General features: G+C 39.3%; 1 protein-coding gene across 1 annotated transcript; it reads left to right on the top strand.

Moving 5' to 3' along the window:
* The first annotated feature begins 22,494 nt into the window (after window positions 1-22,494).
* On the top strand, window positions 22,495-70,262 carry LOC142053104 (cadherin-6). Its single transcript, XM_075084224.1, has 11 exons — window positions 22,495-22,815; window positions 44,826-45,120; window positions 46,619-46,738; window positions 48,781-48,948; window positions 50,508-50,695; window positions 52,189-52,442; window positions 58,095-58,231; window positions 62,786-62,907; window positions 63,716-63,833; window positions 63,921-64,172; window positions 67,853-70,262. Exons 1-11 carry the CDS (start codon window positions 22,585-22,587, stop codon window positions 68,341-68,343), a joined length of 2,376 nt encoding a protein of 791 aa, XP_074940325.1. The 5' UTR covers window positions 22,495-22,584; the 3' UTR covers window positions 68,344-70,262.
* The last annotated feature ends 1,827 nt before the right edge of the window (window positions 70,263-72,089 follow it).

Raw genomic sequence — 72,089 nt, 5'->3', positions numbered from 1 at the left:
TCCAGAGACCATCTTGTCCAACCCCCCTACAATGAGCAGGGACATCAACTAGAACAGGTTGCTCAGAGCCCCATTCAACATGACCTTGAATGTTACCAGGTAAATACTGATCCTGGATGCACAGCTACAGCATGCAGAGCCTCTCATCTCTGGACACATTTACCCAGCTAGCGCACTAGTTTGGTGGGCCCCTGCGTTATTCAGGCTTGCTGTCATACCCTCAGAGTTGTATAGGCTGACCATTTGTATAGCCCCAAATCCTATTTACTTCAATGAGAGGTAGAAACATTCAGTCCTAATCACATTCAAGCCTAATCAGGCTTGCCACACTCTTTGGTATGAGTTTTACAAACATTTAATGTTACTTCAAGAGACTTGCAAAATTCCCTGAGGGATTTCATCCATGGGAGTTAGATACCTTCATGGGATGCATAGAAGTCAGCCAGGTGCCTAATTCCCATTAAGTTAACTTGCACAAGTGTTTTTGTAAGTTCCTCTTGGCATTAATCCCTCTTGGCTTCCCTTTCCTCTTCTCCTTCCTTCAATCTTTTAAATAAAGATAGCACTTAGCATAAAGATGTGTTGCAAGGCTCCACTCAATACCTATAAAGTGCTTTTCAACTCTGGCAGAAGTGCCTAAGTGTACAGTATTCAGTGAAACTGGAAACAGTGGGGACTTTTATGGAGATGATGTGCAAGCTCTGTTCTGTCATATAGTCATAGAATGGTTTGGTTTGGAAGAGACATTAAAGATAATCTAGTTCCAATCCCCCTGCCATGGGCAGGGATACCTTCCACTAGACCAGGTTGCTCAAAGCTCCGTCCAACCAGGTCTTGAACACTTCCAGGGATGGGGCACCCACAACTTCTCTCAGCAACCTGTTCCAGTGTCTCACCACCCTCACAGTAAAGAATTTCTTCTGAACACCTAATCTAAATGTACCCTCTTTCAGTTTAAAGCCATTGCCCCTTGTCCTATCACTACATGCCCTTGTAAATATTCCCTCTCCAGCTTTCTTGTAGGCCCCCTTCAGGTACTGAAAGGATGCTACAAGGTCTCCTTGCAGCCTTCTCTTATCCAGGTTGAACAACCCCACCTCAGCCTGTCTTCACAGGAGAGGTACTCCAGCCCTCTGATCATCTTCATAGCCCTCCTCTGGACTCACTTCAATAGGTCCAAGTATTTCTTACATTGGGAATCCCAGAGCTGAACACAGCACTCCAGTGGGCTATCACGAGAGCAGAGTAGAGAGCCAGAATCACGCCCCTCAATGTGCTGGCCACGCTGCTTTTGATGCAGCCCAGGATACAGTTGGCCTTCTGGGCTACAAGCACGTTGCCGGGTCATGTTGAGCTTCTCATCAACCAACACCCCCAACTCCCTGTCCTCAGGGCTGCTCTCAGTCTGTTCTCTGCCCAGCCTGTGTTTGTGCTTGGGATTGCCCGACCCATCTGCAGGACCTCACATTTGGCCTTGCTGAACTTCATCAGATACATTAATCTCAAATTTTCCTGGTGTCAACATCATACGGCTAGAAAAGGGTGCTGTACCCCAAGGGCTCTCAGTGCCCCTTGGCACTGCAATTAAATCCTCCAACTCTGTTTCCCATTTCATCCATTTTTGCATGATTGAAATGAGAGATGTGGTTTGAGGGATAAAAGAACAGGAAATACTTTAGCAAAGCAACATAGCTAAATCTTAGTTATACATTGTTATCTTCAAAGAGAAGACAGGTAATATATAAATTAACTGCATTACAAACAACATGTGGAAAGAGAGTAGGGAGGAGTGGAAGCATGCAACTGAAAAACCAGTAATTTGGTAACAGGGAGATGAAATGCAACTGATTTGTTTATCAGACCATTCTATTAACCTCTAATGCAACATTTCATCTTTTATAATTGACCTTTCCATTTTGTTATTAGACCTTAATAGTTAATTTGGCATCTTGCAGACCAGGCCAGGAAATACAAGCAAGCACAGGGGTTCAGGCACAATTCAGTTCCTTCATCCATTCTGCACAGAATCTGCATCAGCCCCTGTTTTACGATAGTGATGAGGTCTTTTTCCTACATCCTCTTCTGGCTGTACTGTACTGGTGAAGGAGACACCACTTCTTCACCTGCAGGCCACCTTCCCAGAGCTGTTCACATAGACCCACTCCTGGGAAGACCTCCCCACCTCCTTTGTGTCAAGGTAGTATAGGTTTAGTAGAGCTCTGCACGCTACAATGAGCTTGTTTCAACTGAAATGGGTTAAGGTGTAGTACAGCTAACAACCTCCTCTCCTGGCAACGTGTACAGATGAGTCCCTGGTGACAAAAAGGCTCTTAAGCCAACACAGCTGCATCTGAGAGAGAACATGTGGACAAGACCTTGATGCCACATCTGAGCCCATTTGGTTGTGTAAGGTGGAGCTGCAGTTTATTTGCTATCCATTTAGGCAGGAGTAGGGAAAAGGAAAACAATCAGACAGGAGAAAGAACTTAAGCCAAAACTTTCCCTATGCTACTGGACCAAAGAAGGGCTGGAGAAGAGGCTTAGATGTGGTGGTTAGGGCAGTCAGATAGAGGCCCTGGGTTCTATGAATACTAGAGTATGTTACACAGCCTTAGCATAACAGTTTGAAAAGGATCCAGCTCAGAGAGCCTGACTGGAGCACAGTGGCTGGAGGCGGGAAAAGGGCTTGAATGCTGTTCCAATTTGGTGGACACATTTTGATGTCCCAGCTGAGGCTCCTGAGGGGAAATAGAAAAGGAGGGTCTAGCTTGTGATTCATGCCAAGCATTAGCTGCCACATTGCCTGCCTGCATCAGATTTGCATAATTTTGCCCTTTCTCAGTAGCAGAAGTGCACACACCTGGAGGGCTTTGATGGCAGAAGCATGAGTGCCAGGGGAATTCTGGCACCACCAGGGTCAGCTGGCAGCTGAGAAAAGGTTCAAAGGCTCTAAATACTGAGCTTCAGGGCCCAAATTCTCTGTCCAGGAGAACTGATCCTATTGACCATTTTATTTCGATGGTTGGACAAATATCACTTCCATAGTCTGAAGGTTGCTTTTGCAGTTCTCAACCCACTTTGTCCCTCAAATGTCACTAATCCATTAAAAATCGCACATAATAACCACTCTTACTCCACTTCTTTCTCCTTTCTTGATGTACTCATCCTTTTAAAGGAGTACAAATTAATAAAACTTGTTCCCAAAACTCTGCCAATTATGTAAGTGGAGACTGTTGTCAGCCACGTTTGGGAGAAAAAAGGCATCAAATTACCTATGCTCTCAGCTAGCTAATGCCACAGCAGATAATATGTAAAACTGGTTATACTCACACCAATGTCGTGGGCAACAAACTAGGTCACTCCATGGCCATCCTTGTACGTGTAACGTGACATGTTTCATGAGGTGGGGAAGGAAGAAGAAAGCACCATTTGCTAATTGGAAATGGATTCCACCCACCTTTTCTCTAAGTCCATGCAAGAAATCCTCTGAATTTAAGTAGATACAAGAGAAAGGCAAAAATAGTAAAGAATAAAGTATTATCTTCTGGCCAGTAAGAGGCTTTCACTAAAATACTATTGAGTGATAACAAACAAACATGAAAGCTACAGAACTGCACTTGACATGAATGTATTTTTTAAAATAAACAGACATGTTTGATTTTTTTAATCCAGTATAATCTACTGTGTAATGTTAAATACTTTAAGAGAATTTTTCTTCCATTTGTTCTCAGCATGGTTGGCCTGAAGCCAAAATGTTTTTATTTTTAAAGGGAACACTCCACTAAAGATTTTTAATTTCTTTCATGTTGGCTCTTTTTATAGTATTTTGAAATTGATTGTGCATAGCAAATTCACAAATGGCGAAAAAACTATGGCAGCATATATCTCTTGTGTAGGTAAACTCCTGGTCTAATTTCCCAGGGTTCTGCAGCAGGAAGAACTCTACAAAGTAGTTGCTAGGAGAAATAAAGCGTACCTGTAAGTATGGAAGAAAAGTTAAAATACCGCCTTTACACCTACAAAACCAAAATACAATGAGTTCCTCTGTGCCTCTGCCAGAGGAGGAGAAGCAGGAAGATTTCTTAAGACACTGCAGAACTGAGGATGTCACTGGTGAAAGAACTGGGCTGAGCCTCAGCCATGTATAGAGGTCTGGAGAGAATCTGGATTGTCTATGGACTAAAACCAGGGCCCAGGTTTTATCATACAATTTTGAATACACTCTTAAATGGTATTTGGGGGGCAAAAGGTGACGTAAATCTATCTCTGAAAGAAACCGTTTTCCTCAGTAGAAGGTAACACAGCATTTTTTCTCTGTTAGCTTTTCATTCCCTGGCAAAGAGCATGCTTTTGCTCCTCCTGGGGACACAGCTAGCAGATAGAGTTTGTTATGACTATTCTGTTCCTCCTGGTCCCAACAGGTATTTCCCAACCCCCCAACTCTGCTCCCCATGACAGGCTGCCACAGCCCCTTCCATCTGCTGTTCTCAGTCTCCGCACATTTCAGATCTTGATTTTAAATGTCCAGAATTAACCATGACACATTCGAAAGTCTGGTGCCCAGCCTCAACATGTATTAGTTTGGCTTTCCACTCAGGAGGTATTTTGTCTCAAACAATGAAAACACAGTAAGTACAGATTGGCTTTTATTACATTCCACCTCTGGGGTGGCTAGGACACAGGTTATATTTCCAAATATTATTTGGCAAACATCAGACTAGAAACATGCTTTCCTAAATGAAAATGGAGATTCTCCGACAATCACCCATCTCCAGGAGCTGGGGCTTTAATTAAAATATCAATTATTGCAAGACTTGTAACGAAATTGCCAGTTGGCTGTGCTGAACGTCTCACATTCCTGCCCTACTCGTGCAGGCTTCTAAAAAAGTAGCATCTCTTTCTTCCTAAAACTTTCTGCAGTGTAAAAAATAAGCTGGATGAGCAACCCAATTCTCTTGTAAGATATTTGTATAGGCCTATAACCTCTTTCAGGGATTTCTTCTTAATTTGTATTCATTCACAACCAGCAGAGAATGAAAAGTGTGGCAGGGAGAAACTCATTCCAGGAGTTCTACAGCACCCTGCAGCTTAGCAAAGGTAATTTGTGTAGTTACAGTTCTTCTTTTATTGAACACATCTGCAGCAGTCATTGGATTGGGATGTTTCCTTTATGCCTCCTTGAGAGCCAGTACATGTCCTGGGTGGAAGGTTGAATTTGAAAAATGTTCATATAGCCTGTGACTGGCTATGGGAATACAAAAGCCAGACTACTTCAATCCTATCAAAGCACAGAAATACTACAATACACACACAAAAAGAGAAACAATGGAAAGGACTCATGGGTAAACAGCTATTTATTTGTTATGATCTCACCCTAAAGATTTTCTCGTTAAGACTTAATGTGGTTTGGTACAGAGGTGAGCTGGGGCATGGGGTTGGAGATCAAGCCTATAAATAACAGCAAGTAAGAAAATCAGTTTAAATATTGTTCAGAGCTTTTTTCCTTGTCTAAAATAAAATTTATAGGTTTTGCCCTTCTACTATGAGGATGAAAATAAAGTAGGATACAACAGCCTTAAAGTTCAATTAGAAGCAATTCAGGGGGAAAAAAAACAACGAAACAAACAGCAAAACCCTAATCATGACTAGACCAAGCACAGCTGCAGGCAAAAGGCAGAAGACAACCCACAGCTCCAAGGCTGATGCTACCCAACCAAAAGTACAAGGAATAGGGTTAGATATTCAGAGTGCTCATGGGACACTATGCCCTCACAGTGGCTGAAAGAGGTGTGATGGCAGCACACACTCCCTTTTAAAGCCAAGGGGAAATTCTGTTTGACCAAGCCAAAGTTGTCCTCTGCTCCTTTCCCATCCCTCCCAGGCCCTGAAATGTTCTGAAGTAAAATGGTGACCCATTCTACTTCTGATTCTCTTCCTGCAGTTTTGCATTTTAACAACCTTCATGCCATGCCTAGAACAAGTATTACTTTCACATATATCCAGGAAAAGAAGACAACAGATATTTAAAAAGCATAGATTCCACACTGCAGAAGTTTGTCAAAGTTTTGCACAGTCGACCAACCAATAATTAATCTTCCTTTCTCCCCCAGCCACAAGCTGTGCTTACATCTCCCCACATCAGAAAAAACACATTCAGTTATCTGTGTCTTTCCCATCCCACTCAAACAGCTGTAACAAAAAACAAAAAACCCACCGTTATAAATTACTTCGGAACACAGAGGGAGATCTCTCCCTTTTGTAACATTGCTAATTTTAAATGGAATGGGGATTCTTTTTCCCCTCGTGTTTCAAGCTAGCAAATACTTTCTAAAGACATCATATTTTGTTATCAATTTACAGCAAGTATTCATCCAGATTACTACAGGGTCCTTCAGCAAATGCAGAAAAAAATTGACATTAAGAAGCCACGTATTTTCTGTAGGGAGTCACCTTCTGCAAACCTTGCCTGCCCATAAGTATGCACAAAAATGCAGCTCCTGGGAAAAACATTGAATTCTTATCCTGGGGGAATGGAGGAGGGAAGTTGTACTGTTAATAAATCCAAAAGTTAGGCTTAACTCAATATGCAGATTTTTGGCAGGGATGAAATATTGTACTCCCCCATTTGAGAAGGGATGGCAAGGCAGGCCAAACATTGCCATTTTTCCTTGAAGACAACTAATTTTCCTTCATACGCTTATTGAGGATGTATGGCTCTGGTGCCTTTTAACTTGGGAGCCCCTGCAGGAACTGCATCCCAGCCCTTTCCCCACCATGTCAGTTCAATGGGCATGCAACTCCACTGAAGTGAAATGCTCTCTTTCCCTTTCAAGACCAGTGAGGCATGGGTTTTTTTTCTTTTTTTATGACTGAGAAAACCAACTCATGTGTCACTCTGTACGTTGCAATTGGATACGAATAGGGAGCCATCCGTCACTCTCCTAGATTGCCAGTGTTTAGTAAAGCGTCTGTTTAAGGAGCTGTAAAGGAACCTTAAAAGGCCCAGACACCACCAGGAAGGACACATTCCCTCAGACTTCATAATTTACACAGGAACTGAACTCCAGCAACTCTGCTCACGTATATTATCAGCACAGGGAACATGTCCAGGTTGGTTTGGACCGCAGCTTCCAGATGCAGAGATTTGGGGAGACAGAGACTAAGCAGCAAAGTACAGGCTGCTGTAGTGACTGCAGAGGTCCCCAGTACTGCCTAGGCTTTTTCAGGGGCCACTTCAGGCCCCAAAGCATGCCAGAAAGCAATGCTGCTTAAAGTCACTCTCATCCACGTTTCCCTCAGGCCTTGAAATTACAGGCTGCACCTCTGAGATGTGGCTCCAAATTTCAGTCAGCCTTGACTAATGAATTAGTGCTGTCTGTTTTGGCATGGGACTTGTCCCTGCAGTGCAAAACTGCTGAGAATTGAGGGCTGCTTCAAGAGCAAAATTGATGCTGTGACCAAGATGGCAATCAGCCCTCACAACTGCACACAGTCCCCTGCCTTCGATGCCACTCAAAGCGGACAGCACGGGGAAGAGACACCCACTCAAATTCCTTGGCAGGCTGGAACCTAAGAAAATACCTGACCCCGGCAACGCCGGTTGATATGTCAGAGTGCCACCAGCATGAGCTTAATGTAAGTGCAGTGAAAATGTACATCTGGGGGTGTGCCCTGAGTCTTCCTCCTCTGGCTGTGTCCCAGGCTCACAGCTGGATAACCAGCTGTGTCCCAGCTCTGAAGTGCTGCCAAGCTAGGAGCCTCTCTGCTGCCACTCCTTCTCTTTCTCCTTGCTGCTGCTTCTCATTATTTTCCCTTTTTCCACACTTCTGCTGCATAAAAATTGCCCATCTGACAACGAGTGTTACAGCAAAAAATCTTACTATGGGCACAGGGGAACACACCTTATAGGCAGAGCCAAGAATTAGAGTTTATTGTTAGTCTAATTAATGTTTCAACAGTAAAATCAAAATGAAGCAAACAGTTCTTCTAGGTCTAGTTACGATGATGGTAACTAACTAACCAGTACAAAGATGGCATTTATAGCCCATATTATCTCATTATTGTTAATTCCCATTAATAGTACAATCCACTTTGTCAGTTTTCAACTTCCTGGTATCTACCTCTTTTTGTCATGTCACGCTCACTCTTCTTATGAGTAGCAACAGCAAATAAGCAGCACCCTAAGTTCCTCACTAGGAGGAGTATGCTGTAGATGGTCAGAGTTTCTTCCTTGTCAGTCCTGGGTCTGCTCAGGGTTTTCACACTGTGTACGGCTATCGGTTTTTTAATTGGTGCCAAACTTTAGTTACAGAGTTTGCACTTAGGAGTTGTTGGAACAACATAAATTGTATAATTCCTTTAGAGTAAAACCGTGCAATTTCACAGACGTAAGCTAACACAAAAAATAAGTTGACCATTAGTCACCTGTTGGGCAATTGCTGGTTCAGCTAAAACAGGCTAACATAAGCTCAGGACCAGACAAGGCCTGAAATGGCATATGTTAAAGTAAAACAAAATCTGCAATTTTCGGTATCAATGGCAACATCTTATTTCCTAAGGTGCAGGGCTGCAAAAACAATGTTCCCGCTGGTACTGCTGATGCATACGCACTCTTGTACATACCAATTACGTCAATGCTTTTGTCAGTAAAACTCTGCTTACCTGATCTTTTTCCAGTTACAATCAAATGAATTGCAGTTGAAATGTTAGATATTATTCCCCCAAACACCTGAGGTTTTCTTTCAAGCTGAAGTTGCTCAGCTCTATTCATATCTGATAGAGCCACACTTTCATTCCAAGGAACAGCGGCTTGTGGTTTTAAGCCTCCATCCTATTCTGGATACTAACGTCAAGGAAACACTTTAGCCATTCAGCGCTGAAATCAAAGCTGAATTCCCACCAGCAATAATAGCATTAATTTAGGCATTACTAGTATAGGTAGCGGTGTACAGCACACAGGTGCAGGCATAAATAAATATCTTTTTATATAAGTATATTTCTATATACACATGTAAGTTCAACACCTGGAATATGGTACTGACAATATATCACACTTCCAACAAACTTCATGCATTTATAAACAGAAAGGAATGAAAATCTAAAATCATAAATCTTAGATTGCCCATTTAATGAAATACCATATTTTTTCATAGACAGCCTGAATCTTGGATAATCCCTACTGCTTTATAAGTGCCCATACTTGAAAATAAATCCTCTTGCAACCTACAGCATAAAACAACCTGCAGTAAATCGGAAGAAAAGGGTGTTGGTTAGAGATTGGGGGGGGGAGCAGAGGCAGATAACTCCAGGGTATTACCTGCATGTACCTAACACCTGCATTGTTGCTAAGTTGCAAGGGCTTTAAATAGGAGAGATAATCTAATTTCTTGTTTAAAACAGATAAATTATGGATTGGTTATGTAACTGAAGAAACAACATTTCATTACAAGACAATCAATTCAACAGATAATGTGTAGATGAAGCTAATAAACTGCTGATGTAATTTTGATTGTTTTGAAACTTGTCTTCATCCAGCAGGTGAAAAATATCAAAACTGTAAGTGTCTTACAGCTTATTTAAGAAAAGACCATTAAAAACAAAGTTGTCAAGACTGGAGCGGAAATATGTGAAATCTTAGAGAGTAATGAGAAGAATAGTCGTGTGTGTATTTATGAGTTTATCCATGTTCAGTTTACAATTATTCCTCAGATTTTTCGGTCTCTGTATAGTCTTCTGTTTTTGAATTAGTACTGAAACATCATGGGATTAGAGGCTTAAATGCCATTGACCTGATTGCAGTAAGAGTTAGGTTTCTAAATGCCTTTGAAAGTCTGGTCTTTACATTCCATTTTCAGGAATGGTAGCTTTGCAATTCTCACAAAATTACTCTGAGGATAAATACAATAAAGATTATTAAGTGATCGAACTCCTTGGTAATTGAGACTATGTGGGTACCTTTGACAGGTGGATAAACACTCATGTTTGCCTTCAGGGCAATTTGACAATTTTCAGCTTACATCAGTTTGCCCATAATTAGAGGTGAGAAGGAAACAGGAAAGCAGAAAGTGGGAGGACTTTAGGATCAAAGCTAAGTGACCTTGACAGGAATGAGGCTTTTATCTCTCCAGAAGGAAGCCGCCGAAGCTGACAACAGTCACAATGCACTAGAAGTGCATGTAATATTTAAGAAACTGGAGGGGGGGGGGAACATATTATGAGTACAAATAAGTGCAATTTTTAGGAATGTTTGAGAGCTAATTAAATTCACCCTTTGTTGCAAAAGCATGGATTTCCCTAGATACAGTCAGTAAACATTTGGTCACTTAATGTGGTACTTAAGCTCCAGTGTCTTCAGCTGTAGTCATTAAAATCAGGCTAGCAGAAGTTTTGCCAATAAAAAGAATAGCAACAACTGAAAGAATCAATAGTAGAACTACGAAATACTAAAAAAAGAAAAGTTAGGACTGACATGCTGGCTCTAATGGCACAAAATTCTCACCAGTCTCAACAAGACTGGGGCTGGTTGTTTCTGTTCACTGCTTTCTGTACGAGCATCAGGGAATGCATTTTTGGCTCAAGAAAATACTTAAGACATATGGAGTAGTCTTTCCACTAATAGTAGAATAGCAGGTTTACCCCTCTGTGATGTAAAGAGTAGTGTCAGAGATTGTACTGACACCTTAGTTGGTCAAGTTTCATTTCTTATTGGAAGTACTTTTCTTGAGCATTAGCTGCTCAGAGGAATACCTTTTAAATTACAGGATTTTCAGAAATAAGAAGGAAGTCCCCCTCCTGTCCAGGTTAGTATCTCCTTGGTTTTTTAAACAGAGACATCTGTTTACAGGCATGAAAGCACAAATTATACAGAAATAGTTCCTTTTAATTCTGCTCCTCCCAAACCACTTATCTAGTGATTTTGATCTTGGTTATCAATCCTGGCAACTCCATGGAATGAATTCAGAATCAAAACCAAAACTCCACTGAACAAAGAAGGCCAATTTTGCTGTCTTCAGTGGCTTGCACAGAGCAATGTTCCACTCTGGAACTGAGTGGATCAAAAACAACCACTTGCATCACACATTTTGCATTTTTAGGATTAGCTCCTTCAGTTTTCTAAAACATAAGAGCAGAGCTGTCCTAGAAGCTTCTGATCCCCAATTTGCTGCATATGATGATTACATAGTTATTTAGCATTAACAATATAGTTAAGCGTTGCAGCATGACTCCTGCTCCCTTCCATGGAAAACAATAGCAGAGAGTCCGTCTGGAACAGATTTTACAAATAAAGCACCATATTCAAGTCCCATTACACAGGGGGAAGATTTCAGTAATTCCATTAGAGATCCCACTTCCAAAAAATACAAAATCTGTTTATATCCCAAAGAGATTCCACATATAATTGCAAAGAATTTAACAATACTATGAACACCAATCGTTTTAAGTCAGATTGGAATCTTTCTTTTTTCACTCCTAAGAAGCCACAAGTTTATGGGGATCTGATCACATACCACTGAAGGGAACTTTCTTACTAGTTTCAATGCGCACAGGAGTATGCTTTAATAATACAAGTAAAGGGGTTAGTCACCTGTAGAGTATTTGATGTTCACAGTGTATATATGCAGAACTGTGTGAACGAAGAGAGGAAAAAAATAGTGTGGTTCAAATTTCCTCAATATTCCTAATTAAACAACTCATTAATGTTTTTCAAAGAACTGGTGACATAAGTGGCATTATGAAATACTTCAGAAGCTATTCAGTCACAAGAAACATTATTCTTTTATACATTTTCATATCCTGAGAAACATAAAATTACTAGCAAAAACATATTAAAAGGCCTTTTTCAAAGAAGAAAGCCACCTCTCAGATTAGTGATTTGAAAAGCATGTATGCATGTTTCCTATTCAAGAAACTTCAAGAGTTTCAGAAACATCACTCACTGTTCACAAAACCTCAGTTAAGTAATGAGTCATTGTAGCTGGAAATACACTCTGAAGTGGTAAAGTTTATTGCCTCACCTGAAGTCACAGGCAGAGCGTAGAGGCTTCTGGTGTACAGTTGTACAATGGATAAATATCCTGCCTGGACAAGAACATCCTACTAGTCAGACTGCTAGACCATTGCTGCCATCATGACATAGTATTTATTCACCCCAGATGAACAGCAGGCACGCCTTATTCCCACTTTAGTAGTCCTTATCCAGTCCTGGTAACAACGTCACTCAGAAATGGTCACTCCCTCTCCCTACTGCAGTTTTTTTAATGCTACCCATGAGGATAGCCCAGGAGGACTTGCCACGGGCATTTCCACCCTCTGCCATCCAGTCTAGCCCTGCTGGAGAAGACCTCCTAGGTCCTTAATAGGATCCCAAGTAGGATCAAGAGAATCTGAGAAGGGAGGCCAGCAGATCTGCGTTAGCTCTCCTGCCTTTTGCTACAGCTTAAGATGTGCAGTTAATAGGGTAACATTAAGAGGCTTTTAAAGAAGCTATAACGTTGTTTTAGTATAGCCTGTTACTATCACGATCAAAGAAATAATGGACTCTTTTGTCAAAAAAATAGACATGACCTACTAATCTACGGTTCTTTTAATAGCACGTTCGTAATGAAATGAGTCTTAATGGCCATCCCTCTATTTTCCAGTTGATTGCTCCTGTTGGAGCGTATTTGCACAAATGGAGTTCACTTGCCCACAATAAGCCGAGCATTGCAGGCATTTCTGATTTGGTAGCACTCTGCATCTATTTAAGTGGTAAACGACCATGAAAGCATGAGAAATAAGACAGCCCTTGACAATCAAGTACAAAACCAAAGTTTAGCTGTTTCTATCCTCCCCAGGTCCAGTACCTTATGTCCCACCTAGCGATTGTTTTCAACTAGCTTCAGAGTAGGAAATTAGCATATGTTTCTGTCAAGAAGTAAAGAAAAATATAGTGAGCACTGAGCCTCTAGCAGGGAGAAAGTAGCGAACAGCAGCTGGTGAATGCAAAACTGCTTAAGATAGAAAACTGCTTTGCTCTACCACAGATGAAATGGGGCACACTGGGAATGGGGTAGCAAGGACAGTAAGGAGAATTCCTGTAAAGGGAACTGCAAGAGGCAGGCAGAAGAGATTAGAGCTAAAAAACCTAAAAAATCTTTAAAAAAAAAAACAAAACAAAAAAAAACCCAACAAACCCAACCTAAAAAAAACCCAAAACACCAAAACCCCAAACAAAAAGCCCTAAAAATAAAAAAAAAGGCAGTAGCAATCACCTGTAGGCTTGCGGCTATCCTAGAAATGTGAAGTTACAGACAGTTATTAATAAAAAAAAAAGAAAAAGAACAATCTCTTTTGTACATATGAAAAGTGCATAAGCTCTAATATGAACTCTGCTTACCTGTTTGCCCTCAGTTGTACAACTTGCTATAACAATCCTGTTATGTCAGTCTGTGAGTTTCTTCTGTAGGAAATAAATCAGGGTTTTAGCAGTTAATGTCATGTTCGACAACAATATACACTGCCCAAAGCACAACCAAAACATTATTGTCAAAGAATTTTCTTTTACTGGTATCTGTTATTGAACTGCCTAATTACTACTGTCAAAAATAGTCAGTCTTTGATAGGAAGATATGCTGGTGCCCATTGAAAGAGAAACCTTACCTCCTCCTTTCTTTTATTTCTGGCTATGCGTGAGGCAGTATAGCCTCTGTCTTCATTGTCACACTGCAATACTTGAGGGAAAACTGCAGTGACACTAAAACAGCTGCAAGCCCAGATTTTTCTTTTGTGTTTGGAGAGTATTGCTGACACCTTGGTTTTGAGTAACTGCTGATCAGCACAGAAAGGATCTGTTGTCTGTGGTTCTGTCTCATTTATGGGAGCTTGTGGATAACTGCTCCAATGGCATGTAGGTAGGGACCTAATAAATGGTAGGCTGAGTGTGCATGGAAAAAAAACGGACCAGGATATCTCACCTACATTAAGAAAAACAATTTTCAGGGAGAAGCTGGCCTTTTTTTTTTTTTTTTCAAGTATCTAAAGATTTGGAATAGTTCCCTTACTAGAGATTTTTGGGTGGTGGCAACTCACACCTTTCTCAGAATGGAGTATTTTTTAAAATAGCTCTATTTTTGCTTCACAATGAAAAGCTTAAAAAGTCACTGATCAATTCTAAAAACCTGTCTAGGAGACTTTCAAGTACCAGACACCAAAAAAAAAACCAACCCAGAATAAGAGGTATTCAAACCAAGTACTTTGTGGAGAGACAAAATGCTTTAATTTAGGCACTTCAAGTCATCCAAGAGCCTTTTACTTTCTGTTATCTGGGTACGGAGGCTAGACTCCTTTTCAGACATCAGATTTCAATGCATAAGGTAGACTGAATTTCTTTTTGATGATACTCATGCTTCGAAGAACTTGCTAGTTCCCGATCCTAAAATAAACAAACAAATAAATAAATAGGGTTAGGGAAAACCCCAACTTTATAAAAGCAATTGCAGGTTTCATAGTAGCTTATTGCAAGTCTGAAAACAACAGTAACTTTCACAACAGTATGACAACACTGCAGACTTCCATCAAGTACTGCAACAAGGAATAAAGTTTTCCTACAGTGTTTTTGTGGCTTCAAGAATGCTTTCAGTACTGCTGAAAACCCTTTGGCTATGATTCCATTCACATCTGCTACTCTCTGCCATTAAGGTATTGATCAGGAATAAAAGACCCATGTACCGGATATGCACAGTGGTAGGAGTGCTACCAATTTGTTCTCCTACTAAATGTAGTTGATGGCTTAACTGTTTTAGTCTTCTCCTCATCAGTGATCAACTTAATGTAATTTACAGTATTTTTCTGTATTACCTGCGAGTCACATAACTGTTCCCTGTTTTAGATTATAATGCAGCATTAGCAGAATACTTTGCTCTGCAGGGGGACAATGAAATACTGTGGAGGCCTGTCCACATGTCACTTGCAAAAGGCAGAAGAAGCTAGAAACCTTTCACAAGCCCAGCTCCTGCTTCCTGTGTACTGCCACGCAGAGGCAGCTCACAAAGAGGACAGGGTCAGCTAGAATAGGATCTGTCCTTCCTCCCCTATATATCTGCTTGCAGAGTTGACTAGCAGAGGTTGCTGCTCTTACAGTTGTTACTGCTCTTGCCTGCATGCCCACAGAATGCCAGATCCTTTTCCAGGTGCTCCAGCTATAGCATCCACACCCCCTCCATCTCACCCCAGTGTCCATCTGGTACATGCAGCAAAGGTGCACATGGTGGTTAAAGCACAGATACTAAGTCTTGGACTGACACACCATCAGAAAGGAAGAAAAATAACCTTGTGTTTAAAATGCTGCTGTACGACTCAGGAAATCTAAGTTCAGGTTCCAGCTCCACCACAGATATTCTTGAATAACCACGGAGGAGTCATTGAGTGCAACCATACAATGGAAACATCATTTTCTTTTCTCTGCCATTCCTCTACCTTGTGTGTTAAGACTGGGTATGCACAGTGGATAAAAGACGCTATCCCAGCATGGCTAAATACAGAGACTTAGAGTGGGCATCTCTGAAACAAGATGACACTAAGGCTCTTTTCAAATGCCAGGTGAAAAAAAAATTCAAAATATCTGAGAGCAGACAAACATCATCAGTTCACCCACCAGCTACTGAATAAAGTCATACAGTCATCTTTTGCCACTGCTATTCATGAATTAAAGAAGGCGATATACTTCTCACTTTGCTTCTTTTGTCAGTTTGTGCTTTTGTGAAGGCTGGTGTTCGTGTGCATTCAGGTCCACTAGGGTTAAAGCAGTTGCATTGTTCAAAAGGGCCATGTTAATAGATCCCAATGCAGGATGGAGGTAGTAGTTATCTTAACGTTTCTGCTGCATTTAGTTATTTTTATAGTTCTGGGCCTTTTTTTCCTGCTGAGAGAACTGAATTAAAAAATGACTTTGAAAGACACTATAATCAACCACTGCTGGCTGCAATTACATTGTGTACTTGATGTCTACAGAAAGTACCTCTAGTTTAAAACTACAAATCTTTCAGTTTGATTTCTCTCTTGGCTCTGTTCTGTTTTCTTTGTTTCAGAGGTGTTTTCACAGGAATGATCGCTAGAGTATATGGGTTTATGTAACAAAGAAATCAGAGAAAGTGAACATCAGAAGTTTAAAATTTCATCAGCTATCTTTACACTGAAAAACTGACTTTTTTTTTCTGTTTATGGCTAATATTTACAAAGGAGTGCCTCATGGACAATGACGGAAAAAGGGCATTTGGATTTCAGAGCTGTAAAAGCTAATTCAGACTTGAGAAAATTATTAGATGGCGACTTTCAGATCTGACTGGTCATAAGAGAGACATAATTGTAAAGGAAGCTCAAACTCAGCAACTGCTTTTTAAGTCTAAGTCAATTATGGACAAGTCTGCAGTGTTACAGCTTCTGAGCACATGAAACTTAGCTATTAGTGAAAATATCTAACAAGGAATTCTTTGCTATATATGAAAATGTATCAATATGATATATTAGAATATATGACTCTGACACTGAAAATAAGTGAATATGATAAATTTGGATGCCTCTGTTCTTTAAGTTAGCTGGAATACTTTCTTTCCTTTGTGCAGCTATTGCTACTTTAACCTTTCTCCCCTGCCCCCATGGTGAGAAAGTAATCTTTGTGCAGGTTTTCCTTACAGCCTTAATCCTTTCCTTGCAGTCTTGCCTGCAGGGTAGCAGAACCACATACTTCACATTTGTGAAGACAGCCTCAAGGACAGCCTTGGGTCCTGGCTCCTCGGGGTCATTTAAGTTCTCTTAGGGACTTGGGCATTGCTTCTCTAGCATGGCTTTGCAACAAGGTAAAATCCAAGCAGATAGTCACCAAATCCTTACCTAGCATGCCTCATTCCGTGCCACAGACTGTCACAGCAAACACAGGGCTCACTATTTGGCCATTATCCTCCTCCCCCATTAATACTTTTCCCACCTTCCATTCCTCAGGCTTTGACAATGACGCAATGATGTCTTCCTCTCTGTGAGGCTTGATGGGTTGAGTACTTGCACATGATGTCTGAGCCAGGGGAAGGTCCTTCCAGCAGGACCATGTGAGTATGGAGAGTATCTCTCACTGCATGGTCTCACCAGGGGACTAGCAACTGACTCTCCTGCACAGGGAAACCGTGAGGCTGAAGTCTGTAACTGCCAGTTACTGTGGCTGGCAGTGTGCTCTGTAGAATTGTTTGGGATTTAAGCAGGGTCAGTTTACCTGGCAAACTCAGTTGGTGCTGGCTGAGTAAGAATCTAGAAGATATGATATCAGAATATTTTTAGGGCATCCCTGAATCTTCTACAAAATTAAATATAAATTAAAGCTTCCAGGGAAAAACCCTTCTTTTCTTCCAAAGGCGGTGGTAGTTACTTCTTATAACATGGCTGTTGATGGAGCCAGGGACTAGTCTCCATCTTTCCACCACCAGCCATAAATCAGACCTGATTTGGGGCAGTAAAGGCACATACACTGGTGCATTCATAGTGTAATCTGCTAGAATGAAAGAACAGGGTGTTTCCTCTGCCTTTGTGCATTTCTCCCCAAGAACCTAAGCAATCTCCATGAGGATGGATGCAGTTTATTGTGTCACATAAATGAAAAAAAAAACCAAACCCCAAGCCAAGAAAAAAACCCCAACCTATAACTATTCCTGTTTGTTGAATTTTCAGATCCATATTAACCTCACCCAAGGTATATCAGAATCATTTCCCATGCTCAGTTTCCTAAAGTACTATGCCATATCATCTGTTAACTTTCACCTCCTCATTCAGTCTCAGTGTGAGAATAACAGTACATTATCAATGCTTGAAAATACAATGAATGTTCATTCCAGTGTACAATGGACGTTAATCCTAATGTATGAAGCTTTGTACCCAACCCTCAAACAATGATTCTGTACCTAGATGACTAGGGAATAAAAGATCTATTATACCGGCACTTCTGTTTGAATAAAGGTTATGTCAGAAACTTAGAGACACTGGTGGTTGTTGGCGTATTTAGAGGCTATTTAAAATCTAACAATCAGCAGCCCATAACATCTAAGGTGTATATATACATACAAAAATGTAATTGAATGCATGGGATCTGAAAAGAAATTTTGCTCAAGTCCAGAGTCTAGGATACTTTATAAAGCATATTCCTTTGAGACTCTGTTGAGGGGGGAGTACTATGGCGCTGAATAGAAAGGAATAAAGAAAATTGTTTCCCCTCTCCTTGCTGTTGCCTCTCATGGGAAGGCTCTTTGCTAGTCTGGTTTATTTAACCACTAACTGGGAAGAGCAGCACAACCCACGGTGCTGAGTGGGAGCAGAGATGGAACCTCTTCGGGGTCCCTCACGTCAAGAACTTGCACCTGATGCCTGTCACTGCACCAGAAAGGCATCTCCAGGGCAGAGGTCCCTGATTCATAGGAGAGACTCTAATGGATGCGTTTCCTCTTTGATTTATAGTTGAAATAATTAATTATTTCTCTGGAAGGGTGTAAATTTGCACTGAATTCTCACATTGGTGGCATTAAGACATTACCAACATTAACCAGATACTGGAGGAGAGGGTGAATAGAAAGGTTGACTATGAATATCATCACCATGGGGAAATAATTTTGAAGTTGATATTTATAGTGATTAAGCAATTGTCTGAGGTTTTAATCCTTCAAAGAAGCATGAACGTAAACTTTAAATCTGTGACTTGTCACATCGAAGACAGTTCTGTGACTGCAAGTGACATTGCTTTTATGTTAACAATCATCATACCTAAAGTTAGACTGGGATTTTTTTTTAAGCTTGTGTACACAGATTCCTTCTTCTCCCATAAAAAGCCCAGATTTGCTATATATTTGAGCTGACAGAGCTAAGCCAGTTGTCGGAGGCTGTTGTACAGTAAAATCGCTTTTCACTCTTGACAGTTGATTAACATAGCAAGTTCCCCAACCAGCTGACCAGATGATGGTTGAGAGAAATGCCATATTTAAAGCACCCCTTTTGTCTTATTGCCCGACTTTGCATGATGTGAAGAAAACAAAGACATTTTAGTCCCCATCCCAAGGTCCCATAAGTTATATTTGCACATCTCCATTTAAAGAAAATATAATGTCCCTGGTGAATGGCTTGTTTCCAAACTAAAGAAAGGAGATCACACGAAAAATCTATAACATTGCAGAGACCCCCTCTGGAGCATGAGACATGGGACTGGAGCACAAAATGGCATTTAAAAGCCACAGGAGCTCACTCGTTACTAGAGGCTGAGCTCGGAGTATAGTGCTCCCGTCCTCTTTATTCACTCAACTGAATTTATCATTATGACCTGTAAAACAGTTATCAGCACCTATAGGGCAAAGGCGTGCTTGACCTCTGTTGGTACTTACCCCAGTTGTAGGCTTAAGGCGGGAGTCTGTAAAGGTATGTCTCCTCTCCTGCCACTCACAGTGAAGCTGCTGGAGCTTAGCTGCTCTGCTGCTTCATGAAGACTACCCAGTCAAGACAGACATTACGGAACCATGCCCTTGTTTCAACATTTTGGACGCATCTCTGCAGAAAAGAAAAAAAAGGCTGTATTTCACAGCTATGATATCATTCTTGTGAGCTATATTTCAGCATGAGCCGCTACAAAACCTCTCCCATGACATCAGAGCTGTGAAATATAGCTGACTTCAAGTGCAGAAAATTCCCCCGCAGGAATAATTGTTTCCTGGCAATTGGCATTTGAAGGACTGATCCTTTAAAAGGCTGGCACAAATCCTGTCCAGATAATGGTGCTCCAGGCAACACGACTCAGGAAATGTTACATGCAGGAGCAGACGTATGGAGCCCTGCTGTGGGATTTGGCTGTAGGGGTAATGAGACGAGCACTGGGGGAGCCTGTCAAGTGATGATTTTCACTTCCTCACACCTCAGCAATCCATGCAGACTTCACTAATAGCAAACCAATAGGTTTTCTCATGTGCTGTGATCCCTACCTCACACCCTGCCTCTCTGGTAAGGCGAGCCATGTGCGCATAGCCAGAACTACCGTCTCATCCAACTTTTCACATCTTTTCACAGATCATGACGGGCATGATGTTACAGGGCGGCTCACCAGGGCTGCCACTGCCCAGGGCAATAATTAACTCACCTGGGTAGGTCCCAACCTCCCCGCAAAGCAATCTGGCAAGAAAATGGAAGTAAAAAATATTGTGTGAGACATAATCTCCTCTTTCATATCATGTCAGGGAAGGCGCCTGCCAGAACAGACTCCACTCAGAGCTGGGGGTTAGAGGAGTGGATGTTGGCAGCACCATAAAGGACAAGACCCTATGCAGGCTGGAAGGGTACAGGAGGAGGATAAGGGAGACTATAAAATCTGGGAGACAGTTAAAGTCACGTCAGCTCTCCCTAGTCCAGTGCCCGAATCTGCCAATGTCCCCCTGTAGTGACCTGCACATTTATTTGCCAGTGCTCCATCAACTGCGCTGAAGGCAATTGCTGAACACATTGTAGAGCTTAGTCACACCGACTTTTTCTGTTCCTTCTCTGTGGTGGGCAGCGGGTCTGTTCTTGCTGTTACATCTCTGTGTGTGGGTGTGTGCGTATTTACTTGTATGTGTGTATACACCTATGTGTCCGCGTCTATCTCACAACACTCAAAGCCTTACGTGGACACAGCTCCCATGACCTGCACTACAGAGTTGTTTTTACTTACAGAAAGTTCACTGACATTAGTGAGAGCTAACTAGAATCCTTCCCTCGTCTCTGGGGGAAAACTACACTGCTTCAGAATTAATTGTAGCTTTTCCACTCTTCCTCTTAATGCTAAAAAACTGACTCCTTCTCACCCAGAAGTTACCTTTTTACAGTATTTTACCTTGTGAAGCAGTAAAACAATATTGTTTGAACAGCCCTGTTCCATTACCTACTATCCATCTAAAAGCTAAGTGGTATTTCTTTATAGAAAATGATTTACTAAGAGGAACTGTAAGAGACTTGAGGTTATTTTATAAAATTTATTACTAAGAACAATGACAACCAGAAGACTGGCTAACCTGAGGCATTGTAAATGCTATAACTCCATCAGTGTAGCTCAAAGGCTCAATTCTGCCTGATTTACAACTTCAAAAAAAACCCAAACACATAATATAGGGAAAAAATTGGCCTTTTGTATAGAGTATAAACCAAGTAGTGTTGTGTGAAATACTTACAAAATGAAACAAAAAAATTTTCTCTTTTCAATTTGGTATAGTCACACTGTCATTTCACAATCTTTATTTACAAATCTTGGGGGCTGCTGTGTTGAATTTTGAGCTGGTTCAGAATGATTTATTGTTTTTTGATCAGAATATTGAAATATTACTTTTCCAAAGAGCGTCTGTGTGAAACCAAATGAAAATTAATCAAATGATCCTTTTCTAAGAGTATGGATCTTTTTGGAGAGAAAAAATAACAAAGTGTTTATAGAAGACATATGTTGTGGAATGTTTCTGTCAACTAATTCTGATTTCCTGAGATTATAAAATGTTCCAAAGCTGTTCCTTAGGCATTTTGCATGACTGGTTACCTGAGACACATGCTGTCATTTCTTCTTGCTGAATAGAGGCTTTCAAACTTTTTTAAAAACAGAATAACTGTCTGCACTACACTGATACTGTTTGCATAGCTTTTTTTCATGATTAAAATCACACAGTCTTCAGAGATAGGGATCATTTTCATAATTATTTTGTAGGTGCACAGATATTTAGTGTTAATAATAGTAGGAAGGAGAAGCTAGCAAGAACCCACAGGTAGAGATGAACTTGCTGATTTTTTCATTTATTTTAGAAGTTATTAGTGAAAGCATTTACATATACAAAACTGTGGCAGTAGGTAACTGAGAGAACCAAAATGTCCACTTAACTTCCTATGCAGTATCAAACAGGTCTAATATGTGGGAGATATTGACAAATATGTACATTTTGTTTCTCAACTTGTTTACCTGGTCCTTCCTAAATGAAGTCAAAGGTAAAACTCATTAATGTAGGGGAACCATCCTGGAGTTATCTAAGTCCAGACTCTTCAGCCCATATCTATAGCAACAGAATGCCTCCTGGGAAGACAGTGAGCACTCTTGCTAGCCCTTCTTCAGTGTAATAAGGTAACCTCATCAGGATCCCCAGTCAGAAACTAATCAGTTACATCCCAAAGACAAGGCAGTAAAAAGAAAAATGCCTGGTTTGCCTTAGTTGATGAATGGAAGTAAATGGAGTTAAAAGGGAAAAAAAAGCCCCACAGACTCAAACATCAGGACTCCTTCCTCCTACTCAGTAGATTCATTCAGAGTTTTTGAAGGACCACTTGCAATGTTTTGAACCAGAAACAGCCCATCTTTTCAGCAACCACTGTTACTCTTCTACTTTTGGACTTATTTGCTGTAGCGACGACTGTTAAGTACCTTTGAAAATGCTCAAAAGTTGTTATTTTTCTTTTCAGAGATCCTTTGAGACTGCAAAGACTATTTAAAGACACAAGACGGCATGAGACTGGAATCAGTGCAGTGAAGTAGGTTAGTTTAAGGACAACAAAAAAAAGTCATTATTTAGACCTTCTTGTGTTGCCATGATGAGAACTTACCATTGCTTCTGGCTGCTGTTTTGGGCTGGTCAGCCCCACCAAAGTTTCTTAACTCCATTATCCAGAAGGACTAGTGGCTTTCCAGAAAAGGAAAAGGTTTTGGTATTGTCTGGAAACAGCAGGAGAGACCTCCATCGTTCCAAAAGGAGCTGGATGTGGAATCAGTTCTTTTTATTGGAGGAATACACAGGGACTGACTACCAATATGTTGGCAAGGTAAGATTCTTCCGTACATACGCATGTATGTTTTGATTTTAGAAGCATTGGAAAGAAGTAGATAAGAACAATGACTGCTACAACTTCTATTTCACTTTCCTGTCTGCCCAGCTTCTGCTGAGGAGCCAGCAGAAAGGCTAGTACATTTCAGCTTCAAATTGTAACCACCAACATGATGTTCCTCATTTAATTAGCAAGTCCCATGGCCAATCGTGCACAGTTATGTCAAAGATTTTCCTTCTTATTTTTGTTTGGAAATAATGCAACTTAATTATAGGGTTGTCTAGGTCAGATTTTTATCTTTAAAATGTAATATGCGTTTTCCCCTCATGGTCATTAATTTTGCTAGGGTCAAACTATATAAACAAGAAGAGGTTTTGGTCCAAGATATTTAAGATTCACAGTACTCATATTTTGGTGAGGATGCTCTCTACCCAGCAAAAGGCAACTATTTCCCTTTTTATTCCCCACTGCACACAACAATGCTTCAGCCATGAGATTTTGTGGTGCCACTGAAGACCCTGTGACATGACCATAATACCACAAGCCATGCTATCACAAAGGGCTGAAGTACACTGTGTTTATACACTAAGAAGCAGCAGGCAGCTGAAAATTTCTAAGCTCAAAACATGCTGACAGTTAGAAAAGGGTCTGTAAAAATAACAATAATTAAAAAAAAAATCACAACTCTGAGAATATCCACCTCCCTAAGCAGCAGACCCCCATGTAGGTAGCAACCTTTATGTGAATTATAGAGCTAATGCACCTGTGTTAAGTCTAGAGAGAGTCTACACTGCCCAAAGTGCCATAGTCTATAGGAGTCTCTCTTGCAGAATGCAGAAATTATGCTATTGATGATGACATTCAAAGCAGAAACAATACAGCTTAGTTTTCAAAACTAAAATGGGATTGTATCTGATCGAGTTTGATCTCTCAAGCCTCTTAGCAAAGGCTGCATATCACAGTGGTTCGACATTTTATCTCCCTCTGCAAGATTCTGAGTATTCGCATGAGAGGTGGTGGCTGCTTTTCTTGCCTGCCAATCAGCTGTCAGTCAAAGTTGGATGTGACACTCCTTTCCTGCTAAATGGCTGCAAGGCATGATTCAAATGAAGAGCTACTCAGCTGGTAATACTCATAGAGGTCTGACCAGGATAATCAGCATTCATGAAGGGTACCATTGAGCCAAATCTACAGGAAAAAGCCAAAGGCAGAGAGTCCTCAGAGGGAAGAAATAGAGAAGGAAGATAAGAGGGTAAGAAAAAAAGCCAGAAGAGAGTAAGAGGGAAGAACTTGAAAGACAGACGTGGAAGAAGAGGAAACTTTACAAAGAATCAAGATGGAGGAGGAGAAAGGGACATCAAATGGGGGTATTGGGAGAAAACCCCAATGGGGGTATTGGGAAAAAGTTGGGAGAAAAAGGTTACATAAAGAGAGCACAAATAAAAACAGAAGATGAGACAGTGAAGGAAAGTATAAAACAACAAGTAAGAAATATGGAGTCAAGGAAAAGAAAAGGACAAATTGCAAGATAGGAGTCCTCCACATACTCTCTGTTTCAGTCTACTGGGCGGGAGTCAGGGTAATGGGGATCTCTTTCTCCAAAGATAAAGCATGTGGTGCTGAGGTGAGTCCTACAGCCTGTCTTTTTCACTGTGATTTTTGACATTAAACATCAACAGCCCAAAGTCCCCCATTCTCTCCACAGCAGAATTAAAGTAGAAGCTATTGGCTTCAGAGGGACTTGATAGGGGAGTGAATACTCCTGCAGGATGAGTTTGCTGAGAGACAGTTAAAAAGTGGTCTAGTTGGACCAGAAAACCAAGAAGGTTTGAACTAGGGTCATTGAGAGAAAAAAAAAATGTGGAAGGTATTTTTAAAAGTTGTTCTCTGGCCGATTGGTACTTTAATACACTTACTATTACAAAGCATAGAAATGACACATAATGTATAAATGTCATTGATTCTGTGTCCCTGGGCTGTTCACAAGTGGCCTTTCACACGTCTTTCAAATGCCAGAACGGCTCACACCCTTGTAATTGAACAATTAGCCATGAGGCATGGGAGAGCAGCCATTTATTATTAAAGAAAGTTGAGTATTGGTGTGAGGATGATAGAAACAGCTGAATGTCTCCAAATTGAGGTAACCAGGCAGTTTAACTGAGCAATTAAACTTGATTGGTGTGGGCAAATGAGGATAGTGAACATGTTTATGAAGCATGTTTTTTCTCAGAGGACTAAATGTTAACCTTAAGTATGAACCAAAAATGGTAAGAGTATTTGGTTATAGTATTTTTATTCTCTTATATCATAAAGAAATGTGAACAGGAAAGTGTTTTCAAACAATAGCAGTATACGGATGTAAAGGGGAATTGTACTTTCATCTTACTATATAAGCAGTCAGACCTGGATCTTCAGGGTTTTTGCATTTGGTGGTTAAAGCTGGTGGGGATTAACATCATAATTATTAAAAAAATATTCCATATAAGCTACAAGAAAAAAAATCTGTTTAATTCAAACATCTACATCAAAATTTGAGATATAAATCTGTTGTGAAATATTCTAACAGCATTATTTCTATGAACTGCCCAAATTACTATTGTAAAATCTTGTAACTGTTTATACTACAAAAAAACAGATTTATTTCATAATAATTTTAGAGAGAAGTGAATAAAAAGTGAAGGGGAATGCATTCAGGTTTAGGATAATAAAAAAGAAAGGTAATCTCTCTGAAGACAGAGAACAAGGCAATACTAAAGACAAAGCTGAAGCATCATCCAAGTCATGGACCAGAGCGCTACTTTGCTCCATACCCCATATACTCTATATCTAATGAACCCAAATACTTTCCGTCCTTTAGGAGACAATTGCCTAAGCACATACAAAAGAAAGTAGTCCTTTTTTGGTACCCATGGGTACTGTCAGCTATTACAAAGTCCTCCCCAGTTCTGTATGCTACACAGTTTACTGTCAGCCCAAATATGCTGCTGCATCACGCTGGACAAGAACGTGCAGCTGCCAGCAAGAAGCTCCCAGTGTTATTGGTACAAGTTGATTTTATACTGTGGCTCTGACACCAGATCCACCATTTTATTACTGAGTTCTTGTGTTCCTGAATGTCATTCTTGTATATTCGTGAAATAAAGCCTTTTAAAAAGAGTAGACGTTCACACCTCCAGTCTTGGTTAGTCACAGACGTAATAATATAAGGAACTTGCAGAAAAGTTCTAGGCTGGAATTATTCATTGCACTGCTGAATATCTTGTGAACTACAGCTCTTCATTGAAGTGTGATTGATGGGCACAGTGACATTTTAACCTGAAGATATCTTTTCTTCTGGTTCAGAAATTATGGCACTTGGCAGGGACTCAGTCCCAGAATAAAATAAAAGGATTACATGAGCATCAAAGTAGAGAAGTGCCCAGCACTACTACCTAGGAAAAATTTGCAATATTTGAGTTGGGTTTTGAAAGAGATCTGGTTGGACCTGTAGCTGCTTAGTACAATTTTAAAGGTCTGGGGTTAATGCATCTCTGAATCACAAGTAAATTATGAAATGGTAGTGCAGCTGTATATAGATATACATGCTATGTTCCCTAGAGGTCTTCAGATGTTTCTGGGCAAAAGAGTGAAAAAGTCTGCCCTGTTCCAAGATTATACTCGAAGTTATAGTTACCATTTGTATGCACTTGGTGTCTTTGCACAGCTGTCCCATTGGCTACATAAAATCGATGTATTGGCATCCATCACTGACTGCTCTTGTTAGAGCACAAACCTACAAATCAATGTTACGTAAAGGGCTAGGTTGCTGTTTTCTTTTAGACTAAAGAAATATCTGAACTCATTAACCCAGAAAGATCTTCTGGCAGCCTGCAGTGGAAAAGAGAAACTTGCTTTCCTAATAACAATAGGTACAGCTGTGGAATGGTTCTGTCACACTCTGTCTGTCTGGCACTAGAAGGAAACTTCCAGACATACTTTTCATTTTTGCTGTGTCTTATTGATGTTCATATAGTTCAAGCAGTATGGTCGCCTGGAAGCTATCTGATGTTACTACCTGTACAACCCATCATAAACAATCATCCTCTGCTGACAAGTCCATTTTTCAAGGAAGATAATGTCAAAGTCCTGCTGCTATGTGGCTTGGCAAAGCAGAAAGGATGCTGCATTACTACAGGCAAAACCAGAATCCTTTTGTTTGGTGTTGAAAGAACCACTGGGAAAGATAAGTTCCCCTCTGTCAGGAATGGTTTAAGGTACTGTTGATCCTGCTTTGGAGGAGGAGGGGATGAACTAAATGGTATCACAATATAGTTTCAGTACTGGTTTTCTTTCTTTTCCTTGATTTTACTTCTGGCTCCAAATATTCTGAAAGCAAGCAGAACCGGTCTGTGCAGTGTATTTCACCAGAAGCAAATCAAACAAAAGGTAAAATCTCTCCAAACCATTGCAAGTAGTGGGACTAAGTCACATACTGAGACAAAAATATCTGGCTGTGAGCACACACTGAGCTATTTAAACTAGGAAAATTATTGTCATGTAACACAGTCCATACATTTTCAGCATTTGAGGCAGTAGTGGGTCACATTACTCCAATGGTTAAAAGCTATCATATCCTAATTGGATGACATGACAAGTAGCAAGAGAAACCTTCACTTTCTCTTGGGTCTTTAGTATGCTAGCATTCTGTACTTATCAAAAAAAATTTTGTTCCCACAAAAAAAAGCAAGATGTGAAAAGGCAGACTAAGATGACTCTTCCCACCTGCACTTTTAACATCCTTTGTGCAGTTCTATTGGCAAACACTTGCTCAGTATTTGCTTTCTTTACTTTGCAACTTGCACTGATATAGTGCTGCCTTCAGTTTCCTGTTCCAAACACAGTGACTATTTGTTATCTTTAGGGGGCTTAAAATTGAAAGTTCCACTTGTGAATTCTATTTATTCAGGGAGCCTACTCAAAACAGCTTTTGATTTATTTTGATGCTCAGAATATCCTTTCTCTGGGTCTAGATTCTGCACCCTGCTTCCAGGATAACTGCAGGCCGAGATCCAGGCTTTAAGACTTTGAATGACCTCTCAGTCCTGAACAATTCCTGGCCTTGGAGCAGCTCATAGCAAAACTGAAGACAGCTATCAGTCATCCCTAGCTTACGTCAGTCCATCTGAGGTGCTCTGTGGGTTGAAGCACTGCCCACAGCATACGTAAGGCTCTGGGCTGGACCCCTGTCCCTGGCAAGTCCTCAATTGTCTTCTTTCACAGCTAAAATGTGCACACTCTTGACAGACTTTACACAGTGCCTCTCAGAGGACATCCACACCCTTCACCATGCAGAAGGAGGAGGACTAAAGTTTTGCACTTTTCCATATTTAGGCTCCTTCCAGCACACCATCTGTGTGAAGGTACTGTGGTCCTCAGGGAGCACTAATGGCTGTCTGCACCACTATCTGCAGAACTTCTCTCTTAGCAGGGCATAGGGCTTCTGTGGGCCATTTATGGAACTCCTGCCCTTGCTCCTGACAAGAAAGTCACAGGGTCCTTTACTTGTACCAATATTAGTTAATTGCAATGGTATGTTTAACTCTGTGGTGAAAGAAGCATTAAGACCAGCCTTTTACACATGAGGAAACTGATGTGCAGGGAGGTTAAATGACCTTACGCACAGCTAAAAGTCAGAAATTTCTAAAGAAAGATTTATTAAAAATAAAAATCTGAGTTCTTAGCTCTTTTGCCTCCCATGTTCAAATGGTTAGGTCACCTGCCTCCCGCTTCAATAGGCTGAATACTTGTCATTCTCTTAAAAGGTGGAACAAATGCCGTGGCACATCTGCACTTCCTTTATACCTCATCCATCATTCATATTTTACGTTCCACCACTTGACTTTCCCAACTGCCCTTCATTCCTATATTGAATTGCACAAACATACACATGCTTCTCTTATATTCCTCTTTGAAAGATTTACTGGTGCTGATAGAAGTTCTCTGTACTGTCGGTCTTTGTGGAATAGAGATAACTCTGAAATGAGGGACAGTTTAGAGGTTAGAGGCCCAGGACAACAATCCAGAAACAGCTTACAGATTTTAAACCCTCATATGGGGGCTAAGAAAGGAGATAATGAGAAATGGGTGGGATGGGCAAGAATGTTATTAAAAAATGAAAAGGCAGGAAATATAGCATGGTTAATGTTTACGATCATCATAATTGTGAATCTACTTGGCATCATCCTTGTATCTAAATGTATTACACAATATAAGAGCCTTACAACCATCTGTTTCAAACATACCACATTTCCTACATTATGGCACATGATGGTACTTACAGTGTAATGGTACATAACCTCCTCCTCTTCTTCCCTTTCCACCTAGAGAAGGAAGTAAATCCTAGGACCCTCAAGCCAATATTTCTGTTAATCCTTATTTTTCATTTTTTGTGCCCTGAACTAAACAATTTTATTTTCCATATGATAATGACCCGCTCATGACCTGCTTACATTTTGGGCCACATCTTTTCACAGATCATCCTGTCCTACCTTTGTCAACAATCTGCATGTCATCTTGAATTGTTTTTCTATAGCTAGAAGTCTAGCTATAGAAAAACAGCTGAACACATTAATCTTCCTCCCCAAGGAGAGACTTCAGGTGAAGTTCATGCTTTATTTTGGGTTACTTAGATCACTGGTCTTTGGAGCTGTGATTACCATTTCCTTATTTGTTTGTATAGCACAGTAAAGTCCTCACTATAAAGCTGCAATGTCATGAATATAGAATTTGCAGGCTAGTGATGGCTGAAAAAAAGTCCCTCTTTTAGGCTCAAGACAAAGAACCATTGTTATTCCACCATTGGTTGTTTACAGTTGGGTCACCAAAAATATTAAACCATAAAGCTTAGAGAAGTCTCTTTATTAAATGAAATTCATATCATCTGTGGCTCCCTTTTCTTTTGCTGCCATTTTCCTCACTGGTGAACATAGGTTCACAGTGGGGCAGCAGCAGATTGAAAGCTGTGGCCACTCAGTGTAACATTTCAAAACACAAACTGAAAATGTGTTGTGATGTGAATACCTACTGTTGATCTGTATGTGCTAATGCAGACTGTGGCTTGCTTTCACCATTAATGGGGTGAAACAAACCTCAGCATGCACTTGCAAGTAATTCAGGATTCAGTGAAGCTTGTAGTTATCATGAAAGTCTGAGGAGACAGATGAAGGAAAAGGAAGAATAACCGACTGGAAGGAAAGGAGAAAGGAAAAATACCAATTCTTTCTCTCTTCTCTTCTAATTTCACAATAAAAAAAAAAACCACAACAGAACAACAAAGGTTGTAAAGGAATAAAACGCTGAGTGAGATGGAAGTTAAAAACATACATTAAAGGAGAAAGGGAAAAACGGATCAGCAAATGTTTATGCTAGAACTCTCATTCCCACTGTTTTCAGAGTTATTTTGGATTCATAACATCCATAGAAGACTGCAGTCCTTCTATCCCCACCTTAAATATGCTGTTATGTACAGAGCAGGGCTCCAGAAGAGCTCAGCTGGAATGGCAACTCTGTATAGAAATATTGTCTGTCTGGTACTATTTCTTATTTTGTCTCTGTGAAACATCAAGCGATATTTCACCCATACTATATCTTCATGTTGGAAGGCAACATCAAGTCAAGTCATTTGTATAACTTCTGTGTAATGACGTTATCATTAATGGAAGTTAAGTTCTTCCAAAAATACAGAACTTAACAGTGTAACTGTACCTTTGTCTTTATGACATGCTTCCTCCTACCTAGCAGCCCTTGAAATCTAGCTGATCGGGGCACCGGCAGGGGATTTAAAGGGCATGCAAACAGACGTGTCAGAGCATTCGTAGTTTCTTTCCACTCCATGCTCTCTGTGGTTTTACACATTTCAGGTCAGTTGCTTAAAGAAGAGTTAATGCTGCTTACAACTGCTAAAATTCCTCGCAGAATGTCCTGTACACATAGGGAATAGCAACTACTAAGGGTGTTGCAGGCAAAGAGTTAATGCCCCGTGGGTGAAAACTCCTGCAAGTATATTCATGGTAATTTTAAGCTGGTGTAAGCTTGAGCCTTATGCTACTTCCAAGTAATAAAGCCTGTTGGGATCTACACCATTCATCTGATAAACCCACCTCATGCAAATATCTATTGTTTTACCTACAGAAAATATTTTATGAAAAATCCTTTTAGATTATTTAGACTGATAGGATCACACCAATTATATGTGCTTCAGAGAGAATTCTTTACTTTTGTGAACACTAGATATGATATAATTGAGAGAGCATAGACACAAGTATTCTAGCTGTACTACCTTCTCTACACCCTCCCGTTAGGTAACTGTAAACAACAATAAGATTTATCTTCTATTCTAAATAAAAACATTTCTATCTTCTCATACATCACATGCTTCAGCCCCCTTAACCCTCTTGGTGACACACCTGTAAACTCACTGCAATAAGTTAATGTCTGTCTTGTACAGAGGAGGGGCAAAACTAGGTGCAGTTTTGTTCTCACAAACTCTGAATGGAAGAGAATGATCAATGCCCTCAATCAATGGGCTATGCTTTTGCTAAAACAAATCAGCTGGCTTTCTTCTGAGCCAACTTTTTTCCATGGGCAAATTGCACTTCCACATCCCTGGGCAGTTCTTCTTTATTCATGAGTAATGGGTACAACACAATGCATCCTCTGGTCAACTCATCAATCACCTGGGACAAGAAATTGTCTTATGACATTCTGCAGAAACCCTGGTTGCTTGCACACAGGCATATTGCTCACCCAGAAAACATCAGATTGATTAAAGTCCCCTGTGAATACTATGGCCTGCAATCATAAGTTTTCCTCCATCTGTCTAAAGAAGGCTTCACCTGCTTCATCTCTTTGAGCAAGCAGTATGTAGCAGATGCCTACCATGATGTCTTGTGGTGGTCTGTCCTCTTATCCACAAAATCTTGGCTGATTTGTGACCTGTTCCAAAGCAAATCTCCATCTACTTGAGCTGATCTTTTGCTAATCCACCTCATTGACTTCCTGGTCTGGCCTTTCTAAAGGGCCTACATCCTTCTGTTGCAGCATTCAAGTCATGTGAGCTATATCTTTACATCCTGACTAATGCACTTCAAGGGATACTCATTTGAAAGAAGAACCTACCCAATGGCAGCCTTGGTTTGCCATAAAAATATTTGTAGCTGAGCAGTCTTCCTCAGGAGGGTCCTGTTGAGATTTAAATGGGCAGACTTTTAGATTGTACCTGCTGCCTCACACAAATCCTTAATTATCTGTTTACACAACACAAACTTTTGTTTAGAAGCAAAGTTGGGGAACACGACAGCATGGAGATATTTTTGCTTTCCCTGCCTTCTGAACTGTAGAACTAGATGGTCCAGGCATGCAAATAGATTAAAGACTCAACTAAACCTGTGGATATGAATTAATTTCCTTCTTGTTAAGTCTTCATTTAAATCTGAATGTGGTTCTTATTTGTTTTAGTGTTTGTCTATATCCTCCCTTCTCCATCTCCCAAATTTCCTCTCTGCCACACACAATTTTATATAGCATATAAAATTCATACACATATTTCAGGATTTGATTGTCAGCATCAAGTGCTCAGAATATCAAAGGGTCACCTTTGCCTGTAAGCAAAGGATAAGCATTTGCTTTCAAGCGCATCCATCAGAGAGCAGTCAGAAGCTGTTACTTGCTGAAGAAGCCTAATGTTTTATTCAACTATATCCTAGTAAAAACATTTCTGGATATTAGGCCAAGGGTTTTTTTTGTTTTGGTTTGGTTTTTTTCCTAGTTCATCTTTAAGATACGTTCTCCCGTACCCCCACAGGAGAATACAGATTTTCACTGAGTTAGAAGTATACTTGTTCATATACCTTACTTAAGGTGCTGTATTTGCCTACCATATAATTTCAGGGCATTTCTGAAAGTTCATGAGTAAAAAAAAAAAAACAAAAAACCCCCACATTTTCACAGTGATGAAATGGATAATTCTGACCACTGATAAAGAGTAAACAACTGCCCCTGGGTAAATTCCCTGAGAAATCAAAGGCAGTCAAAGCTGGGCATATAATGCAGACTGATTTCACTAACTATACACATTACATAATTTAGATCTTAAGGGATATATAGTAAAACAATTATTAATTATAGAAGTGCATGTTTGTTGAATGTACTCTTTTAAAAAAAAAAATTTTCTCCTCATCTCAGTAGAATACCTGTTGTCATCTACTACTACGCGAGTTTCCTTTTTGATTGAGTAATACAGTACAGGACAGAAGTCCCCCTATAGTCAGCTGAAGACCTTCAAATTAACTGGAAAATATTCTGATCAAACCCACAAATTATTCTGCCATAAAATGGCTGGGTACACAAAAACCTCTTTTTTTTTTTTACTGTGTAATTTTTAAAAGATTAGATATATATCCAGGCCTTTTGGCTCAGTGAGTATCTTTTTCTTGCAAAAAAGGAAAATGGGACATAGTTTATATATTAATTATTAAGCTTAAACAGTAGAGATACATTAACTATGCTGTAGGTACCTTCTTCTGTGTACATACCTATCTCTTAGATATACAAGGATATCCAAATGTTGGAACCATTTTGCTTTGTCTTGGAAAAAAAGCTAAAACGAAAGTTGATGTTTGTGAATTGTATGCACAACTCTCATTGAAAAATGAGGGTTTAGGGGATAGATTTCCCAGGGAGGCATGCATCCCTTTAGGGACTCATTGTATTCCCACTGACAGTCATTGCAAGTCAGGCATTTAATTTTCCTTAACCCTACAGCTCACCTGGTAGAAGTGAAAGCACATATATTCCTTTTCACTTTACCACAAAGTTTTAAGATACCCTGAAATGTTATTTGAGGTAATCTAGCCAACCCCAGAATGCAGAAACTCCCTTACCTACCCCATGCCTTGGCTGAGCTGTGGTAACAGTAACTTTCAGGTGGTGGATAATAACAAACACCTGAGAGCCATTAGATTTTCTAGCATTGCAGCTGGATTAGGAATAGGCCATCCCCCCACCCTCTAAATGCCGCAAGCTGTGGCAAAGCTACAGTATCTGTAATCTTTAGTCCAGTTAAACAATCCTCAGTCTTTCTACAAACTAATAGGAAACAAATTACACCCAAGGCTCTCAGATCATGTTATAATCGTTACATACAGAACTGGACGTTGTTAACGACCCATATTTTACTGCAGGGAGAATGTAGAAGTATCAAAAAGTGATCTAAAATTGGACAGGAAGACTGTGACAGAGACAATATTAAAACCTGCCAGTCCTGTATTTGCCACTACAAGCCTATCTTTCCCTTGCATATCTTGTGTTTTTTTTCAGAGACACACACTTAAATGCGCTTCACTCTGTGTTTGTATTTTTTTTATACCAAGGAAATCATCAGTGATGCCTTACACTAATTTTCTCGTTTATTCTTTAATACTCACACTTGAATCCAATGACTGACTATTCGGTTATGGTGCTAAATTTGCAGTGATGAGCCACTCTGTCTCCTAAAACAAAATTATTTGTACAGCTCTTTATGGCTTTCAAGGATTCAAAGGCTTGAATTTTCATTCCTGATCACTGAAGTGTATACACTAGGTAAGAAAATAACTTCTAATCTCTCCTAATCTTCTGCTTAGATATTCATGTAAGAGAGTTTTTTAATGTACCTGAGCTAGGCTATGACAAGTCTCGGGGGGGCTAAGTCCTTTATGGCTTTTAGTAAGTGAATGCTGAAGCCTCAACTAAGCCCATTCCTCATGTCTACCAGGTACTGTTGCTACCACACAGTTTGAAACATTGGCAAAAGGGGATTATGTCAGTATGACAAAGAAATGACGGATGCTGAAATACGTGGACCAAAAAGTATAAAACAGGTTTTTTTAAACTGCCTTGGCCTTCCTTAAGGGAACAACCAGATCTCCACGCTTTTGTGACCGTAACTGCAGAAATCTGTACAATGCTCTTTTGTTACCATCACTACAGTTTAGCTGGATAGGGCTCTTTAATCTTTCAGACAAAGCCATAATGAAAACCAACTGCAGTAACTAAAACGGGGAAAATTCAGTTTACATCCAAGGATTTTTTTTTTTTTTAGTGAGAGGTCAGTTATTGCTCAGAAGCAGAATTGTTTTGAGTTCCTTAGAGTCTAAAAGTAAGATTGGCTGTCTTTCGTACTGTTATACAGTAGTTCAAAAAGTGAGAAGTTTGATAAAAGAACATGAAATTCAAGGGCCTGTATGTATAGAAATCAGACTTGACACCACAGTCTCTTGTGCCTTATAAATTAAAGACCTGTTTGTCTTTGTAAAGGCAAACTTTGCAAATTCCTGCTATAATTGTGCTTAGAGATAATAGGAAGAGGAACGAATTAAACTGCATTACCTTGGAAGAGCTGAGCAGCACTCAGCTCAGGAGACCATGAAGACACCTTTGCCTAGTTTGCGGCTTTGCTAAATATTCATTAAGATCTGATAACGAGTTGCCTCTAGAGAGAAGGGCCAACAGAAAAAGGGACCTTTCTAGTTTGACGTACTGCAGTGGCTGACAAAAGTTCTTGTGGCATTGTCCCCGTTTAATCAAAATGAAGAGCAGCAGCAGCTGGGGAACCCATGAGGGAAAAGACTCGATAGGCCCTAGGCAATGTTGAAAGGATTGACACTTTTCAACTGATTTTTTGCAAAGCTGATTAGCTGTGGCTGCATGTTTGCACTTCGGGTTAGAAAACCCATTTGTGGTTTTGAAGGGTGAGTAATAAAGGTGTGAGTCACCAGAGTATGGATGTTTATTCTTAGCATCAAACATTTAAAATGGAACAACAGGTTCCCAGCTACTGTTGGGCCAGCCTATTCCATAAGCCAAGGATCACAACATCAGCCAAACTGCTGTCCCTGTCTATCTCAAGCCATGCGGCCTCACATACAGCCCTCACGAAAAAAGAGAATGAAAGGAGCCTTCCAGCCAGCCTGGAGGGTGTGAGCTTAGAGGCTCCAAAGTGAGAGCACTTTGCCTCTTGTCCCTGGTCTAATGACAAATTCTAATTCTAATGTCCTTTATACTCTATGTCTTACTCCTTTCTTTCATTTTCTTTTTTTTTTTTTTAACTACAGTGCCCTATACTCTTATTAAATTTTGCCTTTTCTATGTTTCATTTGTATATTTTGAAGTCAGGTGCCACCATCTTTTATTCTCAGTTTGCTTTTGGAGTGCCTGGTTGCTTCTGAATCTTGAAATGTTCTTAGTGCTTTTTGGTCCATTTATTTCCTGAAGTTGTTCAGCAGCACAAAACTGTTTTTTACCTTCTCTTGGTGTCGTTCATGTACAGGGAATAATGACACTATTTTGAAAGTGAATGAGAAAGATCACTGACATTTTGATACTCTCAAGAAACAGAAAGATAGCATCACCCTGGTGGGTTTTTTTTCTAGGTGGTCTTTTCTTACTCCTGTAGTTCTTGTTATCAGGACAATCTTTTTTTGCAGTTGATAATCCTGTAACTGAACACTTCTATCTGACATCTAGCTTTTTTTCCCATTTGCAGTGGGTGCCATTTTAGCATTTTTTTCTCTTTTTTTTGCATCTCACAGATTTTTTTTCATGAAAACCTCAGGGTTAGAGCTAAGAACCAGTACTTAGGTTAAAAGGGGCCCTTAGAGAGCATTATTGTTTTATGCTTTCCCTGGCATACTCTGAGGTGGTTATCTTAATAAACTATTCCATTTGCATTTTAGTAGTCTGAGTATTGGATCCCTGTATCCTTTACTAATTTCTTTTTTTTTTTTTTTACTGAGTTTTTCTTTTAATATACCTGATTCCATGCAATCAGGGCTGGTGCAGTTTCTTTAAAAAATAGTTGCAGATATTAATTTTGTATAAAAACATGGTCTGTTATGTATTGTTATATTAATAGGATTCCACAGCTGATTGAGCACGGGTTTAAAGTATTTCTGGTTCTGCTATACAAGCTCTTATAAACAAAACCCAAAAAAGGAAGCACAACGGAAATAGGATATAATAAATTTTCCAATAACTCGAAGAAACCCACACCCCAAAATGCAGAAATCTCATATAACCTCAGTAATTATTCAGCGCTGTATTGCATTAATTTACTACAGATTTAATGTTTGCATGCCTGATTTCAGTACTGAATCTTATCCTTTGTTGTTGACCTGAATATCCTACAGGAAGAAAAGGACATTCTTCAAAATGGAAGGAATAGAAACAGGATAAAAATTCTTGAAATAGGAGTTATTTAAAAAAAAAACCTAAATACCCAATGAATGGTCATAAATTAGAAACAGCAAAAGAAGATAAAAACCTGAGTGTTTTAGTTAGTCATGGGATGACAGGAAGAAGCTAGTTTGATACGACAATGAAAACGGCGAATGTTTGTACTCATTTCTAATAGTGATAGGAAAATATTAATATCTTTGTTCAAAGACCTGTGTCCATTCATACAAAAGGAAGGCCAATCGAAATGCAGCAATTACAGAAAAATTACTAGGATCATCAGCCCTTCATATTTGGCCTTCTCTTCACTGGGTCTTTTTGAATCCACTTGACTTGAAAACGAAAGACTGAGACTGTAAACAGGATTCCAGCTGAGGACTCAGAGGTGCCTATTTTGCAAGCGAAGACTGTATATTGGCTGGTAGCCTATCAAAGAAAACTAATGAGAGCATATGGAATTATTATCTATAAATGTTGGATGAGGAAGAATGGATATATGTGGGATGCAGTTCTTAAAACAGAAAAACAATGCTGGCACAAGAACAGCACATCTAATCTGGGAAACAAGATCCTTTCTATACACCAGAGGGGCAATTTCTTCAAGTAGGAACTGTGTACCTGTTGCACCTTTTTCTTCACTAGGCGTAGTGGGAAGGAAGCAAGTTAAAACTTCACTAACAAACTGAAACACTCAGGAATCAGTCACACAGAGCAGTATTCAGGTTTACTGTATTAGCTGTAGTATAGTAACTATACTTACTGTAGTAAACTAGTCACTTATAGTTAATTAAGTATTCTATAAACAGTGACATCTGTAAGGTCAAGAAAGTGATGAACAACAAAGACTCCATCTTTCTCCCACTGTCCTCCAAATTCTTTTTTAACACCTATCTTGCCATTTCTAACAGAAATTTAAGCTACATTTTGGAAATGGTGGTCCATAAGGGTAGGTACCTAAGTCTTGACATAATTTTCCAGATATCTGACCTGAGCAGAAAACTAGATTCAGCACTTTAGCCTCTTTCTCCCTCCATTAGCCTCCTCTAAATAATGTGTAAGTCAATTAACCACTTTCAATTACATTTTATAGGCGAGTAAAGGTATCAAAAAAATTGATCTCATATACAGTTTGGGAGAACAGTAGCTGCATAAGGCAAATAAATCTACATTGTGCCTTTACTCTCTGGTCAGATGGCTGTTCCATAAATACATATATAAGCCTCCACAAACTACAGCCCATGCTATTTCTTCTCCAGCCAGTATTTAGGGAACACAAGAAGTAGCAGCATTCTGCAGTTTTTGAAGAGGTTTTGAAGACATGGGCTGGAGCAGGAAGTATAACATACCATGCAGTGGGCTAAGGGAGAGCAGGAGGCTTTCCCTTAGGGGTGAGTCAGATAGAGAGCTTGGAAGGAACCAGAGCCTAGCGTAATTGAGGCCATAAGAACATGGCACACATGTCCATAGGAAATCTGTCGTTTCTGGTGATGCTGCATCTTGCTGTAGATCTTGTGGGATGCCTGTTTAGAAGAAAGGATCTTTTATGGCTTGAAATGAACTATCTGTGTAGGTGTTTACACTGATGATACATGATATCGTGTGTGTATATGTAAGTATATGGAACACATATATAGTGGTTTGGGGGCATTTTTTGTGGATTAGGGAGAAGTCTATAATTAGACTCCAGCAAAATATACATAGATACTTATTACCTAATGTGCAAAGAACCAGAGTCACCAAGTGGAATAAAAACTTTGGTGCTGATTATTTGACGATATTGATGGTGTTGATTATGATATTAACCGAGGAGGTTGGTTGATGCTATAGGGAGGGATACAGAGCACCAGAAGAGACAGGGAAGACTGCAAAGTTATTATTATTCTGAAATAGAAACTGTGTGTAGTATTATAGTATTAGCAGTCTCATTTTGAGTGCTTCAGATTTTCTGAATGCTGTAGCATTGCACTGCATAACCTCAAGCAATATATGTAGTTGAATTTGTTCATTACTAGACAGAACTCTGCTGTTTGGATCTGTTCAATTTGGAGTGAGATCATGTGATATGAAATCTGCCAAGTGTAAACCCATGATTCTCTTTGTTAGCTACCTACCAACTGCCTACTTACTATTTTAATAATTGGTCTCTATTTCATTATTGTGTTAGGAGACAAAAAATGTGACCACAGCAAGTCCAGAATGGGAAATTCCTGTTATAAATACAAACAAATAATAAGACTCAACAGGCAGTTTATTCGCGGATAATTGTAGGTTGATCGTTCAGTGTGTACACCCCAAGGTCAATTGACTGTGATCTTTACAGAGATTCAGTAACTGCTCTGAAATTCAGCAAGTAGGGTGTTACATTCACAACAGAAAACAGAACCTGGTCTGTAGGATGGATAGAAAACCATCTTACCCACAAAATTGGCAGGTATCATAACTAGCAATATGACATTAGTGGGAGCTAAACTGCAATTTACAGCCATCTTGCATAACCTAAAGCCACTTCATAAATGAGATTAACTATGCTGTTTAAATAAGTGTTATAGAGTGAGGTAGAGGAGCAATGTTATTTCATTCTGGAGAATATCCACAGTCTGCAATTTAAAATTTTTGGAATTTAATTACCACAGCTATAAAAGTACATTTTCAGTGCAACCTTGTTACAAGTACGTGTGCTAGAAAGCCGTTTCTCTCTAACATATTCCATCTAAACACACAAAAAAGTTAGTGCTTAGCCATAACCTATTTAAATATATGGGATCTCACTTTCATTATACAGTTTTGGTATTGCTGTTTCATACAGTTTCATATCAAGGTGAATTTAGTATGGTTAGAAAAGGACCCTGAGGCACTGCCAGCCCTGACTGTCCCTGCCCACCCATGAGGCTCACCCCACCTGCCCATGGCCCAGGACCCCATGTCAGATCCCTGGGGCTCCCCCCACCTGCCAGGCCCTGCCATCACCCACCTGGGGAGCCGCCATCCCTCACCTCTGTTCAAACACACTCACACTGCTTCTTTTGGAAGTACTACCGACATTTTGTAGTATAGCTCTTGGCTTCATAATACCAGACAGGCAGTAATGAGTTGTACAACTTAATGCCAATTAGATCTGCTGATTTCACGCCATATCAGTTTATAGTCTTATTGCAAAAACACATAAAAGACGCCCTTAAATTCTTCCCACATGCTTTGCTGAAGTAATTCCTGTGTGTGTAACATGGGTCCAAGTCAAATTTTAAAGCCCTGGTAAAATTTTCCTAGAGTGTAGTTTTAAAAATGAAGCAATACTATCTATTGGAGATGAACAAAAGTGGTGTCAATATATTCACTTTGGAGTTAAAAGAAAAATGCTCACTATACAAATACTTTGAGCAGAGGTTTCACTTGCCTTTTCATCATGCTAAAGACACCCCATTGACACTGCCCTTGGCACTTTTGGGGGACTCTGCTAAAGACACTGAGGAGAAGGATGCTATTCCAGATGGTGGCTAATTTGAAAATAGAAACAAGAACTCTCCATTTAAAGTAGTTATGTATGTGACAACAAGCAGAATGCCAAATACAGGCAGCTAATGCTGCAGTCCTGCATGCACTTTAAACACCTCTTCCTGGATGCATGAAGCGTACCCTGTTTTCAGGCAGCTGTATTTGAATGTTTTGGGCCAGGACATTTAGGAGGGGCAGAAGAAAGACAGAGGCTGGAGAGTTTTATCTGACTGTAGGTCATTAAAGGCAAACCAGATGGTTCACTTAACAGTGGTATTAAAGTAAAATGAGTAAAAGTATGCCTAGGGCATAGTAAAATCTTTAATTTGTCATTCATCCTCAGCCTTAGCCAGTGATTGATGGACAATTTCACAGAAGTGTCCAGATTAGATTCTGAATGAATCAATTTACTGTAATATTAATACAGCACAATTGCTGATGCATTTACTTTTTATTACATAGACTTACTTCCTCACAATTTTGCTTACCTTTGGGGTATTGCTCAGTTCAGTCACCACTGAGTTCCTATGGAAATAAAAAAAATCTACCTTTACGTAGAGTCCTAAAAACCTTTGTCTGAAGTAATATTGTCTTGAGGAATAATAATATGATACAGCCCAGATGGCATGAGCACTGTGTCCCAAGATGCTTTATTCTATCCCATGACTATCTGCCATGGCCCATTTATCTGACCAACTTTATGCAGAGGATAATAGACACTCTTTTGCAACTTGGGTTAGCAATCAGAGTGAAGCTATAATATCTTGCATTGGCTAGGATAGGTCCTGCTAAAAGCATCTGCAGTATACTTTATGCTCATATCTCATCACAGCAAACTTCATCTGCCCGTGAGGTGTCTGAGTAGTGAAAAATAACTTTGACTTAAAAGGAAAGCGGGGGTGGGTATTATTACACATTTCATCTTCATAGCCTAACAATGGTGTTAAGGTTTATATACAAAACCATCAACTGTATTTTTAAGTGAATATCACATCCAGGCCCTTCTTTTGGCCTCAGCTTGCACCATTTATTTCTCCTTTAATTTTATACCCAACTTATATTTTTTTAATTTGGTTACAGTAGCAATTTCCCCCTTCATATAGGTCACACAGATAAACTATTGCTTCCAAGATAAACTGACACTGAAGAAAAAATAAAATAGATTATTGTCTTTACCTGGATAAAACTTTTCTACCAGGCACACAGTCAAGGACAGATAACATAAACTAAAATAATAAATCAGTTTTTTGGATATTTTCCGTACAAGTGAATGTTACAAATTTATCATCTGTGAGAAACTTCTCTAGAGGTCTGCTTGTTTTTTCTGATATATAAAAACATTTTTTTTCTGAAATGAAGGGAACAAAATCCAAACTATTTTGGCCCAGCTATAAAGCAGTTGATGCTGATGTTGTGATATAGGCCTATCCAACAAAATCCCTGATGACAAGCAGTTAGAAAACTATCCTAGTTTACTGAAATAAAACAGACTGTAATCATACCTTTTGAGACCCTTTGTGAACCAAGTTCTTGAGGCCACACATGATGACACACTCACTGTAAGTTCAATGTTGATTTGAAGAGCAGGCACTCAGCCAGCCTTAGCTCTATGTAATATACACCAATACGTAGGACATGACCTCCCCCAGGTCTCGCTCTCACAGTACATAATCCACAGACAGTCTGGCCAACTGAACACTGTCTTCTCTTAGGAAAGCTGTAAAACTAAAGGTATTGAAGCTGGAAAGGATCTTGTCAGAGGGAATGTTTGTTTACAAAAGTTATTGCTTTTGCTGAAGGGCTAGAGATCGAACCTTTGATGAAGATCACTTCATTCTCAATACTGATGAGTCATTACACTGAGATGTACTTTGGCTTGATATCCAAAGTCACAGTTGATCTTACACAGGTGGATTAATTGTGGAGGAGGAGTGGAAATTTCATAAACTATGGACTTGAAAAAAGCACACAAGTTTCCATTTTCAGCTCTTTAGGTGGTCTGGGTTGGGTAAACAATATTATAGAAGACAATTCCCAGTGGTTCCAACACCTTTTCTAGCTTGACCTTTTTTTGCTACCTTGTTCACTGAAACGAGGTTTAATTAAAATGATGATGATAAAAAAAAGTTTGGGAGTTCAGCCTATAACAAGTCTCACAACAGCACTATTCCATGATTCATATGAATTAATGGCAGTCTGCTACCAAGAGCAGTTTTTGTCCCAATATGATACAGAAGAAGCTAAAGATGCTTTCAAGGCAAACAAAAGTTGAATTCTGAGTTTCAAAAACAGAAGTCTTTTCATGCCTCTTCTGTTGCAGGTTGCCTTTGAGGGAGTTTATACTCAAATATCCTACTGAAATTACTTTCCACGGTAGACTTCTAGTCTAATTTCTTAAAAGGCAGGTTTAACAGATATTTGTCAGAGGCTGTAGTTATATCTAGTAAATCATATCATTCCCTTGGCCCTATTGCTGAGTGTATTGTCCAACTGAATGGGACTCAGGAGACCTGAACTCTATCCCAGGTTCCAAGAGTACCCTTCTGAGAAACTTCAAGTTTGTTACCCAAAAAACAGAGCAAATGGTACTGACTACTTTTGTGAAGGGTTTTGAGATCTGCTTATGAAAATGCTGCATAAAAGCTACTTATTGGTATTCTTATTATCAAGAGAAAGGGCTCTGTGCAAAATTACATGGAATGTCCATATTCTCTCTGAAGGAGAAAAATAAGAAGAGTGCCTCAGCACACCTGCTAACGATTAAACATGCGACAGTTCTGATATTTTGTATTATTGTACACTTTTGGAATGTGTGGTGACAAAGTTTTGCCCTTGAAGGTACACTTGTTGCATGGAGCATGCGTTCTGTAGGGACCATACACATAAGCACATATAGTGGAGCACTGTGCCATCAAGTGGGTTGTCAGTAGGCTGCCAGCATAGCACTGATCTGGGCAGAAAGTTGGAGGAAGGCCAAAACATTGACCAGAAGGTCATGCTGAAAGCTGCCCTTCCAGCATGGATGGGGATAGCCAAGCATTGGTAAAGTCTACGGCAAGATTTTCTATTTTCTTTCAACCTATAAATGTTTCTCTTCTACAAACCATCAGCCATCCAGCAATGCTAAGTACTTTGCCTGATAGTCAACTAGATAATTTTTTTCTAACTTCTACGCAGGAAAAGGGAAGCAAAGACCTCGTTGAGAAAGTCCAGCTCTCCTGACTTATAAACATGTCATTTCTATGAAATCAACAATTTCCCAGAATCTGCTACCTAATAGAGTCACTTTTTCCATTAATTTTGTCACCTATGTCCTGACATTAAAAACCATTTCAATGTCTTTAAGTTTCATATTTTAAATTTTTATTTTCTCTAATGTAACAACAAAATAAATTGTAGTTGATTAGCCTTGTTTTTAAGGCCAGGATAGATAAATAAGCCTATACCAAAGAAATAGCCATGAGAGTATGATTTAATCAGTCATACCTTGTGTGTGAGCTAAGCAGCATTTCAAGAGACGCAGAAATCTGCTGGGAAAAAAAGGTGATTATTTGGGCAGCTCATGCTTTGTATGCTAATTACCATCATTCTCTTCTTTCCCTGCCCCCACCATGTTTCAGCTTGGTCCATGTCCCTTTGGATAAGGCAACTGATCTCCTCATTCCCAGTGCTGGAATGGTCTAGTATGCCTGCCTGCCTCTGCTCTTAATTTGCCACATCTGCAAATGCATGTATTTATCTGCTATTTTTGTATGTATTTAGTATGTTATTATGTTGTGCACTGTGTGGTATTTTATATAATGTCCATGGGATGTAAGAGCAGAGCATCCAAAACTTAAATTCAAGAAGTGGCTGACCTGGCCACTTTTTAATTGTTTTCTTACTGCAATTCCTGAATACAATGTTTTTCCACTGTAAGATCTCACTGTCCTACCTATTCCTAGGATTCCACCTAAGCTACTAGCATTTAGACCTGACTGATGTATGCTTAGCTTGGGAAAGTGATCTGCAGCTTCAGTTCATGGTTTTTCTCAGGCAACTTCTTACAATATTGCAGACATTTCAATTCCAACATGAAGACACAACTAGCAATTCACTGCTTCTCTGTGGTATCACCTCATTTCCCAAAAGCAGTGTACAGCCTTTTGGCTGGGTATTACTAATAGTAAAGCATGTATCATAGTATCAGTTAAAGTATCTAAAATTGTGTCTCAATAATTTATTTTCCTTTTTTGTTTTTTTTTTTATTCCCATTTCACCACCAGCTGCATTCAGACCAGGATAAAGGAGATGGATCACTTAAGTACATCCTTTCTGGAGATGGAGCAGGAGACCTCTTCATTATCAATGAAAACACTGGTGACATCCAGGCCACAAAGAGACTAGACAGGGAAGAAAAGCCCGTATACATACTCCGTGCCCAGGCTATAAACAGGAGGACTGGAAGACCAGTGGAACCAGAATCTGAGTTCATCATTAAGATCCATGATATCAATGACAATGAGCCAATGTTTACAAAGGACGTTTACAATGCCAGCATTCCCGAAATGTCAGATGTTGGTAGGTGCTAACTAATAATTGATTTCAGTGTCTGGTCTGGGTTCTTTCTATGAACTTAATGAAGGGCCCAGAGTTTACAGGCATTGAATACAGACGTCTGCTGATTGAGTCTGGAGTAAAAGCAACTCAGCCATTAAAAAAAAAAAAATCTAAATCCAGGAGAATAGTGACAAAAGTTTGCTGGAATCAGAGGTGTCAGCTGAGAGAAACACACTCCCTCTGTTGTACCACAAAAAAATGCAAGTTAATACAATCTAGTTTAGCTCACAGTGAAAGTGAGCTGAGCTAAGCTGTGTTACATGACATCTGAAAGAGTTTAACATACTTTGTTAACATGATTTAGTAGCAGTGTAATAATGTGGAAATCCATGGTCACCTAAGCGTGTCCATACCACCCCTAGGTCTGTTCAGCAACCCTTCTTTAGTTCAGGAGGGTAAAAAAATGGAAAAGGGCAGGTGCAGAAGTGGTTTTACACACTTCAGGAATGAAAACTGTCACCCGAGTCAACCTGTCACTGATTCTAAGATATGCCATTTACTTCCTATGACCTTTGTTGCTCTTTTCATGCAAAAGAAAAAAGCTCCAAAGTCCACTGAAGTTCATTGAAATCTTTCTATTGACTTAAAAAGTATCAATCTGTAAGAATCAATCAATAAAAGAAAATAACTTCTTTGAAATATGATTTAAGATTGCCTCTTTTCCAGTGAAGTTGACAGGTTTTCATTCTTTGTCTCTGATTCTTAGGGAGGTCATTTTGATTTCTTTGTCAGACAGCGATGGATGGTTAAACTACAAGAAGCATATTTCTAATCTGAAATAATATCCAGGGAGAGAAGCATTAATTAATCATAATCAAGAATAAGTTTAAAATAAAGCTCAAGCAATGTGAAAATAAAGACTTCGGGGCATACTCTCTCCTCTCATTCATGGGACTTGTCACATGGATGAAACCTTGTCTGGTGAAAAGAGAACATAATATTCACATTTTAATATGTGAAGTGAATACTTTATTCACAAATCTGTTTTAAATGCTAAAACCTAAGCTCATTTTTTATGTTTGTTAACACTTTGCCTGGGATTCAATACCATTTCTTTCTCTAGAAGACATATGAAAAAACAGATTTACATTCCTATAACAAACACCTTACAGGCATGAGTAAATTTGCAAAAGTATATTCTTGACCTAGATTCAAATTCTGAATGCTTTCAATATCTGGGGAAGGGTGCATTTCTGATTTCTTCATAAGAAATATGGTGAAGAGTCTACATATCCAATCAATAACTGTGTATTTTAATGAACTGAGAATAAGCCAACTATCATTTTGGGTTTTTATCTATGTCCTTTATGAAGAGAGAAACTTCTACAAAATAAGAATATCCCTAACTTTTTGCCACAAGTTTGACCTGAAATTGAACTATGCTTTTTCTACATCATAAACTGTCTTGGCCATGAAAAAAAACCAGTGGATTTTTATTTTATCTAATTTATCATTGCAGGTACCTTTGTTGTGCAAGTCACCGCAACTGATGCCGATGATCCTACATATGGGAACAGTGCTAAAGTTGTCTACAGCATTCTCCAGGGACAACCATATTTCTCTGTTGAATCTGAGACAGGTCAGGGGACCTTATCTGTCATTCTGTGACAATGTCTGTAATTTAATATGACATACTAAGCCAAGCTAGGACATATTAAATGAAAACTTCAAAGAGATTACTCAGTGCAAAATCTGACAAACTTAATAGAGCAATACATCTGTAAACATAACACCTACGTAATTTTAATCTTACCAGCAAAGTCTAATAAATACAATTAGTACTGCATGTGAACCAGTTTTCAATCATTTTTAACAAGCAGTGGGTAGAGTGACTGCTATGGATGCTTAAATTAAACCAAATAGGTTCGCTTTTACAAGAAAACGAGAAACAGGTGGGTGTGGAAAAAAAGTGCTTAATCCTCATAGATCTTCATAATGGCTAAATTAAGACTGAGGGTTTGTTCAGGTGGGGTTTTCATTTTTTTTTCTCCTTCTGCTTCTTCAAAACTTGTTTAAAGTAATTATAATTTCTGTACATCTGCAACATAACACTTTAATGCTAATTTTGTGAAAGAAATCTTAATTAAGAATAATGATAGAAAAGGTAAAATTGGCTGTTACGCTACAGTAGAAGATCACAAATAGAATCTGAAAGTTCTGAGTTCTGTTTTTGGAAGATGTTTAAATTATACACAGTGACTGAAATTTTTTATGGGCTGAATAACAGACAGCTTTGGAACCTGCGCATATAAAACATATGAATTCGGGCTGACTGAATTTGTACGATTGACTATCTGACTACATAGATAATCTCTTCTCAAGATTTATAACAAACTCCTCCAAAAATCAAAAAGGGTTCTCAAGAATCTCCTTAAATGGGAACATCCATTGTGATAGGTTGCTGGAAGCTAGGGAAATCAGTCCTCCTCAGCATCCTTACAGGAGAGGAATGGATTATCCCAGACAATTAATCAGGTTTAACATTGTTTCTTAAATAAATCTTAGAGTCTGAGGCAGGGAAAATGAGGGAGAGATTAGATGTCTCAGAGAAAAACCTGAGGTGAAAAAAATGTACATAATTCTAAAAAGAGGGAGAGCCAAGATCAAAGGGAGCTTTCCTTCAAGCATAAGGTATTAGGTACTACAAGCAAGGACTTTTCAACTGATGCACTCACTCTGACTTGGACAGTACAGTATGTGCTCTTTTATCTAGAGTTATAATAAGGATAATGTAGCTGGAAGTTCACCAGTAATAATCTTTTAGCAAGAAGGTTGTATGGGGCACAGAGGGGAAGCAAGGTAAACCACAGGCTTGATCTTCCTGCATGGAAATCAATTGAAAAACTCCTAGAGTGAAATAAGTCTCTGTCGAAGCTGCTGTGAATTTTGCCATGGATTTCAGTACTTGAATTTCACCCTTTTTGCCTACAAAGGAGTCAGTACTTAGCCTTAAGAGACCCAGTGAGAATGCAAACATTTTGCTTCATGGTAAATCTGAATGATTGAATTTCAATAGGAGTTGGCTTCATAACTGATATTTGTGCCTTTGAAGAAGGAAGTGACTGGCAAAATTGCTTCCACCAATGTATAAATAGAACTATATATACTTGGGCATGCTTGGATGCTCACAATTTTCTTAATTAATTTCTCTTCTCCCATTTAATGTTGTTGTATTACCTCTTTAATGATGTCTTGCTGAAGTTACCTTTTTTTTTCTTTAAACCACGTCTGTCAAAATAAAAATAGTGACAGAACAGGAGAGAAAAGTTGGAGCATAATATAATGAACAAAGAGCCTTTTTCCAGTTCAGTGAGAGACTTTAGCATGGAACTGAAAGGGGGTAAACAGTTATGTAAAATAACACAGCTCACAAAAGGTAGAACATCTTTCTGGGGATTCCACTAATATTGTGTCTGTCACACAGGCAGCAGCCTTAGATATGATATGACAAGTCTGTAATTTAATGTGCCATCTCATAACAGTAAATATTTGTGCTGGGCAAAGTTTACTTATTACACAGAGTGTTTTGTTCTTTAGGCTGTGGGGTTTTTTTAATAAGGATTTCTGTCAAAGTCAGTACCTTATTTGTGAATTCCCCCTCTTTAATTTTCATGTTTTCAGGCATTATTAAAACTGCTTTGCTAAACATGGACCGTGAAAACAGGGAGCAATACCAAGTGGTCATCCAGGCTAAGGACATGGGAGGCCAGATGGGCGGATTATCAGGAACAACAACTGTGAACATCACATTGACTGACGTAAATGACAATCCACCTCGCTTCCCCCAGAGTATGAAATATTTACATTCTATATCTTTACAGTAAAATGGACAAAGTAAAATTGTTTTACCTCAGATATTGTTTCTGCTGTCATGAACTTACTAAGTATCAGACTTCATTTAAGGAAGAAAAAGACAACACACAAGCAAGCAATAGGATCATGCTAAGGTTAATTGCAATAACTGGGAAACATATCTTTAATATTCTTACTCCCATTGCAGTAGATAGTCTGAGAGGTGAATTACTGTACAGAAACATTATTTTACCTACCCATTAAATAGTTTTGACTGATATAATCTGTATTTCTTGACCATTATCATTTCTACTAGGCCTTGTCTTTGGCTGTGTTTAAAGATATTTGTCCTAATCTAACATATTTAAGTTTTGAAACATATTTATTTAAGTACGTAAAATGTTCCCAAGTGCAATTCTATCAAAATGAACACTTAAACCAAGGAAGCATTTCCCTCAATGCATTTTCCTATATTCTTTGCATACAGAAACAAAAGCATGTACATAAATACACCAGATATTTCTGTCTATTTCCCTTCCCCGTCTCAGATCACTTGGTAGATATCTCTGTAATATTTAAGGGAATCACTTGAGCCAGATCCCTTAGAAAGTGATTTCTATTAATGACCACTCATGGCCATAAGTGATTCAAAGTGATTCAGCTTTCATGAACTTCTCTTTCTCTCTTTTTCCTTCCTTCTCGTTCCCTCTTTTTCCTTCCTTCTCTCTTGCTTTCTTTTCTTCCTTCTTTGTCTCTCTTCTTTTTTGCATTGTCTGACCACTGCTCTGTGTGTGATGTGTGTGTATCACAGTGTCAGTGTGTGTCAAAGTCAAGAGCAGCTGTTAGAGAAAATAATTGCAGATACTATCAGACAAATCAGCAAGCTTTGGCAGTTAAGTCACTGGGAAATGTACTGGAAGCAACTTGTCATTTAAGTTCAAAGTCTGTTCTTAGCTGTGGGCAAAGTGTTTCCATTTAAATTAGAGCAACGTAAGAGAAAATATAGCACTCTGCCTCCAATGAATTAATTATACATCTCTGGACATAAGTGTCTACAATATAAAAACCAAAGATACAGCTTCATAATGACAACATTCCCCAAGTAGAGCTTTTTCAGAGGAGAATTCAATGTAGCACATTATTAATAGGCATTTCACTGTATTTAGTTTTAGTTTTACTAAGCTGCATTGGCCTCTGGCAGTTCTTAATATTTGTCTTTTGGCCTCAAGACATTTTTCATATACAACTTTGATACGGCCAACAGAGACCCTGATACTGTCTCTAGACAGTATCCCTGTCTAGGAAGGGGCATATGTTGCAAAAGAAATATGTACGTAGGAAAACTAAATGCTTGTCCTTCATACTAGAAAATAGATAAGTTACTTTTATCCACATGAAAGTAAGGCAGAAGCTGAAGACTGTTGCCCCAGGAAGGCCTGAAGACACAGCGACCCTCTAATTCATCTCTGCATGCCCAGCATGGACAGTGGGCTGAGAGATGGTGTCCAAAGTACAAAGAGACTGACTGACAAAGTTTCCTTCTCTGTCTGCTGTAGGCACGTACCAGTTCAGAGCTCCTGAGTCTATGCCACCTGACTCACCAGTTGGCAGGATAAGAGCTAATGATGCTGATGTGGACGAAAATGCAGAGATTGAATACAGCATCACTGAGGGGGATGGATATGACATGTTTGGAATTACCACAGACAAGGACACACAGGAAGGAATTATAACTGTCAAAAAGGTATATATCTCAACACACTTAATCCCAGGCTTTGAAATAACAGTCAAAACTTTATCTAGCATATATTTTTATTTTCCATTATATATATAATATATATTATATTTTCAATTTTTAGTTAAACATGTGTTGTTTATTAATTTGAATGCTATCTATTAGGAATCTCTACGTTACCAGGTAAAGTTTCTTTTATACAAGAATAGGGGTCCTTCCTCTTATACCCTCCTTTAACAAACCAATGCACATACTCTGAAGAACCTGAGAGAATAAATAACCTAGGGAGTGGGACAGGACTGAGAAAAAACTCTACAGTCTGAACATATCCACAGAATAACTCAAGGAGGCACCACCATCCAACTGTGATTTTCTCCCTATGGTGCTTACAGTATTTGCTGACTTACTAGAAGGTGCTGTGTTCAGACTACAGAAACAATCAGTATCACATTGCCTATTTTGTACTATCAGAACATGTTGAATTGTATAGCTGTAATGTATTAAAGTACATAGACAAATTTCTTTTGACTTACATTTTATAAAAATGTAATTAATAAATCCATCAGCATGCTTTTGCTTTAGAAAAAAAATCACAGTGCCTTGCTGGATCACAATGGACATCATCTACTAGGTTGCACATTGGCTGTCAGAAAAGGTTTGAGAAATATTATTTACAGTGGGTTATCAGGCAAGCTTGATAAGGTTACAGATATCATCCTCCATCAGTTCAAGTTCAGTCATCACTAGATAGACACTGTGTAGGTTTTCCAAACATGCACTTGTTTGTTGATATCAGTACGACACCTGTCATTACTTGTTTTTTAGGATGATGTCTTCCAGGGGCTGATTATGATATCAGTCTAACTCTTTCTGCATTTCTGTCTGTTGCTGACAGAAGCTGTGAATCTTCTACAACATAATGCAAAAACAGGGTGACTACTCTCTCCCCACATTTCTCCAAGTACTGTAACAAAGTGTTGCTAAACATTGCTTCTTCATACTTTTAACAGAGTGTGATATAGTCATAGCCTATCATAAAATCATGTTTTCCCTCATGGATAGTCCTGACTGTCCAGACACTAGATGTCATGGTGCTTTGTTTTAGTGATGGAACACCAATATTTAAACAAGCAGCTCCTAGAAAATCTTCCCCCCTTTAGTGTATGGTACTTAGGGGCAAGGAATAGACAAGAAAACATAAAAATGCCAAAAATGACAGAATAAAAGGCATGAAGACTTAAGGCTATTTGAGAAGGAAAGATTAACTGATGTTTAGGAGTTCCAGGTATAGAATTCCCTGAAAAAGTGTTTTTTTCTCCACTATATCATCAGTAGCATAGAGCTCTGTCTTTCTCCCTTCTGCTGGCAGTTTACTTCCAGTTCAGCCTCCTGTTATGTGGCACTGCCCTCTCCATGACATTCCCCCATTCATTTGGCTCATCTGGTTGCAAGCCACAGCGATCCCCACAGACCTCTCAAACTTATTTTTTTCCTCTTCCCAGGCATTGGATTTTGAAAATAAAAACCTGTATATTCTGAAAGTGGAAGCTACCAATACTCACGTGGACCCTCGATTCCTCTACCTGGGTCCATTCAAGGACTCAGCTACAGTCAGAATCCAGGTGGAGGATGTGGATGAACCTCCCGTGTTCAGCAGACCAGCATACATAATGGAAGTGAAAGAAGATGTTCCAATAGACAGTGTAATAGGAACGGTAACTGCTCAGGATCCAGATGCTGCCAAGAACCCTGTCAAGTAAGCATAGACTATTTCAGCTTGTGCGTAAAATTTTTACAGCCTTAATTTTGGTTTTTTCATATTAGCACAACACAAAAAAAATTGCTTTTAACAATGAAATTGTTCAGGTATGCTCTAAACATGGAGTATTGTAGATGGTAAATGATCTCTCACAGTTGAGCGTATCTAGGTATGTGTGTCTGTGTTTGCATGGCTCTTGAATCTTGAATTACATCCTACCTTCTTCAGCAACTAAAGTTTGTGGTTATTTCCAGCATGGAAGGATTTACTGTAAAAAGAGCACTAAGAAGTTGTAGTGTTCTCCTTCCACCTTTAACATTTTCCAGTGCAGTGCAGTGCATCCTCTTGGCTATATGACTGGAGGGTGATTCAACAACCCTTTCTTCTCCCATCTGTCCAGACCTGCTTAACGGAGGTCACATTTACTTTGTCTAAACTGCAAGCAGAAATGCCTTAAAAGCAGCTCATGTGCACATACAGACTCTGATCTCACTTGTATCAGTGTCAGATTAGTTAGATAAGAATCAGTCTCATGGACTTCATGAAATACACTTCTCATGAATCAAGTAACTAGTCTTAGAGGAAGTGGACAAAATGTTACGGTTGGAGTAGCTAAACCTAAGCCTTCATTTTTTTTGTTAAATTAACAGCTACATTGTTTCAGTACATTTGTAAACATCCTGGAGTACTTACGTTGGACAGAGTATAAAGGAACTTCTAAATAGTTGTGTGCTTTAATTAAAAGTTCATTGCTAGTGACAAGGCAGTAAGAGGAGGAAATGAAAAATACAGCAATATTAAATCCAGGTCAATTTTCAGCATGTCTCTGGGTTGGGCATCTTGGAAATGCAATAGTAGTCTTAAGATCAAAATAGAACAATTCAGGTTTAATAAAAACCCAGTCCATCAATACTTTGCACTTCTGCAAACAACTACCTTTCATCAAGATACCTTACAATACTTATGAGGCATGAGTAAGTTTTAAGCTCTCTGCTCATCTTGTGAGAGGGGTAAATATTATCGTCTTAATTTCCTAGATGAAGAAACTAAATCTAAAATATTTCTGGCAGAAACCCTCTCTCTTCAGTTTACATGCAATGCCCTGCACATGAATTCTTGTTCAAGACTAAGCCTTCTAATTTTAATTAAGGTTTGTTTTCACTTATGTCATGACTTGCAACAATTATATGGAGTTCTGGACTAGCAGAGCATAGTAACTTAGAGAGCAACATAATGTTTTGCTGACTTTGGCCAGGCCCAGGGACAGAATGAACACCACCTAAAGCATGTCTTCATGGGCATGCTAGCATGAAGATGAAAAATTGGTCAGGGTGACACCCTGGCCCCTTGCAGTCTTCATATGAACCTGCTTTTTTATATCTAATGGCACTGGAGAGTGAGGCGAGTGCTTCCCTCCGCTTCCCTGTGGTGATAACTACAACCATTTGCATTTCACACCAGCACCAGCTCCTAATTAGAAGTGATTTACAGTGCATAGGGATTATGCTGTTCATTGTTGAGTACTGCCTACTGGCTCTTTTCTATTAATTGAGTGTGTGTGCTAAAACTTACCTGTCTTTCAAAGGGCAGTTCTTTAATACAGTGTAGGTACTTTGCATATTAAAGTATCAGATGATTATTAAGCAAAATTTAGCAGAGGTGTCAAAATTGATGCAGTGCAGTAGAAAACTTGTCTCCTTTTTACTCTAATAACATGTAACAATCAAGGTGAAAGGAGAAGAAAAAGAAAAATGAGGAAGATGTTAGAGTAATAGAAATAAACACAGCAAGAAGAAACATGAAAATCAGTAAGAGGGGAAGGAAATTAGTGGGGAGCAGTAGACTGAGATGTTAGCTTGCAATAAGTGTAATTTTATGGTGCTAATATCTTGGGTGTCTCCTGGAACTTAGGGGCACGAGTTGAGTCTGCGTCTTTTTGACAGGATGATTTTTTTTTCCATCATGCAATAGAGATGCTAAATCCGATTTTCACTCTGAGCTTCGAGGAAGATGCAATTAGACTGTATATATATGACTTGTCACTTGCGTGTCAATTTTTCTTGACGGTTAAAAATAAAATCTTTAGACACTTGATATTACAATGAAAACCTTCCATTTTATCCTCTAGTCGAGTGAAGATTTCTCTTTTTAAACAAACTGAGCCGTAACTCTGTTAGATGAAAGCCCCTTTGATCTTCCATTAAAGGAAACCTTCACAATATCATTATGAAAATGCATTATGAAAAATTCACACACACATCCCTTCCTGACCCACAAATCTTCCTGACTTGTGGTTACATTAGACAGCAACCTGCTGAGCGTCAGAAAACAATGAAGCAACAGCAAAATATGAAGCGGATATCTGCCCTGGTTGTAAGAGTGCACAATCATTCATGACCTCCATATTGGCAGAGCTGCATCTCATCAGTCCAGCCCTTATAAATAAGCTTTGCTGTGATGTGACATTAAGAAAATACAAAAATACAGCAGCAGATGTTTGGCTATATTTGAATATGCATCCGTGTGGCGACATTAATACACTCCTGAGTAGCACTCCACTGTCCAGCTGTGTTATAAAAAAAGTTTTGCATTCTGCTTGTGTTCGATGTAAACAGGAATATTATGAACCACTGCATACTAAAAAAAAAAAAGAGTGCTGCAACCGGCACTCCTGTATTGTACATCAGATCTCTTTAAATTGCTAGTTGCGTTTTTTTGCGATAGCAACTCCTCAGAGGCATAATGAAGTTCATCAGTCACTGGAACTGTCTCCCTGCTGTGATTAGATTTACTAAAGTATCCCAGATAAAAATGATCTGCAAACAAATGTAAGGCTTAATTTTGTTTTTGTATTTTACTGACAACGTATTTGCATGTGTTAGGTTCTCTCTTTCTCCCTCCCCTTCTTCCTGTTATGTACAATGGGAGACTGGAATCTACACAGATACCTTTTAACTTCTTAGCTTGTCAGTTCTTCAAGGTCTGAAAGGGATGAAGTCCTGAAATCTGACAAATACACACCAGTAATTTCATTAAATAAATGTAAAAATTAGTTTGATGATGTCCGCTTAATTTTTACTAGGTTATGATCCCTAAGTCAGAATCACCACCAATTCAACATAATTAACAGTCCTTGATCAAAGAGACTGGATTATACAAACTGAGAAACAGAAATGACAGACTAGCTTATTAAAATCATCCTTCTAGACCAGGGTTAATGGTATAATTAGAATATGTTTCAACTTCATTGACCTTGTATGTATTTTCTTTTGGATATGAAGAAATAAAATTTAACATTTCATTAAGAAGCTGTTCTCTGGTTGTCGGGTGGGTTTTTTTTTTTTGTGAGTTTAGCTTTTACAAGGACTTACATTTTAAAATTTTTATTATCTTGAAGAAGTCATCCTCAATGTTACAGCTCTTAGAAAATGTCCAGAAATTTTTTTTTTTTTCATTTCTTCCAGATACTGTACCACAGATTGATTTTGGGAAATCTTACGAAGTAAAGAGGGTGACTACTATATGCCAAGACATTAAAATGTGCTAAGGCAGTAAGATATTTTAAGTCCATTCATAATATGAAGCATGAGTGAAGGCATAGCTAAAGAAAAAAAAAAAAAAAAAGAACAGACAAATGCCTAAAGCTAGTTGCTTACTTAAATATCTTGCTGAATGAGAGCCTGAAACATACTATTACAGTTGGCTGGAACAGCTAATCTATGGAAAATCCTGATATTTAATTTCAAATAGGAATGCAAAACCTAGGTTTACTGCAAAATGGAAATACCAAAGTATTTCAGCTGAAAGATATGGAAATGAGCTACAGAATATCTGAAAAATAATTGAATTCACAAAATACCAGCATAATATCATATAAAAGCCTGAATGAATGAAAGTGAAAATGAAATGTTTACCATATCAAATACATACTTTGTCAAAATATGAGTGTGTCAGACCAGTTTGTATAAACTTGTTTCCATCAAACATTTCAGCTAAGTCAACAAATTCACATGTACTATTTAGATTTGGACAAACAACACAGCTTGCCGGAGCTGTCCCATCAGTTAGCGCTGCATGTTGCGTACCTTCTCACACACTCTCTTCAAGCTGATGGTAACGTTACAATGCTGCATAAAGGAACTAGGTTAGTGACACGACAGCTGACTTCGTGCAGCTGAAATTGTGGTACTTTTAGTCAAGTGACAGCAACAAATAAAAACTAAATCAACTCCTGAAAAACTAGCAAGGAGTGCCTATGCAAGTCCAGCTAAAAAAAGTTAGATTTTTGTGTGAATACCAAGAGAGACATTGAGGTGCTGGAGCGTGTCCAAAGAGGGGCAGTGAAGCTGGTGAAGGGTCTGAAGAGCAGGTTGTATGAGGAGAGGTTGAGGGAATCAGGGTTGTTTATTCTGGTTGTTTATTCCTTTTTCCATGCAAGATCTTTCTCAGAAGTCAAGAGACACTGCACAGCCACTGGGAAATCTGTGCAGAATAAGGGGCATGTCACGCAGCTGCTCCTAGGGCAGAGCACGGAGCTGAAATTTTTCTTCAGCCTCTGCATTCCCTTCAGTCTGCAGTGGCAGTAAAACTCTGCCAGTCATTCTCCTGGCCCAGTTTTTATCTGACTGTGTACCAGCTCAGCCGTATCTTTATCCTTGTCTGGACACAAGGGAGAGCAGTAGCTGCCTTGTATCCATCGACGCCACCTGCAAGGAGACCAAGGGAGCACACTGGGCTTCCTAAGGCTCTGCGCTGGATTATACATCAGCACACATTCAGTCTTGAAACAAGAGCAGAATAATGCAATTGCATTCTTCCCTTCACAACATCAGAGACATATTTCTGTCCAAACCTCCGTAATTAATGCAAGAATTTTCTGTTCATGAGAAACGAAACCAAGTCACAGCTTTTGGATCAGGGTAGCAGCACCCTCTCCTGTGGAGTGGAGAGCTCCATTTTTAAAGCTGGATTCAGTTCAGCAGAAAAAGCAAAAGATCAGATTGAAAATTTGCGTCTGTATTTAGACTCTGAACTTCTCCAGAGCTTGTTAGCATTCATTTTCACATCTAGATACCATCAAGCAGGGCTGAGCATGTTAGTTTTGATGACTTACAGCAAACCTTTATGTGATATGAACTATGGAATACTGAATCGCTGTCCCGCACTGACTTGTTTGGGGGGGCAGTCCTTTTAAATTCTGGGAAGTGAAAGGCAGAAGCATACCCCAGCTGTCAAATTTTATATCAGAAACTATTTGGAACAGTTGAGATATCAAACCATAAAAAGAGGGTTTTATAATGGGAAAGCCAACTTAGCCTTAAAATAAACTTCATCTCTTTCAGGGCACAGACTTCACATTTCTCACTAAAAAATAAAAAAGCTTTGATGATTCTCAGAGGTATGTAAATTCCACAGTAATTCATTTATTCAGTGACAATGCTCCACCTTCTAAATCAAACCTCCAATGTGTCATTATCCAGTAGCTCAGAACTAGCTTTTTGTGTGAGTGTATGAAGACTCTGAAGCCTGCGCTGAAAACAAAAGGCAACCCCATTTACTAGCTGTTTGATGTCTAGTCTTAGAAAATGGTTTAAGAACATAGAAATTAAAAGGAAAGCTTTCTCCTAACCCCTTTCTCTGTATTTACAGGTACTCTGTAGATCGACACACTGATATGGACAGAGTATTCAACATCAATTCAGGAAATGGTTCAATATTCACTTCAAAACCGCTTGACCGGGAAACACTGCTATGGCACAACATTACAGTAATAGCAGCAGAGATCAGTAAGTCAAACCTAAATACCACTGCTGTCCCTGATGTAATGAATTTAACCTTCTAGCTGAGCACGTGAAAAGCATGGCTGGACAGATGTCAGGATATATGGATAGTCCACTCAATACTAATGAAGAAGGGGAAACTCTGCAAGAAGAGGTCTAGAGTTTTGTGTTTACTAGGGACACAGTTCATGAAGAGGTAACTTAGCTGGGCAGGGAGGAAAGGTAACAATTCTGTGTTTTCTAAACAGTAATAGCTATTTTTAGTTTTGAACGTGATTGTTGAATTCTGAAATTGGCATGTGCCAAGCAAGATGGTTTAAAACCAAACTGCATTCCATAGCTGAATTCAGTCTGATCCAGACTGAATATAGCATAGGCTGGATGTTTTAAAGTAAAATTAAGGTGGTTGGGCTGAGCTATATGCCCGGATCTTAATCAGTTTTCAGGATTTCCATTTTTAACTTTTTTCACGTCCTCTGAAATTATGAGCTTTACAGATCAGTCTGTCACTTAGTTTAGGATTGCTCAGAAGAAGTAATCTTGTGATAATACTAGTCATGTTGATTTTAGGAGCAGAAATGCTAGGGAACTAGATAAGGATGTGTATGCTATCATCTTCTTTATTTTAATACATTAACTATAAGCATGTGACATGCTCAAATATTAAGGAACACAATTCTGTTTGCTTTTGCAGAGTCACAGTGCCTGTGATTGTGAAGCATGGCGAAATGGTAGACAGACCTAATATAAACACCAGTTCTATGACTGGCACAAAGTCTTTGTGCAACTCTGAGGCTGAATGGCTTTTTTTTTTTTTTTTTTAACACAACCTGAGACAATATAAGCTCTACTTTCTTATGTTCTGTGTGTGTATATGGCTCAGTCAGCTGCTGTACAGTGAGAAGAGTGTAACTAAGGAGTACTTGACTTCAGCTGTCTTTATTCTGTAGGTCTTTTTAAAACTGAAAACTGATGTGAAACAGTACTATTGAGGCAAACAGATGGGGTTATGTAAGAGTAGCGGGCTAGAGCCGACAGGAATTATATTTTTTAGTAGTTTTCTCTCTCTCTTGAAAGTTTGCACCTTTTTATGCTAGAAATGTGGTTTCAGCATACAAAACACTGACTTGTGGCTGAGTGTTAGGCAGGTGTTTGTGTTTCTATTAAGTCTTTGAAGGAGTAATCTAGGGTCAAGAGTTGTATGCTACAGACTGAGCTCCTGGGAGTAGGAGGAGGGGAAAAATAAACACCTAAAAAGGAAAGAATAGCAAGAATGTTTAGAAAGCACAGTTCTATTGGTCCCAGTGGAGATGAAATACAGTATAGAAAGTTGTATACTGTCTGAAAACCAACTTAGCATCTATATGAAGTATTCATTTAGTTCCTTGCCTCCTCCCCTAAGGACAGACTTTCTACAGGGCCAAACCCTCTCAACTAAACCTTTTGTGCCTGACACAGGCTTCTGTCTTAATTACCGTTCCTCTTTAGTCTGAATCCTTCCAGGCTGCAACAAGCTACTTCCCAGGCTGTGCTTCACTGAGCCTAGACCAAATTTGGCATAACTGGGGTAGATGCCTTCCAAAGGCAATTTTCTTGGTTGAAATGCAGCTACTGTTTAAACAAGCCTTGGTCTGATCCAGGCTACCTCACTAATTTTAGTCTCAAGAGACTAGACTGGAAAGCACCACTGCTTAATGCTCCTGGCTAAAAGCTGTAATTTCCAGCAAGGCTAGCTAAAGTCCCATTCCACTAAATTCCAGCTAATCACTGATTGCTCTCAGTGACATACCATCACATCAAACTGCAGGTATATTTCACTGAAGTAATCTAAAAGAAACATCCACTCAAGTTTCAGGCAGGATGCACATTCAGATGAATGGGTGCTCCCTTTGATATAAAAGAAGTAAAAGAAAAAGATAAAGTTATAAAGAGAAACACCTTTCAGTGATGACTGTTCTTCATTTCATTTTACAGTAGGAAAAAAAAGGAAAATACAGAAGTTGTTTTGCCTTTAATTGCCTAAAATTGTCAGTAAGTGTAGATAGCTCAATTTTTAATGTCCTTTTCCACCAGTATGAGCTGCAGTTGCTCAGCAGCCCAGAGAGTCATGCTGCGAATGTTGCAGACAAATAGTTGGTGAAACACTGGGTCAGTACATCTGCCATTGTCAGCAGGCAAACTGGCAACAAAACTCCATACACAGGGCTACTGATTCACAGCTGCAGATTTACAGCTGATTTGCCAGAGAGAATTCCTGGAGTATTTAAAAATATTTGTTACTTAACCATTGGCAGAATTTTGAAGTGGTATTCAGAAAAAAAAACTTTAGCAGTTTGGTTGCTGGCTCAACAGAAAACATACCACTATAGAGATGAATATATTTAAGCAGTTTGTTGAGTCTGTGGAGCTATTTTTTGAGATGGAAACCAGCAGTAATTAAAGGATAATGCAAACAAACTAATCTACCTCAATTAATTTGCAAAAATAATTTGAAAGTGACAAAAAAAGACTTAAAGATGTATACATATATTTCAACTTACATTTCCATTATATCAGGGGAAAATGCCCATGTCTATAGAACATAGAGGTTTATGAAGCTTCTATTTATTACAGTAAAATTTTAAACGGTGAGAATCTTAAGCACCTAGAAATAAACTGAAAATACCTAGTGCATGGTTCAAAAAGCAGGAAAGAAAACAATTGTAATTCTTGAGAGGAGAAGAAACACGTTTGCCAATATATTTGAATGTATTTGTTAAAAAGGTATGCCCTTATAAAATAGACTTGCCAATAGTCCTGCGACTTCAAATGAGTACCTTTGATTTCTGCCTATTATAAAAATTCAACATTTGTATTGATGTATTTTAGCATAGAATTCAGCCTAGCCTATATTATACATAAACTGTTATTTTATACATTGAATGAATTTAGCCCAATGGCTCATATCAGAAAGTGGTTTATGCTTAATGAAATCATATTAACTTCAATGGGACTGTGGAGCTTTAAAGCACAATATTTTGTCCAAATGACTGAGCTCTGTAATACAAATATACAGTGCCAATTTTGGAGAAGGCATTTTCAGATTTATAAAAGTATGATAAACACAGTAATAGGACTTTTATTAAAGCCTAACTCAACAAGCTACTATAATGAATGCTTGTAGAAGCATACAGAGTTTTAGATCTGCTATATTTTACTGTACTTTTTTTTTTACACTTGAATCATAGGCTAAAATGCATTAATAAACTATATTAACATGGGTAGGAAATTAACATAGCAAAACTCAGTGTGAGCCCTCAGGAAAGGGAGGGTGAATGTATTTATTTTATATGAAACTAATTTCAATCACACTCATTCCCTCATAGATTTCATCCTCTCACATTCCCAGACCCACATACTCCCAGGCACCGATGTGGGTACATCTGGGTGACCTGGCCTAGATAATTTTTTCTGTGATATGGAGCACAAAGGACACAGATCAAGTCCTGGCAATGTCTCATGGGTTCCTTTTGGCTGGTAATGACAGACTGGTTTTGCAGCAGGTCTTGTACCTTTTAGGAGTTGATGGTTGTTATGGTGTGGCTTTTTGCCTCACAGTCTTGCCTATTTCACCGTTCACGGCTCCTAGGCAAGGTTGCTGCTGGTTGCCTTTCTCCCTTATTTTGTGTATCTTCATAACTAAAGTCTGTCTCCCCACAACAGAAAAAGGAATGGTCCAACAGGAACAATAGTGCAACAGGAAAATGAATGGTCTATATAATGTGGTACGCTTCCAAATATTTTTATTTTTATTCAGAAAGATGTCGATATTTTCATCAGTATTTTATGCTCAGGAATATCCTTGTCAAATTTAATCTCTTGGCACTATATGGTCCATTTAAGGAAAAAAACATATTTGTACATGCACATCTGCAGATTCTATATGGTGCTTGCATTCTTCAGCTGATACATTTTAGTGTTAACGCTAGAATATCAGCCAAATCAATTCACAATGATTAGAAGATATCTGTGATCACAGCAGCAGTTATCATTTATATAACATAATGATAATCATGGTATCTTAAGGAACTGTGTCACAAGATTTGTAAGGGACAGGATATTACATATAACAGCTGCAGAGGAAAAAAAGCACTCAATCCCATCTTCATGACTCTTCAGCCTTCCTGTTTCAGAGTTAAGGAAGGGAATATGTTCTAGAAACTTGGTTGCCATCAAACTGTATCAGTTAGGTTAATAAACAGATTTCATTTAATTCCAGTACTGTATTCATATATCTATCTCACACATAGATTCATAATCGTACTTGGAGGCTTCAAAGGAATTTATGAATCCTGGACTGCTACCCAATCTTACCTGTATAGCTTACACAGGTTCAGTAGTGATAACACAGCATGATTTTCTGGAATTCACCCCATAACACATTTCCCAGAAATCGACAGAATATAAGTGTTGTGAGTGAGAAGAATTAAGGCAATGCGCCTCTAAGTCTGTCCTTTTCTTCTCCTGCACTGAGTCAGTAGCTGGGCTAAAACTCTGTTCTTTCTGGTTTTATCATTTCAGACAACCCCAAACAAAGCAGCCGTGTCCCAGTGTTCATTAAGGTTTTGGATGTAAATGACAATGCTCCAGAGTTTGCCATGTTTTATGAAACCTTCGTCTGTGAAAATGCAAAGGCAGAGCAGGTGTGTTGTCTGTCTGTACTAAGAAAATATTCCAAATTAATTGAGTTTTGCTACTACTCTTGCATCATCTCATCAAGAGGTATACTTTGCATTGCATCAAACTGTCAGATTTGCAAAATTAAACTCAACAGTGGCTGCACAGTATCTGATTAGACTTAGTATTCTTGCAGCTAATGTGACAGTATGTTTTACACTGTTGTTTTCTGTACTTCACCTTGTTATCCCTGATTCATTTTCATTCCGTGATTCTCTGCTTTATTCAGGCACCTCCAGTGTCTCCTTCAAAAACAGTTTCAGGTCCGTAACCATTACAGGTCCTGCCTATGATATAACCATTTCCTGCCAGATAACTCTCACTCTACCAGTCCTATTACTAAATGTTTCAAAGTAACAGATAATTTGGAAAATTCGGCCAAACAATTCCTGTGACATGAGATTTGGGTGGGTAAACATAGAGTCAGCTTGGACTGTCTCAGCTTTCATCTCTCTTGCTTGTCACATGCAAAGGTTTCCTACCCATCTGGAGTGGCATCAACCCAAGCCTGCTCTTGAATTCAACATGATTCTCCTGCCAACTTTCAAATTCATTATGTTACTGGCTCATGGTATGGGAAACAATAATAGCATGGTGATCCTAAACAGCATCAGCAGCACATGGACCACTTTTCTTAAGGTCACCATAGCAGCATCAGCTGCATTAAAGCAGAAGGAAAAAAATTAATACAATAAGATTGCTTTACAATCCTAGAGTGCACAAATAACTGTAGGTCCACTGGCTTTGAAGATAATTTTGTTCTTATTGTTTCAGCTGATACAAACATTAAGTGCTGTTGATAAAGATGACTCTTACAGTGGACATCAGTTTTCATTCTCCTTAGCTCCTGAGGCTGCCAGCAGCTCAAACTTTACACTACAGGACAACAGAGGTGAATTTCTAGGAAGACTTTTCTTTATTATCTCATCCTTGCTTTCAGATCTCAGATGAATATCTAATGCATGCTTTGTGTTTCCAGACAACACAGCAGGGATTTTCACCCGAAAAACCAGATATAACCGGCATGAAATGAGTACCTACTTCTTGCCAGTGGTAATATCAGACAATGACCACCCTATCCAGAGCAGCACTGAAACGGTCACTATTCGAGTATGTGCTTGTGACCATCGAGGAAAGATGCTGTCCTGTAATGCCGAAGCCTTGATTCATCCTACTGGTCTTAGCACTGGGGCTCTTATTGCCATTCTTCTCTGTATCATTATATTACTCGGTAAGTAGCTCAGATGTGTTTTGTTCCTTTCATGGTTGTTTTGCATTGCTACAAGCGATTATACCAAGGCTAGGACAAGAGCAAAGCGAAGACATTTTTGTCTTATACTGCATTTGTATTATTGTATTTCCTCCTCTGGGGGCTGCTACACATATGGTGTATAGAACATATCCTATCTAATCTTAGTTATCTAAAAGTTAACAATGTCCAAGCAGGAGGAGACAGTTAGGCTCTACTCTCCGATCAATGAAAAGAGACAGGCACCTGTAGAGAGACATTCATTCTATCCCCTTATTGGTATCTGAGGTGGACCAGACTAATCACCTTCTGCCAGTGTCCATCTCTTTCTATTGACCACAGGAAGGAGGCCAGATAACTTAGTTTTCAACAATTAACTTCCTGTGTCTAAACTGGGGAGAAACAAGTCTCAGTGCTTCTGTTCTGCTGGAAAAGGATGCTGAAATGGGGTGGCTACTAAAGCACTCTCTCAAAAGCTGCAGGGTCCTCCCTTTCAGGCACCTGTGAATATTAAGAGGTTGGATCCTGAGTGTGGAGAATGTACAGATCTCTGGCTACAGCACTTACAGGTAGTCAATACTTATTTTTTCTAAAAAATAAGGACAGTTTGCAACATCTCTCACTCAGGTTACACCCCTCTTGTACAGTAGAGATGACTGGTCCCTCAGCCACCAGCCATAGTCTATTCATCCGGGGATAACTGTACAATACAACACAGGCAGTTCTCAGGGAGACATTATTAGTCACCTTTAGCATCTAGTCAGGAAAGAAGGGAGTTAGACCAATTTTATAGCAGTAGAGTCAAGTAGGAGAGAAAATGTTTCCTTAGTGATTCCACTTCTTTCTACCATTCTTGTACCTTCTTTGGACATGCTTATTACCACTGCAGAATCATCCTGATCTTTACTGTTAACAAAATTTCCATCTCCAGTGATGAGTCACACACCATGTTGTGATTCTCAGACTTTAACAATATGGTCATGGCTTGCCCAAATAAGCACTATCCCATTTTCAGAAAAGATTCCCACAATAACAATCTTACCCTTAATTTGCCATTTGTCATTTTCAAAACATGGTATCATAGCCTCTAAGGACTCAGCTCATTTTTGTATCAAGTTCCTTACCAGCAAAAGAAATCTAATGCTGCAGGTAGTCTTGCACTCGTTTGTACAACTGTGCTCATTAATATCAATCTGACATTAAACGATTTCCTGTTTTATGTCAATCGAAAATAATTGATTCTGTGTGCTAAGCAGCACTTTATGTCAATTACTGCTCACGCCACCATGCACCATAAGCAGATTTTCAATTAACTCAGCTATATAATTTTCTATTTTCAGGCTGGTTGCAGGGTTTACATGTGCAACCACTACTGAGTGACAAACAATACTCTGGGCAGAACTGAATCACAACTCAAAGTTTAGCAGCAACAAAGAGTGCCTGTAAATTGCTAGGTTTGTTTGCAGTTTGAGCAAGTCTAGCTGCTTATCAGGAGGCCTCAGATAGGGCTGAAAACTGACATGCAAATAAAGGCGATGTACTTTAACATATAACTTCTAATGGGTCTTTCTGCCTGAAGTTCGGTACAAAATAAGAAAACCCAAGTATCAGAGATGTGACATAATTACCAAAGCCTCATCCTTGCATATTCTGTGTAACACCTTTTTTTTTAATGCGATACTTCAGCAACCCTTCCATGTGAAAACTGTCATTCCTATGCTTATTCAGATTGTTCCATGGATTGCTATTCCGGAAGCCCATTCAAAATCATTGCTGTGTTTTTTAAGTTCTCAATGCTTTTCTCCAGATATCTCTGTTCTCTCACATAGACCTTTCCCCTATCCTCCCACATCGTGTCACACATTTATGCACTTAAGGAAGAGAATTCTCTCTTACTGCATTATTTCACAGCAGCAAAAAGAAGCATCACCCAGATTAGAACCCTTACGTGACACCATAAGTAAATCCTCATCGTTAGGGTGAGAGCCTGAAGCTTTCACCATCTGAACCAGCCCTCCTAATTCCTTCAGTTTCATCACCTCGCTTATTTACTTTCAACTTACATTAACAGACATTTTCCCTTACTCTACACTATTCCTATGGTAAAGATACAGCAGGAATTAGAGCATTTCCCTACTGTAGCCTATCTTCTTGGGATCCCTATATAGTCAATGGAGAGAAAGAGCACAAGACACTTCCACAACGTGCTTAGGCATACCTACAGATAGCATCTTGTTCTAAGCAGTCCTGCAGGGAGGCCCATCATTTAAAAAAAAAAATCAGCTTTGTCTGTTGAAGGAAGTGAAGAAAAACAAGTTTCAATGGGCTAAAATTTTGTTCTGAGGATGTCCTTAGTCCTTGGTATTGGCCTTAACAGGGTTACAGATGAGGAGGGGAGTGCCAAAAAAAAATATGTCTTTAACAGTTACTGCGCTTTGACTTACACACCATTTTAGAAACACCACTGACATGAAAGATAATTTTGAACCACCTTATCATCTCACATCAATGAGTTTAGGCATTTTCTGATTTGCTTTGCTTTGTTATGAAAGAACTATAAAGACAGCAAGATGTGTCTTTTCTCAGAGTTTGCTCAGCAGAGCTGAAACACTGGGCACTGTAGATCTCAGACTACGGAAGCAACAGTGATAATAATAGTACATCCTGGCTCCTTGCTGCTGTTCATTTGTAAATATTCAGTCATTTACCATCTTAAGGTAGAATCCAGCTAAGAAAACTGAAATTAGTTGCTAAAGGAAATAATGTCTTGAACATTCCCCTCCCACCCTCTGTGCACACTTCTGCAACAGTACCGGGGATCATTATTGATTAAAACTATTTAAATTTGGATCAGGGCCTTGGAAAGAGTTCCTGTCCTCCAAATAAATGAAGTGTATATACATATATATATGGGGGTGTGTGGGGGTGTGTGTGTGTGTGTGTGTTTGTATGTACGCTTACTTTAGAATGAAATGCATAAAATTATCTCTTTGAGAAATCTCGTGCCTTTGGCAGATTAAATAATACCATTATCATATCTCATCAGTCTAAAATTTAAGCCATGTACTTTTTTAGGTGATGTACATTGCGAAGACATGCCAGGGAAGTTAATAAAATTTGGACTTTGTGCTGGCTGAAAATCCACTCCATATTCCAAGCTTTTTTCTGGAGGAGGGTAGATTTACTTACCTTGAAATGCAGCTTTTCTAATCTATCAGCATAGTCCAGTACATACTAGCCTTGTCCATAGCACAAGTTGCATCTTTTCCCAGGAGTTCAAGGTAAATAACACCTGATGTTACATATTTTGGAGAAAGCATTTTTTCCTTCCCAGCACTCATGAAAGTAGTTCTATTCTCAAGGCAAAAAAAATTGCTATATGACTCTGGGTAAAAGCCTGCCTACTGACAAAAAGATACTCCACTTGGCTTCTTACAAGCTTGATGTTTCCTTTCTTCTAGTACATATCCATGCCATTTCATCTCCCAGAGTACTCACAGAGAGAGCAAGCACAATCTGAAAACCTGATGTGTGCATTTGCAGTTTTGCAAAACATCTTTTAAAACTTCAGATCTGAGCAGAGGCACAGCATTTCTTCTGGGTTTTAATGGAGTTAGGGATTAACCTTTCCCTTTTTCTTCCCCTGTTATTTTTGTTTCCAGTTACAGTGGTGCTGTTTGCAGCACTGAGACGGCAGCGGAAAAAAGAGCCTTTGATTATTTCCAAAGAAGACATCAGAGACAACATTGTCAGTTATAATGATGAAGGTGGTGGAGAGGAAGACACCCAGGCATTTGATATCGGCACGCTAAGGAATCCCGAAGCCATAGACGATAATAAATTACGCAGAGACATTGTGCCAGAAACACTTTTTATGCCACGGCGGACTGCAACAGCACGAGATAACACAGATGTCAGAGATTTCATTAACCAAAGGTTAAAGGAAAATGATACAGATCCAGCGGCACCCCCGTATGACTCGTTAGCAACCTACGCGTATGAAGGTAATGGTTCTGTGGCCGAGTCCCTCAGCTCCTTGGAGTCGGTGACTACAGACGGAGATCAGGACTACGATTACCTCAGTGACTGGGGGCCTCGGTTTAAAAAGCTGGCAGACATGTATGGCGCAATGGACAGTGACAAAGACTCTTAATATGTTGCCTTTTACTTCTTTTTTTTTTCCCTTCCTCAGTTTCAGAAACAGCATTGAGATATGTGAAGTGGCTATTTCTTTCTATTTCTCCACAGCTGTGTGAAAGGGTTCTCTGTTCTACCCATTTGAATTGTCCAATGACTACAGTCTGTGTGGATCAGCTGTCAGAAAACTTTTTCTAGTATCATTTTATGAGCTTCCAAGAGGCAAAATTCTTATTTTTTAGTGCATCCAGTTTACCAGGCCAATCTTACAGGCACAGCAGTAGTGGAAGGGAAAAAAAGGATCAGATGGGGAGCAATATTTTTACTTGTTCTGCTTATATTGTAAATTGGAGTATATTACTGTTTAAGCTCACTTGTTCTTTTTACTTGTATTCAGACTATTCAGCTCAGATGACTGCTCTGTCGATTGTGTATTGCACATCCCAATGTAATGAGGTACCCTCGTTTACCCTATGTATTATAGTCAAAAGTAGTGGTGATGGAATGAAGGTTTATTATACAAGTAGAGTAAGCTGAGAAAAAACATCAAACATGCATTTTACTCATGAGGTGGGTAGAAAGGCCTAATGGTCATTTAAATCTAAGTGTTTTTCTAGAACTTGCCATTGCCCCCAATGCACTGAATCATACCAACACACACTTATATATAGTTCATTGACTGCTATGTATATATTCTTCTGACCTAGCGTTGCTGGAGACATGTGTGTGCGTGCATGTGTGTGTGGTCAGTAGCCCCAATATCTAATCCTTAGATGGTTTCCCAGTTCTAATCCAGACTTGCCTTGTGGTACAGGGAAAGTCATCTAATCCAACTCCAGATTAGATCATGACTTGGAGGAAGGAGCAGATCATAACTGTGCTTTTCATCATACTTCTTCAGTTGGCCTCCATCTGCACGTCAGTTCACCGATAGCCACTGTGCTGAGGAGGTGGGAGTCAGGCTTTTCATATCCCTCTACTTCTGCCTGTTCTCATGTGCAGGAGCAGAGTAGTAGACTCAAGGTGACTGACACCTGTTGGGGCAAAAGAAGCAACTGCAAAGGATGAGACTGTGCTTTTTTTGTCCTGACCTTCCCTGCCTGGATGCCCAGGGTGACTCCCTGACTCTGCCCAGTTTTGCTATCTGTAAAGTGGGGAAATAATGCCTACCTCATGAGGATGTTGCAAGAATTATAAAAGTCATCTGGAAAATGCTTTAGAGATGGAAGAAGCTGGCATTCTGCCAGAGGAAGTAATTTCTCATGTTTTTGGGGGGTGGTTTTCTTTTTTATTTTTCCCCAGATTCAAGCCCTGAATGCACAAGTAAGCGAGAATCAATTGTCATTCCAGTGGCCTGAAAAGTAGGGTTTATAACCATAACTAGTTTTTTAAAAATAAACTAATCAGCCAGGGTTGTACCAGGGTTGTAAAAGTCTTCACCAAAAGGTACAATTTTAATCACAAATCTCTCTGTGTGTCTTTCTCTGCTCTGCCAAGATAAATAAATTTTTGTCCAGGGGGAGGGGAAGATGCTGTAGTCTCAGGCCAAAAAGAAAAATTTCTTTACAGCTTGTGCACCACTCAGTATTGCTCTTGGTTTGTCAAACACATGCTGTTGCTGCTCTTCAAATCCAGCCATCTAGGAAAAGCTATCTGGAGAAAACCCTAAGGGGCTGCCATGGGACATATCCAATTCCAGGAGCTAAAAGCCGCCCTGTGTCCCAAAGGAGGGACACAGACCATGGCACTGTGCCAAGGAAAGAAGAATTTTTTTTTCTAATGTACCTCATACATAGCCAATCTCATTTATTTCATTTTGAAACAGTATTTAGTACCAGAATTACAGGCATACATCTGTTTTCCCCCTCCCCCAAATCTTAAGTGAATCAATTTGAAAACTAAACGACAGCTCCAGTTTACTCTAAAAATAAAGAGAGAAGGGAAAAAAGTTAATAAACAGAAAATTAAAAGAGTTTAAAAATTAATCCCTGGAATTCATTACTGCTAGAGAGTTAAATAAAGAGAGCTGTAAGATTTCCGAGTATTAGACTTTTACAAGCATGACGACGTAATTTCAGATTTTGCGAACTGGCTCACAGCGACAAGGATGAGCCAGCCACACTGCAGTGCCCAGCTGGGACTGGGAAGCACTCCTTCACAGTGGGAACCACTGCACATTTACTGGTTTAGGGCAAGGCAGCTAACGGCTTGCAGATGACCAGCATGAAAGACTAGATGGGTTTTCAGAATGGAGAATCCCAGAGTTTCAAAGGGTCCTGAGCCCTTGGTCGTGCTGACAGAGGCGTCTCACAGTGCTTCAGTCCAGCAGAGCGAGGTGTCCTACTCCGTAGCTTAGGAGGCTGAGCCTGGTACACCCATCGTAATGGCAATAGCAGTGGCACGACTAGGGCCTTATTATGTCCTCCATCATTTAAGATGATAAAGGCCTTTGAAAGTCTAGCCCTTCATGGCTTCCTTGAAATCAGAGCATCCAGGAGGCAACCTGTCCAAAACCTGGCTCTGGCACACCAGAGGGATCATCTGGATATCAGATATGTGGAAGAGCAGCAGACGCTCAGCACCACCTGCCACAGGACCCTCACATCAGGCTGCTCTCCTCATAAAGTCAGTGGAGACAGCGTACCCCTCAGGGGGCTCTTCCAAATGTCTGCCGGACACACACCCGTGTCTCACGCTTCACTGCGTGGGGTTGCCTCAAGCAAATCGCCTCAAGCTCAGAGTCCAGTTGGACCCCCAAGTGAGCCAGTAAACTGTCCCTTCCCCTCTTCAGGGCCTTGAGGAAACAGATTTGTGTGCGGAAGGGATGGCAGAGATGGCTATGAAACCACACACGATTTGGCCCTGCAAGCCATCCCCAGCTCACAGGGAAGAGGGAGTCACCATCACTTGACTGAAGACAGACCTTGCACCCTCAAAGGGCTGGGCCACCCTGCAGGTCAACTTGCATTAGTCACTCCTTGGGGTGGAATAACAAGACAGGAGGATCGCTGATCTCCTTGTAGCTACTTTCTTAAGTTTGCACAGTGATTCTTGTCTGATTTAGTGATTGTTAGTCGCAGACCAAGCTCAAGTTTCTTTTTTTTTTTTTTTTTTTTCCCCCTTTGAATTGAAAGCTGGTTTTATCTTGTCCATTGAGTGACACAGTAAATAGAGAGTGGCTACTCATGACTGTTGTGTAAATATATTATATATATAATTTCAATATGTCACCACAAATATGGTGCCTGAATAACAAATGGATTCTTCTAAGAAATTCATGGGAAACTCGCATTCAAATTATTATTTATGCATCTAGGTTTTAAGGTCTATTTTTTTTCCTGTAAGTTAGACAGATTCAGCATCTCTCACACAGCAAGAAGAGCTCAATTCTGTCTTTTCTTCTTGCTTGGCAGTACCACAAAGTGCAATTTATGAAATCAGTACTGCATATTAAATATTGAAAGTGCCATATTGCAGTGAATACAAAAAACTTTTCAGTAGTATTTATTTGCACCTTGTTGCATGCCGGCGTGCTAGATGATAGAAATGAGTATTTAACAATGCTTTCACACAATGCTAGAATTGTCATTTATAGATAAACAAGTGTTAGACTATGGGCTATGAAGTGGGTTTCAAGGCTGTTTTAAGCCTGCTCTTACTACAATCGCACCTATTTGAGAAGAAGAAATGTTATTAGGAATTAGCTAAACCAGGTACACAGATGAGCAGTGCAGTTGGCTTTTAATTTGGAAAAGCATCTGA

The sequence above is a fragment of the Phalacrocorax aristotelis genome, chromosome 2 (assembly GCF_949628215.1).
Source record: "Phalacrocorax aristotelis chromosome 2, bGulAri2.1, whole genome shotgun sequence".
NCBI classification, from domain to species: Eukaryota; Metazoa; Chordata; class Aves; order Suliformes; family Phalacrocoracidae; genus Phalacrocorax; species Phalacrocorax aristotelis.
Note: the sequence above shows the minus strand (reverse complement) of the source record. Positions and strands in the feature narration are given on the sequence as shown.

What these genes read in the sequence shown, in the direction of transcription:
- LOC142053104 (XM_075084224.1), top strand. Translation starts at nt 22,585, where the DNA reads ATGATGAGAACTTACCATTGCTTCTGGCTGCTGTTTTGGGCTGGTCAG. An exon ending in CTCTGTTGAATCTGAGACAG is followed by an intron (nt 46,739 to 48,780) that starts GTCAGGGGACCT and finishes TCATGTTTTCAG; the next exon opens with GCATTATTAAAACTGCTTTG. An exon ending in GAATTATAACTGTCAAAAAG is followed by an intron (nt 50,696 to 52,188) that starts GTATATATCTCA and finishes TCCTCTTCCCAG; the next exon opens with GCATTGGATTTTGAAAATAA.